This window comes from Lolium rigidum, chromosome 7 (assembly GCF_022539505.1).
Source record: "Lolium rigidum isolate FL_2022 chromosome 7, APGP_CSIRO_Lrig_0.1, whole genome shotgun sequence".
NCBI lineage: Eukaryota > Viridiplantae > Streptophyta > Magnoliopsida > Poales > Poaceae > Lolium > Lolium rigidum.
Genome location: NC_061514.1, coordinates 323,681,808 through 323,752,496, shown reverse-complemented (window position 1 = coordinate 323,752,496; position 70,689 = coordinate 323,681,808). Strand labels below are relative to the sequence as shown.

The 70,689-nt window shown below is 48.5% G+C and overlaps 4 protein-coding genes and 2 pseudogenes across 6 annotated transcripts in view; all 6 read right to left on the bottom strand.

The window, feature by feature from the left end:
• The window catches only part of LOC124675521 (ABC transporter C family member 14-like), a 10,477-nt gene extending 6,533 nt beyond the window's left edge, over positions 1-3,944 (bottom strand). The window contains exons 1-3 of the mRNA XM_047211601.1: positions 2,625-3,944; positions 503-999; positions 46-280 (exon numbers count right to left, since the gene is read on the bottom strand). Of these exons, the coding sequence (XP_047067557.1) occupies positions 46-280; positions 503-999; positions 2,625-3,944 (2,052 nt within the window). The remainder of the gene's footprint in view (positions 1-45; positions 281-502; positions 1,000-2,624) is intronic.
• A 1,903-nt stretch (positions 3,945-5,847) lies between these two features.
• Positions 5,848-9,637, bottom strand: LOC124673327 (annotated as a pseudogene).
• A 16,503-nt stretch (positions 9,638-26,140) lies between these two features.
• Positions 26,141-40,668, bottom strand: LOC124673326 (annotated as a pseudogene).
• Positions 40,669-40,758: 90 nt separating this feature from the next.
• On the bottom strand, positions 40,759-43,476 carry LOC124675418 (UNC93-like protein 1). The gene is made up of 2 exons (XM_047211496.1): positions 42,296-43,476; positions 40,759-41,195 (listed from the first exon to the last, which is right to left on the bottom strand). Exons 1-2 carry the CDS (start codon positions 43,468-43,470, stop codon positions 40,955-40,957), a joined length of 1,416 nt encoding a protein of 471 aa, XP_047067452.1. The 5' UTR covers positions 43,471-43,476; the 3' UTR covers positions 40,759-40,954.
• Positions 43,477-47,654: 4,178 nt separating this feature from the next.
• On the bottom strand, positions 47,655-51,798 carry LOC124674970 (UMP-CMP kinase 2-like). 2 transcript variants are annotated; one of them, XM_047211025.1, is made up of 9 exons: positions 51,652-51,797; positions 51,432-51,476; positions 51,287-51,326; positions 50,983-51,100; positions 50,728-50,884; positions 50,078-50,158; positions 49,452-49,559; positions 48,793-48,857; positions 47,655-48,038 (listed from the first exon to the last, which is right to left on the bottom strand). In XM_047211025.1, the coding sequence occupies exons 1-9, from the start codon at positions 51,751-51,753 to the stop codon at positions 48,032-48,034; spliced, it is 723 nt and encodes a 240-aa protein (XP_047066981.1). In that variant the 5' UTR covers positions 51,754-51,797; the 3' UTR covers positions 47,655-48,031. The 2 variants fall into 2 exon arrangements, with proteins under 2 accessions (XP_047066981.1, XP_047066982.1); XM_047211026.1 differs by lacking the exon at positions 47,655-48,038 and having other exon boundaries at positions 48,789-48,857; positions 51,652-51,798.
• Positions 51,799-56,527: 4,729 nt separating this feature from the next.
• LOC124674765 (acetyl-CoA acetyltransferase, cytosolic 1-like) lies at positions 56,528-61,708 on the bottom strand. 2 transcript variants are annotated; one of them, XM_047210821.1, is made up of 14 exons: positions 61,638-61,708; positions 61,387-61,437; positions 60,330-60,428; positions 60,062-60,235; positions 59,856-59,961; positions 59,471-59,609; positions 58,937-59,014; positions 58,797-58,862; positions 58,406-58,491; positions 58,206-58,305; positions 57,761-57,871; positions 57,643-57,684; positions 57,381-57,467; positions 56,528-56,894 (listed from the first exon to the last, which is right to left on the bottom strand). In XM_047210821.1, the coding sequence occupies exons 2-14, from the start codon at positions 61,412-61,414 to the stop codon at positions 56,805-56,807; spliced, it is 1,206 nt and encodes a 401-aa protein (XP_047066777.1). In that variant the 5' UTR covers positions 61,415-61,437; positions 61,638-61,708; the 3' UTR covers positions 56,528-56,804. The 2 variants fall into 2 exon arrangements, with proteins under 2 accessions (XP_047066777.1, XP_047066778.1); XM_047210822.1 differs by having other exon boundaries at positions 61,387-61,458; positions 61,638-61,668.
• Positions 61,709-70,689: the final 8,981 nt, after the last annotated feature.

The following is a 70,689-nucleotide window of genomic DNA, read 5'->3' as shown; positions in this document are numbered from 1 at the left end:
GGGACTAAAACGCAAATGCATGCTAGGAAATTTGATGAGGTATACCTTACCGGAGACCCTGGCCATCTCCCCGAGGATGCAACCAAGTAACGAGGACTTTCCAGACCCAACCATGCCCACAACTGCTGCTAGCGCACCGCCATGTATCTCCAGGTTGATCCCACGCAGCACCTCCTCATTGTCCCACGCAAACACCCCATCTTTCACTAGCACAGCAACCCGCCCATCACACGACTCCCTCTCTACCGCATCATCATCCAGCTCTGCACTTGTTAAGTACCTAACATATTTGAAAATAAACAACTAGGTTAATTACTGCTCTTAGAAACATGCGTTCATGAAATTTCAACATATTCGTGGGTTTATCCTTGATGTGCAATATTTCAAGTGTGGGGTAGTATAAGGTGTTGTCATGTTGATTTGTGTATGTTGTCACATGTATGGGAATCCTTATACATAAAAAAGAACCAGAGAAATTGCTAAGAGCAAGATGAGACTTAACGAGTCAAGGCGTTGTAGTGAGATCATGGCCTCAGACACCTGGATCAATGACTGAGGGAAGCTCTTCATGGGCTCCTCGAGGATCTTAAGGAAGGAGGTGGCGGTGAAAACAAGTCCAGCGTCAAGCCTCACGCCGACAAGGACACATGTCCCGAAGACGAGCGCGGAGATGAAGATCGGGCCACTCCACAATATGATCAAGTTGTATGAGTTGGAGTAGAGGAAGCGTGACAACCACCCAAATTCGAGACATCGAAACCGAGCTATGCGCGCATGGAAGTGCTCCTCCCATGCCTGGAGCTTAATCACACGCATGTAGCTCAACATCTCACTCGTTGCCTTTACTCTCCGGTCTCGCTCCCTCATCAGTGAGAACTGGTACCAATTGATCCGGCGGTTGCCAAGCATAATGAAAGCCATGACCCCTAGAAGGCCAACTAGCGCCGACATCACCGGAGGCCCTAGGTACAAGTACAACATCCCAATGGCCACAAACACCTGCAAAATCATATGTTTATATTCAACTGTTACATGTGAAATATAACTCGTCTTGAGAGTAAATATCGCCTAAATTTATTCTCTCTACATGCTAGAGTGACATTGTTATTTTTTGGAAATTATCTTCACAATTTACCCTATATAACATCGAAACAATATTTTGCGTGGCAACTACTATTAATATATCGATGTCAGGCCAAAGTCATTAGAAATTATAAAATATTAGTCTTTAGTTTTAAAGGTTCACACGGAAAAAAGTTATAAAAGTTAACGTTTATCTCAACCATTTTAACTCGACGAAAAGTGATACTACCTCCGATCCATAACAAGGGTCGCGGGTTTAAACTAAAACCATGGATTAGAGGAAGTACCTTTTTCTATTAATGTGTATGATTATAATAAGTAGCTACCAATTTCGCCTTAAATATAAGGCATATAAATTTAGCTAAATGTCAACATATTCTGAGTTTGACCAAGTTTATACAAAAAATAATGAACATCTAGAATACTAAATCAATATCAATAAATTCACCATAACGTAATTTTTTCAATATGTCTATTCAATACTATAAATAATAACATTTTCATAAACATTTGATCAAACTTAGTAGCGTTTAACATGGACTGATGGAGTACTACATATTAGTATTAAAAATGCGTACATAGTCAGAAAATTTAGTGTCAAGTTAATGTGGCATGCCTGGTTAGACGAATCAACATATGCACAAGATCTGTCCAAGAGGATGGCGAGAAGCAGAGCACACTTGTTAAGGGCTACCTACTACCTCCATTTCGATGAGAATATTTGTTAAGGGTTGTTTGATTTAAAAGGTGTCATAAAATAAGTATAGGATTTTCATCCTTAGAAATCTTTTTCTACGTGCGCTGTTTGATTTCTAGGATTTAAATCCTTAGAAATGCGTAAAAATGTTTTGTATAGGATTATATTATACTTATATTTTGCAGGAAAAAAGTGCATGTTTGATTCGTAAAATTGGAATCCGTATATAAATGTATATGAATGTTCCGTACTCCCTCTCTCATAGTTTATTAGGCGTGCGTGCATCCCTAAGTTGCAAATTTAATTAAGTTAGCATTAGTTATATGTTATAAAAATTACATCATTAAAAATTTTAGTTGTTCTATTTTTTAATGATATAATTTTTACATTATATAATTTAAATTATAGATCAAATTGGCGACCTAGGGATACGGATAAGACTAGTAAACTGAGACAGAGGGAGTATAAGATTCGTAGCACTATGTTTCAGAGAAAAATAAATCATGTATTTAATCCCAATGTTATACTCCCTCCGTCTATAAATATATATCTGAAGTTTGTCTAAATTTAGATGTATTTAGATACTAAACATTTAAATTTTAACAAATCTCTGACGTCTGTTTATAGACTGAGGTAGTATTCTTTTTAATTCTCTTTGTAAGTCAAACTCAAACGCTATTTAAAAATGTTACTAGTAGGTTACAGATACTGTAGAATTAAACTAGAGATGCATATGCATAGGGATGTGGCCGACAGGATCGCGAGAAACAGCGGCGCATGCACTAAATTAATGCGTCACGCGCATGCATGCAGAGCTAGCTGCCGATGGCACGCAGGCACGCACCTGGAGCGGCATGAGCCATAGGTTGTGCATCTGGAGCATCATGTCGGCGAGCTGCTGCGCGTCGACGGCCATGTAGTTGACGATGACGCCCAGGCCGTGCTCGTGCCTCGACGCGCAAGACAGCCGGAGGCCCTTGAGGTAGAGCGCCGTGATGAGCGCGCCCCGGACCTGCATCCCCAGCTTCTGGCACTGGAAGTTGTACTGGTGGCTGAACACCGCCTCCGCCGCCTTCCCCGCCAGCAGCGCCAGCACCAGCCTCACGCCCTCCCACAGCGGCCGCCGCTCCGGCGCCGCCGTGAAGTCCACGAAGCTCTGGATCAGCGTCGGCCCGACGTACATGACGGCGAGACGGAGCAGCGCCAGCACCCCGTTCGCCAGGACCAGCGGCCAGAAGCACCGGAGCAGGGTGCGCGCGCAGCCCGATCCCGATCCCGATCTCGAGCCGCTGGAGCAGGAAGCCGGCCAGTGGGAGACGAAGAGCTCGTGCATGCGCTCCGGCCTGTGCTGCGGCGCCAGGGCCGGCACGTCGGAGATGTTCAGCGTCGCGTGGTACCCCCGTCGGATCAGCGGGTTCATCCACGCCCACGACGCGCGCGACAGCCACGACGCCCGCGCGTACGCCGTCACGTTCTCGTCGGCCCTGGCATCGTTATCCGCCGCGTTCATGGTGATCCCCGTGGAGCCGGAGACCGCGAGGACCGGCAGGGGCAGGGATAGAACGAGCGCTGTGATCGAGAGAGCGTCGTCGGGGAACGCGGCGGCGCCGGATGCGACGCGCGCGATCGCGGTGGCCGCGACGAGTGCGGTCAGCGCGGGCACCGTGAGCCAGAAGAGCCGTAGCGTGATCGGGTGCGTCCTCGGCGCACTAGACCGCCTCTCTCTGGCCACCAGCACAGCGGCGGCGAGGTGCGCCGCGCACTGCAGCGCCAGGAACGCCGCCTCCCAGCCACCTCTCGCCGCTAAAGAAGACAGCACGAGCAGCACGGCGTAGAACGCGGCGAGGATCGTGGACGCCGCCAGGGCCACGATGTAGCGGGCACCGATCCGCACCGCCAGCCGCGGATCAGCCGCCCTGTCGAGAAGCGGCCTGTCGGCGTTTCCGTTGATGTTGTCATTCGTGCGGGAGCGGGACAAAAGGAGCCTGCGAAGCGCGAGGCAGAGGAGGACGGCGAGGAACCCCGCGGACGCCGCCGACAGGAGCGCCTCCAGCGAGGACGTGGAGAGGAACATGAAGGCGGCCCATTGGATGAACCCGCCTGAGGGGAGGCTGCACGATCTCGCGGCCAGCCACCACGGCGGCGGATGTGATGCGGTCTCCATGCGGGAAGCGCGCGCAGGGCTTGGCTAGCTACTAATGCTAGCCTCCACGGCGGAGGGTTTAATGCTGGACGCTACTTCTGATGAGCATCGATGAGCATCAGCAGTTCAGTACACTATGTGCGCAGGCCTTAATTGACACATGTTGCGCGCGGTCTCCTTGTCTCATACTATGGACCATGCATCGCTCGCTCGTCCAGCGATGTCCTCGATCAGCCAGCGCAGCGGCGTGTGATTATTTTGGAGTGGAGTGATACCCGGTTCAGGGTCACCTTGCGTGTTTACATACGCTCGGTTAACCAACACTGCAGAGATAACAATCACAGGAATAAGCTAATCGACCTAAACCGAGAATGGACTTTTGTAGCTCAGGCTACATGTAGACCACCATTTTTGTAACCTATGAAACTTCAAACATGTAAAAAGAATCGAAAATTAAAAAATACTGTGTGATGTAGACGATGTTATAATCTACAAGTGTGTAAATTTTCAGAATGAAATATGTTGTAGTTTGGGCTCTGCAAAAATAACAAATCTTGATTTCAGCATTGGTGAACAATAAGAAGAGTACACTGAAATCAAGATTTTGTCTTTTTTGTGAGATTTTATTATTTTTACCGAGGGAAAAATATAATGTGTTTCAATCTAAGAATTTACACACTTATAGATTACTAAATTCTCTACGTATACATTTAAAAAAAAAATTGAAGCCAATATTCGCTGAAAGATATAAGGAGGATTAGCTGAAAGATCAGTGGCACCAATATTATCACACTATTGATGAGCCACCGGTGGAAATTGTACTCTCGATTCCTTTAGAAGAGTTTTAATCTATATTATTCGAGTTGTAGCATCTGCCAAAGCATTATATGTTGCCTCGGTGCTGGACCTTGATATAGTTGCGTGTTCATTGCACTCCATGGCATTAAGTTGGGTAAAGGAAAATAGCAATACCACACGTTGATATTGTGTCCTGCTCAATCTGCATAAGAGAAGACACTAACTAACATAGAGGAAGATTGGCTAAATCTCAAGCCAATTGTTGGTGTATCTTTAACTCTGGTCGCTGTGTTTGGTAGTATGGGTATATTTCTAACTTGTCTGATGAGCATCAGTAGGTCAGTACAGACTGTGAGGCAGTGAGCCCAGGTCTTAATTGCCCGCATGTTGCGCGAGGTTTCCTTGACCGGCCCGTCGATCGCTCGCCACGACCAAGCACTCGATCTCGTAAAGCGATGCCCCACTGTCGGTTTTCCGTCAGCGCGCGGCGTGTGATTACTTTGGAGCAAAGTGATACTCGGTGCAGGCTCATCTTGCGTGTTTATATAGCCTCGGTTAACCAACACTGCAGAGATACATCACATGATTAAGCTAATCTACCTAAACCGTCATTTATAAGGTTGTTAGGATCGGCTGTTTTGTGCGCCACGCATGTACATCGACGCTAGCTCTAACATGTTCCCTCAATCACAACTTGTCTAAATTGAAATTGTGCCTAAAAGCATCTATACTAATTGTCACACAGTTAGAGGCTCGGTAAAGGCAACTTGTTGATCTTGTGTTGGAATAAACTTAACCTCCAACGGCCTCTCATCGAGCAACTCTTTTTCCGTATAAAATATTAATCACTTTAGTGTATTTCGTTCTAGCTTCAAAAAATAATTAGCTGAAACATAAGCGGCACCAATATTATCACACCAATTAAGTCCTTAGCTTCTACAGTTCAGAGCTCCTCACCTAGCTGGAACACGAACTGAAATCTGCACACAAATAAGAATCTCACATGCCAACGTAAATGGATAGTGAATTGAAGCCCTAAGTGGTTACCTTTTCTTGATTGATATGCCTGCTCGAGCAAGAATTAAAGCTGCAATGGAACTAAAATGAACTGATGACATTTGAAACAGAGGAAAAAATCACATGATACTGCCAATGAACACTACAATCGCCATGAGCTACACATTGGTAACAATTTAACACACACGAGATTACACAATGAGTACTCACTCCTGCACGGACACACTGAGTAACTGAAACACATATCTCCTCCTCAGTGCAAACTTGATGGAGCGGCCATCTTCATCTATTTCTCTTTGCCATCCTCGACGGAGGACACCGAGTAGTCCTCGTCCTTCACGACGAAGAACACCAGGACCGCGAGCAGCGGGTAGTTGATGGTGGTCAGCCCCCAGTTCACGATCAGCTGCGACAACAGGGATGTCTTGTGGGTATCGACTTGCCATGCCACGGCTGCCCCTGCACTCTGCACCCCCTTGTAGAAACCAACGTATCTGCAGCAGCAAAGTTGAAAATTTATTCAGACAAAGCGGTTTCGATTGACCACCACCACCAAATGCATTCCTAGTAGGAGAGTCTCCGATTTCTTTCTTTTCTCAGGAAATCATTTGTTTTATTACTTGTTTGTGCATGAAGCTGAGAGACTTGCTCTTCTCCGTTATCAAGAAAAGATAAAAGAAAGTATGTGTTTAGGTTTTCTTCCCACCCCAGCCCTCTTTGGTCATCTTATCTGCATGTGCTTCTGCAGAATACATTAAGAATGGCTTGTACTTCTTAGATTTATCAAATGCAGAATACGTTAAGGATGATGAATGCGTCTGTGTAGAAAATAGTACACACCAAGGCTTCTTCAGACACAAAGGACCATTTTAGCTTTTTTTTGTTTTGAAAGACCAACCTTTAGAGTTCGGAGAGCATATTCTGGTTGCTATTTTAAAGGAAAAGGTAGATGGATAAGAATCGCTATCTATCACAACCTATCAAGTCTGAAATTTATTGCTGTAGCACATCTGCATCAACAACGGCGGCTTTTCTCTTGCATAATTTAACTTGCATAAGAATTGTGAAGCTGAATAGCATCAGGTTTGCATGAAAAGATCACACCCTTTCTACAAAGGCGATTCAATAACATGTCACACTCAATTTATATTAATCTAGCCGTGTAAAGTAAGCGGACACTCCTGAGTTTATGGAGTATCTTACCATTTCTTAAGTTTCCTGGGCACAGTCTGCTAGTTAGCATGTTGTTCTACTCCATGAAACAGAGTACTCAGAACAGAGCACACTAGTTAACTTCAGAAAGTAGTACTAATGTTCTGACAAAACAATCCTACATGCTAGTTAATAACTGATCGGTTCAAGCATACATTAAGGACATCTCCAGCGGGCGCGACGCATTTTAGCGTCCGGAAATGTCCGCGCGCGTCCGTTTGTGTCGGCCGAAATAGTCGAAATCGACCGCGCGTCCGTTTGCGTCGGGGTGGCTCCAGCGGCACGACGTATTTTTTGGCCGAAATATTTTTTTTAAACATGAAAACATAATTTACATAGTTAAAAAAAAACCCTAAACGCGTGCGCCTACTGCTGCTCTTCGTCGCTATCGAGCACGATGAGCTCCGGTATCACCCACGGCCAGTTGCCATCCGGGGGAGCGTACGCCGGGCGCGCCAGCGGTGCTGGAGGTGGAGGCGCCCAGGGATGCGGCCATGGCGGCGGTGGAGGCGCCCAGGGATGCGGCTGTGGCGGCGGTGGAGGCGCCCAGGGATGCGGCAGTGGAGGAGGAGCCCAGGGGCTGTACGGCGGCGGTTGTGGCGCGGCCGAGTCCTGTAGCGCCAGTCGCAGTGCTTCATCCTCCGACAGGCCCGGCGGCATGACGCCGGTGGCGTAGCGGGGCAGCGGCGGCTGCACTGGTGCGTCGTTCTTGGAGACGAGGACGCTGAGCTTCGCCATCTCGTCATCCGTCATGTTCTCGAGGAAGTCAAATGTGCGGCCCTCCGCCATGGCCTGCTGCCATTCGTAGAAGACGGCCGCGACGTAGTCATCGCTGCCGTCCTTGACCTCCTCGTTATGGTAGGCGAGCGCCTCGATGTAGTCGTCGTCGTGGTCGTAGTCGTCGTACTCGTCATTGTCGTGGTCGTCGTCGTCGTTGTACTGCGCGCGCGGCGGCGCCTACTGACGACGCGTTGGCGCCTGCTGTCTTCGTGGACGAGTCGGCGGTGGACGGTCGAAGGGAAAATCCTTGTCGCCCATGAAGACCGCCCTCCTCCTGCTATCCGTCTCGGTCGACAGATAGGTACGCCAACTTTCAGAGTCGATGGCGTACGCCGGATCGGCGCGGAGATCCGGCGGCAGGTACCGCCTCCTTCGCCGGATCTCCGCGGTCCGATCAGGCTCCCGCGCAGGGACGGGAGGGATGGGCACCCGGTGGCAGCTGAGCCGCCAGGCAGTTGCACGCCGGACCAGCGCTCGCATGGCATCCATTTGCTGTGCATCAGCCTCCCCAGCGTGACGGGCAGCGGCACCCTCTGCGTCCCCTTGTTGTTGCCGCTGCCGGAGGCCTCGAAGTCGTTCTTCTTCCCCATGGCGCTGCGGCGGTGGTGGTGTGAGCGGAGGTGTGGGCGAAGGAGGAACGTGGCCGCTGGACTTTTAAGGGCGGCCGCGCGCTGGATACGATGCCATTGAAGGCGGCGCAGAAGCCCAGGCGCCGCCCGCCAGTGCGCACACAGAATAGGCAGGCGCGCCAATGATGGCGAAGGCTGCGGCGCAGACGCGGAAGCGCTGACCGCCGAAGCGATGCCCTCGATGCAGACTCGCTGCCAAGCGGGCCTGGTGGAGACGCAAACCTGGCGCAAAATATGTGCCAGGTTTGCGTCTCTGCGGACGGATAGGTCACTTTGCGTCGCGCCGCTGGAGGTGGTGCCAGACGCATTTTCGGTCAAGGCGGACGCAAATGGTCGCTCAGCGTCCGTTTGCGTCGCGCCGCTGGAGATGCCCTAAAAAACAAGGTTATAACTATATTGGACAGAGAGTAGTACCTGCTGAGGATCTGCGAGTCGTTGGCGAGCGCGCCGATGATCCAGTAGATGAGGCTCTGGAACAAGGCGTCGAGCAAACCGTAGCAGAAGTAGAGGAGGAAAGGCCTGGCGTAGCGGTGGCTGTCCTTGAAATCGACGGGGTTGTCAAACTTGTCGTCCAAGTACTTGAGCTGGTTGGCGAGTCCGCCCGGTGCCGAGCACGGCGACGGCGGCGACCCCGACGAGTCCCCTCTTCCTGCGGCTTGAGCAGCCGAAGTCGTGGAAATAGCCGATGCCGGCGGAGCCGAGCATCTGAGCGCCCCAATAGAAGACGTTGTTGAGGCCCTTGGTCCTGAGCGTGAAGATGAGGCCGTTGACGTTGTTGAACTGGTAGGTGTAGAAGAAGTTGGATGCCCATGCGGCGGGGAGGATGAGCAGCATCCTCCAGTTGGCAAAGAGCTTGAGGATCTCCCAGCCCTCGGTGGAGAAGGGGGAGTAGGTGACCCTGGTGGTGCGCGTGCCATCGTCGCGGACGATCTTGGCGGGCGGGAGGACGAGGAAGGTGAGCCTCGCGCCGACAAGCATGAAGGCCATGAAGGCGATGTAGGTGGCGTCGTTGATGCTGCCGGCGTCGGTGCGGCTGTAGTTGAAGGAGAAGGGGGGAGGCCACCGAGCATGCCGCCGAGGTTGAAGAGGCAGCAAAATAGGGAAATGTAGCTACCGCGGCGGGTAGGAGGTCATGATGGCGCCCTGCGCGGCCCAAAGCAGCCCCGCGCTCGCGCCGAGGAGCACGCCGGCCGTGACGGGGAAAATCTGCCGAAGGGGTGGCGCGGTAGTAGCCTGGAACGTCAGTGCGCGGGGAACGGCGAAGTAGACTGGTGACATCACGGACCGAGGGGCTAGCGTAGCTGCAGGGAGCGAGTCGGTGCAGCGGCGGAAGGCCACCAGCAACGTACACGCCTCAGAAGGCGCGTTGGAGGATGGTAGAGGAGGAAAGGCCCGACGTAGCGGTGGCTGTCCTTGAAATCGATGTTGTTGTCAAACTTGCCGTCCAAGTACCTGAGCTAGTTGGCGAGTCCGCCCTCCCAGATGGCGGTGCCGAGCACAACGACGGCGGCGACCCCGACGAGTCCCCTCTTCCTGCGGCTGGAGCACCCGAAGTCATGGAAATAGACGATGTCGGCGAAGCCGAGCATCTGCGCGCCCCAATAGAAGACGTTGTTGAGGCCCTTGGTCCTGAGCGTGAAGATGAGGAGGCATACCAAACGCCCAGCAGCTCAAGGTGTAAAAAATGGAAAATCCAAAAAATTTGCGCACAGCCGATGCGTAGACATCGACTTAAGAATTAAAAGCCGATGCACGGCCATCGACTTAAGGGATGCGACCGTCACACGCAGGAGCTTAATGGAGCAGTCATCAGGCAGCGAGGCTCCACTGAAGGGCAAACATGCCGGCGGTTCTCCTCAGTAGAATTGTTGATAGCTCCGTTAGCAAACCCCCAAGCGGATCATTGTGTCGGCAATATCGGGTCGCGGCCCTGATCAATAGCAGGAGCAGCACAAACACGCATTTCAGGTTAGGGGCGAGCCCGACGAAGCAGCATGTCTCTTCTGAGACCAGGAGGATAGTCGATGATAAGGCAATCGGCTACGGCATATCACGACCAAAATGGGGGAGAGCATCAGGGAAACGTCCTCACCGGGAACTGCATCAGCCTGCCAAAGATGATGAGCCAATATGATCAGCGAGACGCAGGGCTGGAATCACCCGACGTAAGTGACACGAAGAGCCGGGAAGCTCCCAGGGCCGCTTAGTGGATCCCTGGCACCTCGCGTCGTCCCGCAAATCTTCTGGCGCGCGTCCTGGCGGTTGCTAGGGCGTGCCACCTGACCTATACCTGGTCAGGAAGGTGTTAGTGCTTCGATTGTTCCTGCATGGTAGACACGTGCACATTAAATACGAGCCTTATCGGCTCTCGGGTTTCCTCGTGGATCGGCTCAAAGAGCCGATCGCCCCATGGTCCTTGATGGATTAGCAATGGCATGGGGATCCCGCTTGATCGAGGACAAAGCTAAAACGATCCACGACAGTTTAGGGTTTTCACCGCATAATCGGAACGTCCTACGTGCGGTCGGGCCTAGCAGCTACGAGAGACGATGCAGACTACCCCTACGAGAGGCCTAAAAACCAACATGTGTTGATCCTCGGAACATCCCTCGCAGGGACGCGTAAACAACGCCTAACGCACCACCGGATCGTCCGACCCCGAGCATAAGGCCTAACTATGCGGATATTAAACTAATCCTTGCGGATGCAAGGAGCAACTATAACGGATCGGATCTACTAAGCATGATCAAGCAAGATGCTGCCCTTACGTCTAGATCGACGTAAGGGCAGCAAGGTGTCTAGGGACGGCATTGCCACGCAGATATGCACGTGAAAGCACCAATGCAAGCCCCTAAACACCTAAGGATAAATAGTACTGCTCGCCATCAACAAGGCTTCAACACGAGCAGTACAAGGATAACGAATAAACTTACGCTGCCTAGATCGCAAGATGCGATCTAGGCAGCATGGTGCTTACCCGGGAGAAACCCTCGTATGAAAGGGGTGGCGATGCGCCGAGATTGGTTTGTGTTGGTTGAACGATGATTGTCCTCCTTTTCCCGATAACCCTAGATACATATTTATAGTCCAAGGGACTTTCTAATTGGGGCGTGCACCTAACCGTGCATGGGCCAGACTCTAACTGTTAAATCTAAACACGATACGATCTAATGATATTACAGATACACGGGCCATTTAGCCCAAACTTTTAGCGCAAGGCCGCTTCAAAGATGCTCCACGTGTAGTCTTCAAAGCCCATCTTCACTTACGGCCCATCTCCTGATTTGGCCAAAATCGGGTGGTAACACATGCCCCCCTGGTTTTGATAATGATAATTGCAAAACCATCTGTCTCCTTTGAAGGGTCATGTCATGGCAGAACCGTCGCAGTTTTCTTCATGATGACGTTTTGCCTCCTCGCCTTCTCTGCATGACTTGACGGTTCTGGCACCATGTCCTTGGGAACTGCTTAAGCATTAAATCGTTATTCCCCCTTTTATTTAGCCACTTCCTGTGGTTTCTTCCTTCATCCCCCTGCTCCACAGTAGCCGTCAGCAAACCGAAAAAACCCTCCTCCATCGCCATGTCTTCCTCTTCGTCTTCTTCCTCATCGGGTCTTTCCACCCAATCCTCCACCTCCCGCGAGCCAACGCCTGAATGGGACCCACAGGAGGCCCACGCGGCCAACATCCGCCGCGCCATAGCCGACGGGGACGAGTCGACCCATGACTCCTTCGTTTGGTCCGAAGACGACCAGTCCTTAACGGACGGGGAGAGCGACCTTTGCTTCCTTGCCGTTGGGCAATCGGAGGAGGAAAGCGACGACGACGGCTTCTCCTGGGACGACTACTCCTCCGTCGAGGAGGTGAAGGAAGAGGAGGAGGATACCACCTCCTCCGACGAACCGCTGGCCAAGCGTCTCTGCCCCTGGGCGGGCAACATCTGCGACTTCGACAGCGACTATGGCGACGCTGGCGAAGAAGATGAGGACAATGAAGGTTCCGCCGGTGGTTTCTTCAGCAGTGAGGACGAGCCGGCCGGGAGCAGCGCCGATGGTGGTGACGGCGACGATGAGGACAGCAACGGCCCTTAGATAGGATAGAGCTAGGAGTAGTAGATGGGACAATGTTCCCCCTAGCAATTCCTTTTGAGAGCAATCGGCTCTTTATATAAGAAATCTCTGCTTATCAATGAAGAAATTCCCTTTAACTTGATTTTGCCGATTTCTTTTGTGTTGATTTAACCGATTGCCCTTCGTACTGAGTCCGCCGATTGTCAATACGGTAGATGCTTAATGAGCCGATGGCAAAGCATCAGCTTTCCAATGGATTGCAAAACAGATCGATCCAATTGCCTTCTCAGATATCGACTTGCAGTCCATGAAATTCAGACCCAAATTTTCAATCGAACGGGTCCGACGCGCAGCCTTGAGACCCTAAGACCTTTAGACTTTTAACATCATCCGATCATGATGTTCGTCCTGATAGCAAAACTCCTGGGTTAATGCTCCCAGGAAAGCCTCTTGGCCCGCTGCTGACGACCTTGACGTTGAAGCTGACACCTCTGGTCAACAGGTGTTTGCTCACAGCTTTCCTTGCGATGTTATACTCCTTTGCCGCAACGAACTGGTCTAGGGCCTAACCACTGATGATGGCTCCTTCTTCAAACTCCTCCTGTCAACCCTGGTGGTTTCACTCTGCAAGAGCTCTCCTGTTCAGCATGGTTATGATGCAGAGACAGCCAATTTCAACACCATCGGCCCTTCAGAATGAGGAATTTTCAGAGCTAGCTGCCCCCCGAGCCTTGGTCAAGGCGAGAATAGAAGTGCCCCAGCCGCATCGGGCCACTATCAGCTTCTCCACTGTGGTGCAGCGTCAGCCGATTCCAAATAAGTCGGCTTCCAAAAGCAGAGAACCTCCAAGGTGAGCTGCCCCCCGAGCCGCTCCATCTCTTCATCAAAACTGGGCAAGAAAGCTCGCGCCCAAGGAGACAGTGCACTAGGACGGCTCTGGAAGGGTCAGCAGCTCCCTTGAACCAAGAAGTTTCATTCTTGGCTCCATTCTTGCGCCTTGCTGCTCAGATTGGTCCATTACCTCGGGCGGACTGACGCAGCTTCTGGTGAAGATGTCTGATGAAGTTGTCACCTTGGTCCAGCCCCATGAGGAAATATCCCTTGAGGGACTCCATTAGGCTTCTACTTGTAACAGTCTTGAGTCGATGGCCGTGCATCGGCTTTGAACTCTTAAGTCGATGTCTCTGCATCGGCTGTGCTCAAAAATTTCTGTATTTTCGATTTTTTGCGGCCGATTTGCTTACGTATCGGCCCCCATACTTGAGCTACTCTACTGGAAATTTGACATCCATTCCCAGCTCCGTATCCTCCATCTTATCCATCTATGTGCCTCCCGAGCCGATTCTGTCAAGTAATTGATGGTATCGGCTCTTCAGGCATCTGTTGGATCAATGCTGAACACAGACGAAGGTATGTTGAGGATAATTTCGGCCGATTGCGGGAATCGGCCTCCCTTCTCGTTGCAATGCTTTGGCGATGATTTGCAACCTCTTGGATTTCCACTGTAGCTACGTGGCATGTTGGAGATAAGATCCTTTATTTTTTCATTTTTTGAGGGCCGATCTCAGGGATCGGCCTTGCCACGTATGTCCAATGTCTTGGACGTGCTACTCTGTCAGGACTACGGACACCACGTTTGTGTCAGCCGATGCCTGTGTATCGGCATCAGCCGATGCCTGTGCATCGGCTTTCGCCTGTTTTGGGCGCCACATTTTCTTTGGCGGGCGCGCCTTTGTTTCCACCGTTCGCTGAATTTTCACGGCCAGATCGGGCCGTGCTCTTCTCAACGAGTACAGGTACTGTGCCTCGGCTTCTTCTAGGTTTCGCAGCCGCTGCACTCTACGCTTCTGAGAATGGCTGAGTCCATCAGGGCACCACCTTGGTCGGTGATACCTATCTTCTTCTCCATCGGACTCCTCGAAGTCCTCTTCTTGAGATGACTCGGCTCGCTTGTTATGTGGTGGGAGAGGTCCTAGGCGTTCGAACACTGAAACTTCGTTTGCCCTCCTTCCGTGCTGTCTGCATTCTGGGCAGTTCTCGATTGTTGGCAATCGGCTCATTCCTGAGTCCCAGCAATGTTTGAAGAAGGGACAGTTCCAGTGCCTGTCCACGTTGTCTTGCTCCCTTGACCTCCCTCTGGCGTAGCGTTCGTACCCGTCGTTGTTCCTGTCATGCTGACGATACCTTCTGTCCGCTGCATCTGACCGATGATATCTTTCATCGTCTTCGTCGTAGCGTCGATGTCGGTCATACTGCTGCTCATATTTGTTGAGGAGATGCATCACCTCCTCCTCGGTCAGGTACCGTCTGTCATCACCTTGGGGCCGGTCGCGTGGAACGGCCTCCTCTTTATCTTTGCCACGAGAGTGGCTGCTCTCTCGCTCGTCCTTGCCATGGCGGTTCATGAACCCCGCCATATTGACATCGAAAGAGAACCCTGGTTCTCTTATGGAGTGGCTTAGGTCCACCATGTTGACGTCCGGAAACGGACGCTCGTCTACCTTCATGGCAAACCGTCCGAAAGTTAATCGGCCTGATTCTATCGCCATCTGAATTTGTGCGCGCAGTACTTTGCAGCCGTTGGTGGTGTGCGTGAACGTATGATGCCATTTGCAGTATGGCCTCTTGTTCATCTCCTGCGCCGTAGGGATCTTGTGGCCTTCGGGTAGCTTCAACTGTTTCTCTTTCAGTAACAGATCGAAGATCTGTTCAGTTTTCGTCACGTCAAAGTCCAACCCTCTTGGAGGCCCTGGTGGATTCACCCATTGGCAGGACACAGTGCTGGCGTCCGAGTCCACTCGGCTACTGCAACTTCCTGATCTTCCGTAGAATCTTCATCTTCATCGGCATTGACCAGGCTGATCGCGCGCTTGAACTTGTCTTGGTACAGTTCTGGATGGCGCTGCTCATATAAGGTCAGTCTATTGACCAGGTGCGTCAGCGAGTTGTACTCGACTTGGAACGTCAGATCCTTGAACGACGCCGCCAGGCCTGCCACGGCCAGCTCGACTGCCTCTTTCTCAGTTATATGAACCGAATAGCATCGGTTCTTGACAGTTCTGAAACGCTGAATGTATTCAGCCACTGTCTCTCCTCGCTTTTGCCGAACCTGTGCTAGTTCGGCAATACCAGCTTCCGGTAGTTTCCGAATGGTATTGGGTGTGGAACAGTTCCTCCAGCTGCTTCCATGATTGCACTGAATTTGGCTGCAAAGAGGTGTACCACCCAAAAGCTGGACCGGTGAGGGATTGCGAGAAGCACCTCACCCGTAACTGATCCGATGCCGAAGCCATGCCCAGCTGGGCCAGGTATCGGCTCACGTGCTCGATGGAGCTCGACCCTTCTGACCCACTGAATTTGTTGAAGTCCGGAAGCCGGTACTTAGGCGGTAGTGGGATCAGGTCGAACTCATTGGGGTACGGCTTGGAATAGCCGATTATCTTCTTCTTCGGCACAATACCGAATTGGTCTCTCAAGACCGCGCTGATCTGATCTGCGGTGGAGGTAGTAGCAGCTGAGCTTTCATGGACTGGTGCAGTGGCATACTTGGCTAGCCACGCTTGTTTCTCAGCTTCTGCTCCTAGACTCCCCGCTGCTGCAGTCGTTCTTCCTGCCGGAACAATTGCTCCTGCTCCGGCAATCCCTCCTGGCGGAGCCTGGATCGCCTGCGTCTAGTTGTTGCAGTCCGGCACATACGTGCACACGTATCTGTGCGGGATCTCCTTGGGCGGCTCATATAAGAACTGGTAGTCGCCCGGATCCCCTCCAACCTTGTAGACAACGTATGTCGGTGAACCTTGTTGCTGTGGAGCTGCCATCGCATACGGCAATGGTGGTCTGGTGTGGAGTTGCACCTCTCCTTGGTGAGTTCCTAGAGCAGGTCCCGTCGGGGAGTACCGACGCTCCATTATCTCTTGCACCACACGGAGCGCCACGCGCTCCAAAGTGTTCACCAGGCTCTCAGAGTGCCGATGCAGTGAATGGGCCACCACGTAGTTGATCTCCTGTCGCAGGGCTCTGGTACGTTCATCTGAAGGGAGAGACAGATCTATCCCTTCGAGGGCGCCTTGTGGCGTGAATCCTTTGAACCTGATACCGTGCGAACGGGTCTTCTCAAAGGAGCCGATGAGTTCGGCTTCAACGATGGCCTTCAGCTCATCGTACTTCTTCTTATGATCAGGAGGAAGCTCCTCGTACGTGATCTGCTCCTCTGCCATCTCGGATGCCGATGTTGACGTAGATGTAGGCGTGGATGTTGCAGAAGATGTCGACGTGGATGTCGACGTGGATGTTGACGTGGATGTCGACGTGGATGTTGACGTGGATGTCGACGTGGATGTCCCACCGGGCGTGCCAGAATGTGTTACCCTCCAAAACCCCCCGACGGGCTTTGGTTAAGCAACACGAAGAGCCGGGAAGCTCCCAGGGCCGCTTAGTGGATCCTCGGCACCTCGCGTCGTCCCGCAAATCTTCTGCGCGCGTCCTGGCGGTTGCTAGGGCGTGCCACCTGACCTATACCTGGTCAGGAAGGTGTTAGTGCTTCGATTGTTCCTGCATGGTAGACACGTGCACATTAAATACGAGCCTTATCGGCTCTCAAGTTTCCTCGTGGATCGGCTCAAAGAGCCGATCGCCCCATGGTCCTTGATGGATTAGCAATGGCATGGGGATCCTGGTTGATCAGGACAAAGCTAAAACGATCCACGACAGTTTAGGGTTTTCACCGCATAATCGGAACGTCCTACATGCGGTCGGGCCTAGCAGCTACGAGAGATGATGCAGACTACCCCTACGAGAGGCCTAAAAACCAACATGTGTTGATCCTCGGAACATCCCTCGCAGGGACGGTAAACAACGCCTAACGCACCACCGGATCATCCGACCCCAGCATAAGGCCTAACCATGCAGATATTAAACTAATCCTTGCTGATGCAAGGAGCAACTATAACGGATCGGATCTACTAAGCATGATCAAGCAAGATGCTGCCTGACGAGGGATCACCTCGGCAATGCCTACGTATTGTAGACTAGGGTTTTCGGGAAGAGCGACGATGGAGATTCCGGGGACGAGATTAGGCACACGACGTACCCAGCTTCGGGTCCCCTCGGTGGAGGATCCCTACGTGCTGCTAGCAATCTACTATATGATCATAGATGTGTTTACAGGGTGCCGCCATAGGCGGAGCTATGTTGTCTATATTCTGTCTATCTGTTGTCCTCCCCTCTATCGGGTACCCTGGCTAGCTTTATATATGCAACCAGCCTACGGTTTTACAAGAGTCCTAGTCGACTACTTCTTCGGGTTGCCTTGTTGGGCCTTCTCCATATTGAGTCTTCTCCATATTGGGCCGAGCCAGGTATACTAATAATGGGTACCCGAAGGGTATGCCCATGTCAGTAGCCCCCGAGTTTATAGGGAAGTCGAAGACTTGCGTAGAAACTCCAAGCATAACCATCTCCGAAGTCGAAGAAATACAAGGCGAGGTCCATGTCGTAGATCATGTGTAGCATAGATAATGTCGACGATTCTTGAAATTATCGGGTGCGCGGCAGCGCTCCCGATGGGAGTAGCCCCCGAGTCTATGGGCAAGTGCTTGCAATTAGGCATAGACTCAAGTTGTACTACTCGATGAAGAACTTAACTATATTTCTGGAAGACTTGATGAAATCCATGTGCTCCCGATGGGAGTAGGCTCCACTCGAGTCGTAGAATCGAGTTGAGTCTACAAACCTGAATTGTCGTAGATGCTGTCGAAGTTATCTTTCTATCGGGTGCGCGACCAGCGCTCCCGATGGGAGTAGCCCCCGAGGCTACAGCCAAGTGTTTGCACTTGGGTGTAGGCTCAACTTGCTTTTAATCGACTCCACAATTTTTCCTCTTTCTTGTATCTTATTGAGAGAGTGAACAATGCTCTTTATAAGAGTAGCCCCCGAGCCTATGGGCAGGTGCTTGCACCTAGGCATAGGCTCAAGTTGCACTACTCGATAAAGAACTTGACTATATTTCTGGGCGCAGCCCCTCTTTTTATCGACTCCAGGCCGTTGCCATTTTTATTTGACATCCTTATCTATATTGTACAGGGATAATGGTAATTGGGGCTAGTTCATCTGACGGATCAGGTACTAGTTAACTGCTCTTGTGGCAATCCGCAAAAACCTACTTCAAGATCACGTCCCTGGACATGATCCCGGGATACTGGTGTTAACTCGACGAGTGCCGCTTAAGGTCTTACCATCCGTCGAGCCCCGGTCATGTTTATCGGGTCCACAGCGCGTCCGCCGGGATATTTCTTCACATCCGTTGATGTGGAAAAAGTAGCAGAGCGCAGTCTTTGGCGATGCCACGCCACACAGGACGGATCCCGGGGTCTTACCTTCGCAGAGTTTTGCGGCATTCAGAGATTATTCGCGACTTTTAGCGCTCTGAGAATATATTGTCGAGTGCCTTGTTCGGCTGATGTAATGACCCATTTTGCGGGTTCTTCTATTTTTCTCTCAGGCTTGATGAGTCGGCCGAATATATTGCGTTCTTCTATATTGTCGTCAGGCATATCACCGATGTTCTTGATCGGAACAAATGACGAGTCAATGGACCCGAAGATTTGTCCACTGTTTTTTTTTTTTTTTGGTTCCTCCTTGATGAATATTTCGTCAAGTTCCTCCTTCAGGAAAATTTCTTCGGGTCCTTTTTGAGGACAATTCTTCGGGTCCTCCCTGAGGACAATTTTTCGGCACCTCCTTGAAGATAATTTTTCGAGACCTCCTTGAAGATAATTCTTCGGGTCGTCCTTGAGGCAAAATTCGTCGGGTCCTTCTTGAAGCAAATTCGTCGGGTCCATCTTGAGGCAAATTCTTCGGGTCCTTCTTGAGGCAAATTCTTCGGGTCCTTCTTCAGAAAAAATTTCGTCGGGTCCTCGTCCTCTCTTGAATAAGATTTCGTCGGGTTCTCTTTTGAAGACAATTTCGTCGGGTTCCCTTAGGATTTCGTCGGGTACCTCCCTGAAGACAATTTCTTTGAAATTTGCTTTCTCCTGCACAAATAAACAAACTTTTTCTATCTTTTCCTTGACTCTCTTTTTCGCATGCGGTGTCAGATGCTCGGATTCGATGATATGTAAAGTGAATATATGCCGGGCAGCCCCCAATTGTCGGGTGCGCGAAAGTAAACGATAATCAACTTTGTGCAAAATAAAAGAACACTTAGCATTTTGGACCCGACGAAGTCGATGCATGATGAAGTCTTTGAGTGTAGATAAGAAATCTAGCCAAAGTAAAAACCATCAAATAGCAAAAGTGGATGCCGCGAATTTGTTGATGAAGAAATAGCCGAGCCCCCGAGCGTTGCTGGGGTGATGTCATGATTGTTGCTTAGACGCCGTGTTGCAATTGTGACCCGAGGCGAAGTCGTTGTCGAGCCCCCGAGTATTATCCGTGTCGCCGAAAGAAAACCATTAAGGATGAAATACTGAAGATGAAGTCCGAGATGAAGTACTTGAGATGAATCCATATTAAAGATTACACAATCATATATTGGAAATGAATCCGCCGATATCATAGAGGATGAATCCATTGACCCGAAGAAAATAAATCCAGTAATAACCATAAAAGATGAATCCATTGATACCATAGAGGATGAATGCATTGAGCCGAAGAATCCAGTAATAAAAGATGAATCCGTTGATACCATACAGGATGAATCCATTGAGCCGGAGAAAATAGTTCCAGAAATAACCATAGAAGATGAATCCATTGACCCGGAAACGCGTCGGGTAATATTGTATAAGTGAACCAATAATAACCCAAAAAAAACCAATCCAGTAATCCAAAGAGAATAAATCCACTGAGCCGAAGAAGATAAATCCACTAGGCCGAAGAAAATAATTCCACTGAGCCGAAGAAAATAATTTCACTGAGCCGGAGAAGATAATTCCACTAAGCCGGAGAAGATATATCCAAAGCCGAAGAAAAGAAATTCACCAAGTAACTGAATATATATGTGGTAACGAAGTAATGGTGCAGCCCCCAGTGTTTGGATGAATTTGTTGTAATAATGCAATGGCGTAGCCCCCGAGTATTCGAGTGTGGCGAAAGTAAATAAATAATTGAATCTTGGAGGAAGAGGAAAACTTAGCTTTTTAATCGGGTGCGGTGAAGTTTTCGATGAAACATGTCATGCGATGGACGCAATTGATAAGGCAGATGTAGTGAATCAGCGAGTCTACGACGCGCGAGCCCCCGAGGGTGTTTTAGTCTCTGGCGGATGGTGGTAGTCTTCGTGGTCGAAGGACATGTCGGTTCTTCCGAAGCCGATGTACGCCGTGATGGGGACCAAGTGTATTGCTAAGTGGCCCGATAATTCACCGGTGCAAAATAAAAGCAATCAAGTATATCTTGTGCAAAGATGATTAGCCCATAAAAACATGCATATCTAATGCTCTTTTTAATCAAATAAAACAAACGTATAAAATTAAACTTAGCTGAATTACTCCACGTGACGTTGTGCGACTAGCAATAGTTTTAACAGATGTAGTTACACAGCGCCTGATGTAGCCCACTCAACGTGCCCAGTCGACGGCTTATTTGGTTCTTCCGTCGTGATGAGTTCGGCTATGGTAAGATTGATGTAAACCAATGAAAATCGTGACTCTCGTAGGAAACGATAAGAAAGTACTTGATCTCTGCATGGTTAGCTGAACAGTACTAATAAACGGATCAGAGATATAATGACTCTATTGTAGACGTAAGAGTAGTTAATACGGAGTAGTACTTAGCTTTGCTTCTTGGTAATTGGTATAAATCGATCGGATATTGAACCTGTGGGTGCAGGAATTGCGGCGCATTGTAGCCTAGTCATAACTCGCTCAGCCTTGTATTTCGTGTCTTCTCGTGGCATCTTTGCCGATAGATTTGTGCTCTGCATCTCTGCCCGATCACACAATGCGCCGGCTCTGCGCGCCGAACAGCCGAGGAAATCGACGCAGATCCTTTGCCTTGTCGCCGACCGGACCGAATTTTTCTTCACGTTGATCATGATCGAAGTAGATGTTGATGACGAATCCGAAATTTTGAGGGTTGTCGATGATGAAGGATCCCGCCCGGATAACAAAATCCAGCGCCGCGATTCCCACAGACGGCGCCAATTGACGAGGGATCACCTCGGCAATGCCTACGTATTGTAGACTAGGGTTTTCGGGAAGAGCGACGATGGAGATTCCGGGGACGAGATTAGGCACACGACGTACCCAGCTTCGGGTCCCCTCGGTGGAGGATCCCTACGTGCTGCTAGCAATCTACTATATGATCATAGATGTGTTTACAGGGTGCCGCCATAGGCGGAGCTATGTTGTCTATATTCTGTCTATCTGTTGTCCTCCCCTCTATCGGGTACCCTGGCTAGCTTTATATATGCAACCAGCCTAGGGTTTTACAAGAGTCCTAGTCGACTACTTCTTCGGGTTGCCTTGTTGGGCTTTCTCCATATTGAGTCTTCTCCATATTGGGCCGAGCCAGGTATACTAATAATGGGTACCCGAAGGGTATGCCCATGTCACTGCCCTTACGTCTAGATCGACGTAAGGGCAGCAAGGTGTCTAGGGACGGCATTGCCACGCAGATATGCACGTGAAAGCACCAATGCAAGCCCCTAAACACCTAAGGATAAATAGTACTGCTCGCCATCAACAAGGCTTCATCACGAGCAGTACAAGGATAACGAAAAAACTTACGCTGCCTAGATCGCAAGATGCGATCTAGGCAGCATGGTGCTTACCCGGGAGAAACCCTCGTATGAAAGGGGTGGCGATGCGCCGAGATTGGTTTGTGTTGGTTGAACGATGATTGTCCTCCTTTTCCCGATAACCCTAGATACATATTTATAGTCCAAGGGACTTTCTAATTGGGGCGTGCACCTAACCGTGCACGGGCCAGACTCTAACTGTTAAATCTAAACACGATACGATCTAATGATATTACAGATACACGGGCCATTTAGCCCAAACTCTTAGCGCAAGGCCGCTTCAAAGATGCTCCACGTGTAGTCTTCAAAGCCCATCTTCACTTACGACCCATCTCCTGATTTGGCCAAAATCGGGTGGTAACACATGTGTTACCACCCGATTTTAGCCAAATCAGGAGATGGGCCGTAAGTGAAGACGGGCTTGGAAGATTACACGTGGAGCATCTTCGAAGCGGCCTTGCGCTGAGAGTTTGGGCTAAGTTGCCCGTGTATCTGTAAATTATTAGATCGCATTGTAATTTAGATTTAAGAGATAGAATCTGGCCCGTGCACGGTTAGGTGCACGCCTCAATTAGAAAGTCCCTTGGACTATAAATATGTATCTAGGGTTATCGGAAAAGGGGACAATCATCGTTCAACCAACACAAACCAATCTCGGCGCATCGCCACCCCTTTCATACGAGGGTTTCTCCCGGGTAAGCACATGTTGCCTAGATCGCATCTTGCGATCTAGGCAGCGTAAGTTTATTCGTTATCCTTGTACTCGCTCGTGCCGAAGCCTTGTTGATGGCGAGCAGATACTATTTATCCTTAGGTGTTTAGGGGCTTGCATTGGTGCTTTCACGTGCATATCCGCGTGGCAATGCCGTCCCTAGACACCTTGCTGCCCTTACGTCGATCTAGACGTAAGGGCAGCATCTTGCTTGATCATGCTTAGTAGATCCGATCCGTTATAGTTGCTCCTTGCATCTACAAGGATTAGTTTAATATCTGCATAGTTAGGCCTTATGCTGGGGTCGGACGATCCGGTGGTGCGTTAGGCGTTGTTTACCGTCCCTGCGAGGGATGTTCCGAGGATCAACACATGTTGGTTTTTAGGCCTCTCGTAGGGGTAGTCTGCATCGTCTCTCGTAGCTGCTAGGCCCGACCGCACGTAGGACGTTCCGATTATGCGGTGAAAACCCTAAACTGTCGTGGATCGTTTTAGCTTTGTCCTGATCAAGCAGGATCCCCATGCCATTGCTAATCCATCAAGGACCATGGGGCGATCGGCTCTTTGAGCCGATCCACAGTGGAAACCCGAGAGCCGATAAGGCTCGTATTTAATGTGCACGTGTCTACCATGCAGGAACAATCGAAGCACTAACACCTTCCCGACCAGGTATAGGTCAGGTGGCACGCCCTAGCAACCGCCGTGACGCGCGCCGAAGATTTGCGGGACGACGCGAGGTGCCAGGGATCCACTAAGCGGCCCTGGGAGCTTCCCGGCTCTTCGTGTTGCTTAACCAAGGCCCGTCGGGGGGTTTTGGAGGGTAACACATTCTGGCACGCCCGGTGGGACATCCACGTCGACATCCACGTCAACATCCACGTCGACATCCACGTCAACATCCACGTCGACATCCACGTCGACATCTTCTGCAACATCCACGCCTACATCTACGTCAACATCGGCATCCGAGATGGCAGAGGAGCAGATCACGTACGAGGAGCTTCCTCCTGATCATAAGAAGAAGTACGATGAGCTGAAGGCCATCGTTGAAGCCGAACTCATCGGCTCCTTTGAGAAGACCCGTTCGCACGGTATCAGGTTCAAAGGATTCACGCCACAAGGCGCCCTCGAAGGGATAGATCTGGTCTCTCCCTTCGGATGAACGTACCGAGCCCCGCGACAGAGATCAACTACGTGGTGGCCCATTCACTGCATCGGCACTCTGAGAGCCTGGTGAACACTTTGGAGCGCGTGGCGCTCCGTGTGGTGCAAGAGATCATGGAGCGTCGGTACTCCCCGACAGGACCTGCTCTAGGAACTCACCAAGGAGAGGTGCAACTCCACACCAGACCACCATTGCCGTATGCAACAGCGGCTCCACAGCAACAAGGCTCACCGGCATACGTCGTCTACAAAGCTGGGGGCGACCCGGGCGACTATCAATTCTTACATGACCCGCCCAAGGAAATCCCACACGGATACGTGTGCGCGTTTGTGCCGGATCGCAACAACCGGACGCGAGGCGATCCAGGCTCCACCGGAGAGGGATTGCCGGAGCAGAGCAATTGTTCCGGCAGGAAGAACAACTGCAGCAGCGGGGAGTCTAGGGAGCGAAGCTGAGAAACAAGCGTGGCTAGCCAAGTACACCACTGCACCAGTCCAGGAAAGCTCAGCCGCCAGTACCTCCACCGCAGATCAAATCAGCGCAGTCCTGAGAGATCAGTTCGGCATCTTGTCGAAAAAGAAGATAATCGGCTATTCCAAGCCGTACCCCAATGAGTTCGACCTGGTCCCACTACCGCCTAAGTACCGGCTTCCGGACTTCAACAAATTCAGTGGGTCAGAAGGGTCGAGCTCCATCGAGCACGTGAGCCGATACCTGGCCCAGCTGGGCATGGCTTCGGCATCGGATCAGTTACGGGTGAGGTGCTTCTCGCAATCCCTCACCGGTCCAGCTTTCGGGTGGTACACCTCTTTGCAGCCAAATTCAGTGCAATCATGGAAGCAGCTGGAGGAACTGTTCCACACCCAATACCATTCGGAAACTACCGAAGCTGTATTGCCGAACTAGCACAGGTTCGGCAAAAGCGAGGAGAGACAGTGGCTGAATACATTCAGCGTTTCAGAACTGTCAAGAACCGATGCTATTCAGTTCATATAACTGAGAAAGAGGCGGCCGAGCTGGCCGTGGCAGGCCTCGGCGGCGTCGTTCAAGGATCCGACGTTCCAAGTCGAGTACAACTCGCCGACGCACCTGGTCAATAGACCGACCTTATATGAGCAGCGCCATCCGGAACTGTACCAAGACAAGTTCAAGCGCGCGATCAGCCCGGTCAATGCCGATGAAGATGAAGATTCTACGGAAGACCAGGAAGTTGCGATAGCCGAGTGGACTCGGACGCCGGCACTGTGTCCCGCCAATGGGTGAATCCACCAGTGGCCTCCAAGAGGGTTGGACTTTGACGTGACGAAACCGAACGGATCTTCGATCCGTTACCGAAAGAGAAACAGATTGAAGCTACCCGAAGGCCACAAGATCCCTACGGCGCAGGAGATGAACAAGAGGCCATACTGCAAATGGCATCATACGTTCACGCACACCACCAACGACTGCAAAGTACTGCGCGCACAAATTCAGATGGCGATAGAATCAGGCCGATTAACTTTCGAACAGTTTGCCATGAAGGTAGACAGGCGTCCGTTTCCGGACGTCAAGATGGTGGACCTAAGCCACTCCATAAGAGAACCAGGGTTCTCTTTCGATGTCAATATGGCAGGGTTCATGAACCGCCATGGCAAGGACGAAGCAGAGAGCAGCCACTCTCGTGGCAATGATAAAGAGGAGGCCGTTCCACGCGACCGGCCCCAAGGTGATGACAGACGGTACCTGACCGAGGAGGAGGTGATGCATCTCCTCAACAAATATGAGCAGCAGTATGACCGATGTCGACGCTACGACGAAGACGATGAAAGATACCATCGGTCAGATGCAGCGGACAGGAGGTATCGTCAGCATGACAGGAACAACGACGGGTACGAACGCTACGCCAGAGGGAGGTCAAGGGAGCAAGACAACGTGGACGAGCACTGGAACTGTCCCTTCTTCAAACATTGCTGGGACTCAGGAATGAGCCGATTGCCAACAATCGAGAACTGCCCAGAATGCAGACAGCACAGAAGGAGGGCAAACGAAGTTTCAGTGTTCGAACGCCTAGGACCTCTCCCACCACATAACAAGCGAGCTGAGTCATCTCAAGAAGAGGACTTCGAGGAGTCCGATGGAGAAGAAGATAGGTATCACCGACCAAGGTGGTGCCCTGATGGACTCAGCCATTCTCAGAAGCGTAGAGTGCAGCGGCTGCGAAACCTAGAAGAAGCCGAGGCACAGTACCTGTACTCGTTGAGAAGAGCACGACCCGATCTGGCCGTGAAAATTCAGCAAACCATGGAGACGAAGGCGCGCCCGCCAAAGAAAGTATGGCGCCCAAAACAGGCGAAAGCCGATGCACAGGCATCGGCTGATGCCGATACACAGGCATCGGCTGACACAAACGTGGTGTCCGTAGTCCTGACAGAGTAGCACGTCCAAGACATTGGACATACGTGGCAAGGCCGATCCCTGAGATCGGCCCTCAAAAAATGAAAAAATAAAGGATCTTATCTCCAACACGTCACGTAGCTACAGTGGAAGTCCAAGAAGTTGCAAACCATTGTCAAGCATTGCAACGAAAAGGGAGGCCGATTCCCGCAATCGGCCAAAATTATCCTCAACATACCTTCGTCTGTGTTCAGCAATGATCCAACAGATGCCTAAAGAGCCGATGCCATCAATTACTTGACAGAATCGGCTCGGGGGGCACGTAGATGGAGGAGACACAAGGACACGAGGATACGAAGCTGGGAACGGATGCCAAATGCCCAGCAGCTCAAGTATGGGGGCCGATACATAAACAAATCGGCCGCAAAAAATCCAAAATACAAAAAAAATTTGAGCACAGCCGATGCATAGACATCGACTCAAGGGATATAAGCGGAAGTCTAATAGAGCAGTCATCTACTGAAGGAACCCCTCATTGGGATTGCTTGGCGATTCGGGCCCGCTCTTCAGGGACTTCCAACTCCTTTGGCGATTCGAGCTCGGCAGCACCAACAGAAGCATCAGTTTGGGCGTCCAAGACGGCCCTTTCTCTCATTTAAGTCTTTGGTGTTTGCCGGCAAGTTTGAAGATCGCAGCCCTGGCCAACAGCAAGAACAGCATGGACGTGCGAATCAGGCCAGGATCATGAGAACAACCGACGATCATCCAGTCGGACTGAACTTCATTCTCACCATAGGTTGCCTCATTGGACCAAAGAGACTCGGGGGGCAGCTCACCTGGGAGGTTCTCTGCTGTTAACAACCGATTTGGTCAGAATCGGCTGATGCTGCACCACAGTTGAGAAGCTGGTAGTGGCCCAATGCGGTGGTGCACTTTCATTCTCACCCCGACTGGGGCTCGGGGGGCGGCTGGTCTGATGGATGTTCTGTTTTAGAAGCCGATTGGGATATCATCGGCTGATCCTTCGCCGCAACTTTCTTCAACAAATGATGAATTCTTGAAGATTACCAGGTCTCAAAGTCGTCAGTTGAGGAATGGAGGGATGGACTACGTAGGACCGATGCGTTAACATCGGCTTATTAAGCATTGGTAAAGGAGAATCGGCTAAATCACTGGGCAAGAAATCGGCAAGATCAAATTAGAGGAAATTCTTCATTAATAATCAGATTTCTTACAAGAAGAAGCCGATTGCTCAAGAAGGGAAGAACAAAAGAAGGGTCTGCTGACCAATCTACTACTGCTAGGCCTACACTAGTAGATTCTAATCTACGGGCCGTCGCCGCCTTCATCATCCTCGGAGCTCCCATCGGCGCTGCTGCCGACAGGTTCCTCGTCGCTGTTCCCATAGCCCTCTGCGGGGGCTTCGTCTTCCTCTTCGTCATCGTTGTCGTCGTCATCCCACCACATGCGGAGGCGTTTTGCTGGTGGGTAACCCTCGAGGGAGTCGTCGTCGTCTTCTTCCTCCTCGTCGGAAGAAAAGCTCCCTTCCCAGGAGAGGAGGTCGTCATTGCTTGTTCCTTCCAGCTCCCCGTCAATGAGGAACTGAAGGTCTTCTTCCCCGTCGGGGAGGGGGTCGTCGTCTTCCGACTCGCTGGAGAAGTCCCAATCCCGCGCGTCCCAGTACTCTGGGGCGCGGGCCTCGTAGATGGCCATCAGATCGACCTCCTGCTCGAGCTCGCTGGAAGAGGAGGACTGGAGAGACATGCCAGAGGAAACGGAGGAAGAGGAAGAATCCATGGGGACTGAGGAGGGTTTTTCGGTTTGCCGATGGCTACCGGTGGAGCAAGGGGATGAAGAGAGAAACTACAGGGAGTGGCCAAATAAAAAGGGGTATAGCGATTTGATGCCTAAGCAGTTCCCGAGGACGTGGTGCCAGAACCGTCAAATCGTGCAGAGAAGGCGAGGAGGCAAGACGTCATCATGAAGAAAACTGCGACGGTTCTGCTCTGCCACGACATGACCCTTCGAAGGAAACAGATGGTTTTGCAATTATCATTATCAAAACCAGGGGGGCATGTGTTACCACCCGATTTTGGCCAAATCAGGAGATGGGCCGTAAGTGAAGACGGGCTTGGAAGATTACACGTGGAGCATCTTCGAAGCGGCCTTGCGCTGAGAGTTTGGGCTAAGTTGCCCGTGTATCTGTACATTATTAGATCGCATTGTAATTTAGATTTAAGAGATAGAATCTGGCCCGTGCACGGTTAGGTGCACGCCTCAATTAGAAAGTCCCTTGGACTATAAATATGTATCTAGGGTTATCGGAAAAGGAGGACAATCATCGTTCAACCAACACAAACCAATCTCGGCGCATCGCCACCCCTTTCATACGAGGGTTTCTCCCGGGTAAGCACCATGCTGCCTAGATCGCATCTTGCAATCTAGGCAGCGTAAGTTTATTCGTTATCCTTGTACCGCTCGTGCCGAAGCCTTGTTGATGGCGAGCGAGTACTATTTATCCTTAGGTGTTTAGGGGCTTGCATTGGTGCTTTCACGTGCATATCCGCGTGGCAATGCCGTCCCTAGACACCTTGCTGCCCTTACGTCGATCTAGACGTAAGGGCAGCATCTTGCTTGATCATGCTTAGTAGATCCGATCCGTTATAGTTGCTCCTTGCATCTGCAAGGATTAGTTTAATATCTGCATAGTTAGGCCTTATGCTGGGGTCGGACGATCCGGTGGTGCGTTAGGCGTTGTTTACCGTCCTCGCGAGGGATGTTCCGAGGATCAACACATGTTGGTTTTTAGGCCTCTCGTAGGGGTAGTCTGCATCGTCTCTCGTAGCTGCTAGGCCCGACCGCACGTAGGACGTTCCGATTATGCGCTGCTCGTGCCGAAGAGGAGGAGCAGGAGGAGGAGGAAGAAGATGACAGCTCCTCCGACGAGCCGCCGGCCAAGCGCCACTGCCCCCGGCCCGGCAATCTCAGCGATTTCAACAGCGACGACGACGACGCTGATGAAGACGAGGACAACGAAGGTTCTGCCGGTGGTCGCTACAGCAGCGACGATGAGCCGGTTGGGAGCAGCGCCGACGATGGCGATGATGGCGACGACGACGAGGGCAGCAACGGCCCCTAGATAGGATCTTAGCTTAGGGCCAGCAGTAGTAGACGGGGCAATGTAGCCCCTAGGATCTCCTTTTGAGAGCAATCAGCTCTTTATGTAAGAACTCTAGTTTATCAATGAAGAATTTCCCCAACTCGATTTTGTCGACCTTCTTCATGGTAATTTAGCCGATTGCCCTTCATACTGAGCCTGCCGACTGCCAATCTGGTCGGTGCTTAAGGAGCCGATGGCAATGCATCGGACTCTCATGGCAAATTCGAGGTAGATCCATCCGGACCTCCACCTCCCGGACGAGCCACAATCGTGCAAATCCTAGATCCTGGAAATGCAGATCCAACTGAACGGAATGTTGGACTTTAGCGGCATCCTCATCTTCCAGATCCTCTTTGCCCTCTAGAGGTCTTAGGACCGTCGTTAGAACAACTCCGATGCTGAAGCTAATATTTTTGCGGAACAGGCATTATTCGCCCACAACTGTCCTTGTAATGCTTCATTTCTTTGTAGTCACACCTGGTCCAGAGCCCGTCAGCGATCGTTGCTTCCTCCCATTACCTCCAGCCATTCCCTTCTGCAATAATTCACCCTTTCTCGACGAGTTGTGATGCAGAGCAAGCCGATTTCAACCAAATCGGCTCCATAGAATAAGGAACCTTAAGGGCGAGCTGCCCCCCGAGCCTTAGTCCAGGCGAGGATAAAAGCAGACCAGCCGATTGGGCCACCATCGGCTTCCCAACTGTAGCGCTGTGTTAGCTGAACTCCACAAAATCGGCTCTAGGAGATCATCGGATGATCATCGGTTGTTCTCATGACCCTAACCTGATCCGCAGGCTTGCGCAAACACTGCCGATTTGGTGATGGCTGCTCCATAATACTTCTGCTTGTAACCACCGTATCCCTTGAGTCGACGGCCAAGCGTCGGCTTTGCCCCATGAGACCTCAAACAAGATCATGACTCTTACCAGCCAACCCAGCGGGCTGGCCATCTGGTTCCGGGCAGGTGCCTATAATAGAGCCCTGTGCGTGTCACTCAATTGACTTGTATGTGGAAACTGATATTTTTGGCAACATCAGCACCGTTCCTCAGACAAGCTGTGATGCAGGGCCAGCCGATTCCGAAAAAATCGGCTTCCTATAGCGAAGGATCCTTCAGGGCCAACTGCCCCCCGAGCTTCTTCCGTTCCAGCCCTGCGTCTCGCCGATCATATTGGCTCATCATCTTTGGCAGGCTGATGCAGTTCCCGGTGAGGACGTTTCCCTGATGCTCTCCCCCATTTTGGTCGTGATATGCCGTAGCCGATTGCCTTATCATCGACTATCCTCCTGGTCTCAGAAGAGACATGCTGCTTCGTCGGGCTCGCCCCTAACCTGAACTGCGTGTTTGTGCTTCTCCTGCTATTGATCAGGGCCGCGACCCGATATTGCCGACACAATGATCCGCTTGGGGGTTTGCTAACGGAGCTATCAACAATTCTACTGAGGAGAACCGCCGGCATGTTTGCCCTTCGGTGGAGCCTCGCCGCTCGATGATCGCTCCATTAAGCTCCTCGCGTGTGACGGTCGCATCCCTTAAGTCGATGGCCGTGCATCGGCTTTTAATTCTTAAGTCGATGTCTACGCATCGGCTGTGCGCAAATTTTTTGGATTTTCCATTTTTTACACCTTGAGCTGCTGGGCGTTTGGTATGCCTCCTCAGCTTCGTATCCTCCTGTCTCATCCATCTATGTGCCCCCCGAGCCGATTCTGTCAAGTAATTGATGGCATCGGCTCTTCAGGCATCTGTTGGATCAATGCTGAACGTAGACAAGGTATGTCGAGGATAATTTTGGCCGATTGCAGGAATCGGCCTCCTTTTCCGTTGCGAGGCTTTGGCGATGATGTGCAATTTCTTGGATTTCCACTGTAGCTACGTGGCATGTTGGAGATAAGATCCTTTATTTTTTCATTTTTTGAGGGTCGATCTCAGGGATCGGCCTTGCCACGTATGTCCAATGTCTTGGACGTGCTACTCTGTCAGGACTACGGACACCACGTTTGTGTCAGCCGATGCTCGTGTATCGGCATCAGCCCGATGCCTGTGCATCGGCTTTCGCCTGTTTTGGGCGCCACATTTTCTTTGGCGGGCGCGCCTTTGTTTCCACCGTTCGCTGAATTTTCACGGCCAGATCGGGCCGTGCTCTTCTCAACGAGTACAGGTACTGTGCCTCGGCTTCTTCTAGGTTTCGCAGCCGCTGCACTCTACGCTTCGAGAATGGTCGAGTCCATCAGGGCACCACCTTGGTCGGTGATACCTATCTTCTTCTCCATCGGACTCCTCGAAGTCCTCTTCTTGAGATGACTCAGCTCGCTTGTTATGTGGTGGGAGAGGTCCTAGGCGTTCGAACACTGAAACTTCGTTTGCCCTCCTTCTGTGCTGTCTGCATTCTGGGCAGTTCTCGATTGTTGGCAATCGGCTCATTCCTGAGTCCCAGCAATTTGAAGAAGGGACAGTTCCAGTGCCTGTCCACGTTGTCTTGCTCCCTTGACCTCCCTCTGGCGTAGCGTTCGTACCCGTCGTTGTTCCTGTCATGCTGACGATACCTCATGTCCGCTGCATCTGACCGATGATATCTTTCATCGTCTTCGTCGTAGCGTCGACGTCGGTCATACTGCTGCTCATATTTGTTGAGGAGATGCATCACCTCCTCCTCGGTCAGGTACCGTCTGTCATCACCTTGGGGCCGGTCGCGTGGAACGGCCTCCTCTTTATCTTTGCCACGAGAGTGGCTGCTCTCTGCTTCGTCCTTGCCATGGCGGTTCATGAACCCTGCCATATTGACATCGAAAGAGAACCCTGGTTCTCTTATGGAGTGGCTTAGGTCCACCATGTTGACGTCCGGAAATGGACGCCTGTCTACCTTCATGGCAAACTGTCCGAAAGTTAATCGGCCTGATTCTATCGCCATCTGAATTTGTGCGCGCAGTACTTTGCAGCCGTTGGTGGTGTGCGTGAACGTATGATGCCATTTGCAGTATGGCCTCTTGTTCATCTCCTGCGCCGTAGGGATCTTGTGGCCTTCGGGTAGCTTCAACTCGTTTCTCTTTCGATGAATGGATCGAAGATCTGTTTAGTTTTCGTCACGTCAAAGTCCAACCCTCTTGGAGGCCCTGGTGGATTCACCCATTGGCAGGACACAGGTACTGGCGTCCGAGTCCACACGGCTACTGCAACTTCCTGATCTTCCGTAGAATCTTCATCTTCATCGGCATTGACCAGGCTGATCGCGCGCTTGAACTTGTCTTGGTACGAGTTCTGGATGGCGCTGCTCATATAAGGTCAGTCTATTGACCAGGTGCGTCGGCCGAGTTGTACTCGACTTGGAACGTCAGATCCTTGAACGACGCCGCCAGGCCTGCCACGGCCAGCTCGACTGCCTCTTTCTCAGTTATATGAACCGAATAGCATCGGTTCTTGACAGTTCTGAAACGCTGAATGTACTCAGCCACTGTCTCTCCTCGCTTTTGCCGAACCTGTGCTAGTTCGGCAATACCAGCTTCGGTAGTTTCCGAATGGTATTGGGTGTGGAACAGTTCCTCCAGCTGCTTCCATGATTGCACTGAATTTGGCTGCAAAGAGGTGTACCACCCGAAAGCTGGACCGGTGAGGGATTGCGAGAAGCACCTCACCCGTAACTGATCCGATGCCGAAGCCATGCCCAGCTGGGCCAAGTATCGGCTCACGTGCTCGATGGAGCTCGACCCTTCTGACCCACTGAATTTGTTGAAGTCCGGAAGCCGGTACTTAGGCGGTAGTGGGATCAGGTCGAACTCATTGGGGTACGGCTTGGAATAGCCGATTATTTTCTTCTTCGGCAAGATGCCGAATTGATCTCTCAGGACTGCGCTGATCTGATCTGCGGTGGAGGTAGCGGCAGCTGAGCTTTCATGGACTGGCGCAGTGGCATACTTGGCTAGCCACGCTTGTTTCTCAGCTTCTGCTCCTAGACTCCCCGCTGCTGCAGTTGTTCTTGCTGCCGGAACAATTGCTCCTGCTCCGGCAATCCCTCCCGGTGGAGCCCGGATCGCCTGCGTCCAGTTGTTGCAGTCCGGCACAAACGTGCACACGTATCCGTGTGGGATTTCCTTGGGCGGGTCATGTAAGAATTGATAGTCGCCCGGGTCGCCCCCAACCTTGTAGACGACGTATGCCGGTGAGCCTTGTTGCTGTGGAGCCGCTGTTGCGTACGGCAGAGGCGGCCTGGTGTGGAGTTGCATCTCTCCCTGGTACGTCCCTAGAACAGGTCCTGAAGGAGAGTAACGACGCTCCATGATCTCTTGCACCACACGGAGCGCAACGCGCTCCAAAGTGTTCACCAGGCTCTCGAGTGCCGATGCGGTGAATGGGCCACCACATAGTTGATCTCTCGTCGCGAGGCTCGGTACGTTCCTCTGAAGGGAGAGACAGATCCAGCCCATCGAGGATGCCTCGTGGTGCGAATCCTTTGAACCTGACGCCATGCGACCGGGTCTTCTCAAAAGAGCCGATGAGTTCGGCGTCCAGGATGGCCTTCAAGTCATCGTACTTCTTCTTGTGTTCCGTGGGGAGATCCTCGTACAAGATCGGTTTCTCCGCCACCTCGGATGTCGATGCTGACATGGATGTTGACGTGGATGTTGCAGAAGATGTCCCACCGGGCGTGCCAGAATGTGTTACCCTCCAAAACCCCCCGACGGGCTTTGGTTAAGCAACACGAAGAGCCGGGAAGCTCCCAGGGCCGCTTAGTGGATCCCTGGCACCTCGCGTCGTCCCGCAAATCTTCTGGCGCGCGTCCTGGCGGTTGCTAGGGCGTGCCACCTGACCTATACCTGGTCAGGAAGGTGTTAGTGCTCCGATTGTTCTTGCATGGTAGACACGTGCACATTAAATACGAGCCTTATCGGCTCTCAGGTTTCCTCGTGGATCGGCTCAAAGAGCCGATCGCCCCATGGTCCTTGATGGATTAGCAATGGCATGGGGATCCTGCTTGATCAGGACAAAGCTAAAATGATCCACGACAGTTTAGGGTTTTCACCGCATAATCGGAACGTCCTACGTGCGGTCGGGCCTAGCAGCTACGAGAGACGATGCAAACTACCCCTACGAGAGGCCTAAAAACCAACATGTGTTGATCCTCGGAACATCCCTCGCAGGGACGGTAAACAACGCCTAACGCACCACCGGATCGTCCGACCCCAGCATAAGGCCTAACTATGCGGATATTAAACTAATCCTTGCAGATGCAAGGAGCAACTATAACGGATCGGATCTACTAAGCATGATCAAGCAAGATGCTGCCCTTACGTCTAGATCGACGTAAGGGCAGCAAGGTGTCTAGGGACGGCATTGCCACGCGAGATATGCACGTGAAAGCACCAATGCAAGCCCCTAAACACCTAAGGATAAATAGTACTGCTCGCCATCAACAAGGCTTCAGCACGAGCAGTACAAGGTTGACGAATAAACTTACGCTGCCTAGATCGCAAGATGCGATCTAGGCAGCATGGTGCTTATCCGGGAGAAACCCTCGTATGAAAGGGGTGGCGATGCGCCGAGATTGGTTTGTGTTGGTTGAACGATGATTGTCCTCCTTTTCTGATAACCCTAGATACATATTTATAGTCCAAGGGACTTTCTAATTGGGGCGTGCACCTAACCGTGCACGGGCCAGACTCTATCTCTTAATCTAAATTACAATGCGACCTAATATGTTACAGATACATGGGCAACTTAGCCCAAACTCTTAGCGCAAGGCCGCTTCAAAGATGCTCCACGTGTGCGTCCTTCAAGCCCATCTTCAATTACGGCCCACCTCCTGATTTGGCCAAAATCGGGTGGTAACAGGCCGTTGACGTTGTTGAACTGGTAGGTGTAGAAGAAGTTGGATGCCCATGCGGCGGGGAGGATGAGAAGCATCCTCCAGTTGGCGAAGAGCTTGCGGATCTCCCAGCCCTCAGTGGAGATGGAGGAGTAGGTGACCCTAGTGGCGCGCGCGCCATCGTCGCGGACGATCTTGGCAGGCGGGAGGACGAGGAAGGTGAGCCCCGCGCCGACGAGCATGAAGGCCATGAAGGCGATGTAGGTGGCGTCGATGATGCTGTCGGCGTCGGTGCGGCTGTAGTTGAAGGAGAAGGGGAGGAGGCCGCCGAGCACGCCGCCGAGGTTGAAGAGGCAGCAGAAGAGGGAGATGTAGCTGCCCCGGCGGGTAGGAGGTCATGATGGCGCCCTGCGCCGCCCAAAGCAGCCTCGCGCCCGCGCCGAGGAGCAGGCCGGCCGTGACGGGGAAAAGCTGCCGAATGGGTGGCGCGGTAGTAGCCTGGAACGTCGGTGCGCGGGGGACGGCGAAGTAGACTGGTGACGTCACGGACTGAGGGGCTAGCGTAGCTGCAGGGCGTGAGTCGGTGCAGCGGCGGAAGGCCACCAGCAACATACACGCCTTAGAAGGCGCGTCGGAGGCTGGTAGCGTGGACCAAAGACGGCGGCGCTACGGCCCGAAGGGGCGACGCATCGGCAGCCCGTAGCTCGATCGGTGGTAGGCGCGTGCTCGGGGACGTGCTTGCCCGTAGCTCAAACATGAAAACATAATTTACATAGTTAAAAAAAACCCTAAACACGTGCGCCTACTGCTGCTCTTCGTCGCTGTCGAGCACGATGAGCTCCGTTATCACACACGGCCAGTTGCCATCCGGGGGAGCGTACGCCGGGCGCGCCGGCGGTGCTGGAGGTGGAGGCGCCCAGGGATGCGGCTGTGGCGGCGGTGGAGGCGCCCAGCCGCCCAGGGATGCGGCTGTGGCGGCGGTGGAGGCGCCCAGGGATGCGGCAGTGGAGGAGGAGCCCAGGGGCTGTACGGCGGTTGTGGCGCGGCCGAGTCCTGTAACGGCAGTTGCAGTGCTTCATCCTCCGACAGGCCCGGCGGCATGACGCTGGTGGCGTAGCAGGGCAGCGGCGGCTGCACTTGTGCGTCGTTCTCGGAGACGAGGACGCCGAGCTTCGCCATCTCGTCGTCCGTCATGTTCTCGAGGAAGTCAAATGTGCGGCCCTCCGCCATGGCCTGCTGCCATTCGTAGAAGACGGCCGAGACGTAGTCATCGCTGTCGTCCTTGACCTCCTCGTTATGGTAGGCGAGCGCCTCGATGTAGTCATCGTCGTGGTCTTAGTCGTCGTACTCGTCGTTGTCATGGTCGTCATCGTCGTTGTACTGCGCGCGCGGCGGCGCCTGCTGACGAGGCGTCGGCGCCTGCTGACGACGCGTTGGCGCCTGCTGTCTTCGTGGACGAGTCGGCGGTGGACGGTCGAAGGGAAAATCCTTGTCGCCCATGAAGCCCGCCCTCCTCCTGCTATCCGTCTCGGTCGACAGATAGGTACGCCAACTTTCAGAGTCGATTGCGTACGCCGGATCGGCGCGGAGGTCCGGCGGCAGGTACCGCCTCCTTTGCCGGATCTCCACGGTCCGATCAGGCTCCCGCGCAGGGACGGGAGGGATGGGCACCCGACGGCAACTGAGCCGCCAGGCAGTTGCACGCCGGACCAGCGCTCGCACGGCATCCATTTGCTGTGCATCAGCCTCCCCTGCGTGACGGGCAGCGGCACCCTCTGCGTCCCCTTGTTGCTGCCGCTTCCGGAGGCCTCGAAGTCGTTCTTCTTCCCCATGGCGCTGCAGCGGTGGTGGTGCGAGTGGAGGTGTGGGCGAAGGAGGAACGTGGCCGCTGGACTTTTAAGGGCGGCCGCGCATGGGATACGATGCCATTGAAGGCGGCGCAGAAGCCCATCCGCCGCCCGCCAGTGCGCACGCAGAATAGGCAGGCGCGTCAATGATGGCGAAGGCTGCGGCGCAGACGCGGAAGCACTGACCGCCGAAGCGATGCCCTCGATGCAGACTCGCTGCCAAGCGGGCCTGGTGGAGACGCAAACCTGGCGCAAAATATGTGCCAGGTTTGCGTCTCTGCGGACGTCGGTGCGGCTGTAATTGAAGGAGAAGGGGGAAGGCCGCCGAGCACGCCGCCGAGGTTGAAGAGGCAGCAAAAGAAGGAGATGTAGCTGCCGCGGCCGGTAGGAGGTCATGAAGGCGCCCTGCACCGCCCAAAGCAGCCCCGCGCCCGCGCCGAGGAGCACGCCGGCCGTGACGGGGAAAATCTGCCGAAGGGGTGGCGCGGTAGTAGCCTGGAACGTCGGTGCGCGGGGGACGACGAAGTAGACTGGTGACATCACGAACCGAGGGGCTAGCGTAGCTGCAGGACGCGAGTCGGTGCAGCGGCGGAAGGCCACCAGCAACGTACACGCCTCAGAAGGCGCGTCGGAGGATGGTAGAGGAGGAAAGGCCCGGCGTAGTGGTGGCTGTCCTTGAAATCGATGTTGTTGTCAAACTTGCCGTCCAAGTACCTGAGCTGGTTGGCGAGTCTGCCCGCCCAGATGGCGGTGCCGAGCACAACGACGGCGGCGACCCCGACGAGTCCCCTCTTCCTGCGGCTGGAGCACCCGAAGTCATGGAAATAGACGATGTCGGCGAAGCCGAGCATCTGCGCGCCCCAATAGAAGACGTTGTTGAGGCCCTTGGTCCTGAGCGTGAAGATGAGGCCGTTGACGTTGTTGAACTGGTAGGTGTAGAAGAAGTTGGATGCCCATGCGGCGGGGAGGATGAGCAGCATCCTCCAGTTGGCGAAGAGCTTGAGGATCTCCCAGCCCTCAGTGGAGATGGAGGAGTAGGTGACCCTGGTGGCGCGTGCGCCATCGTCGCGGACGATCTTGGCAGGCGGGAGGACGAGGAAGGTGAGCCCCGTGCCGACGAGCATGAAGGCCATGAAGGCGATGTAGGTGGCATCGTTGATGCTGCCGGCGTCGGTGCGGCTGTAGTTGAAGGAAAAGGGGAGGAGGCCGCCGAGCACGCCGCCGAGGTTGAAGAGGCAGCAGAAGAGGCAGATGTAGCTGCCTCGATGGGTAGGAGGTCATGATGGCGCCCTGCGCCGCCCAAAGCAGCCCCGCGCCCGCGCCGAGGAGCACGCCGGCCGTGACGTGGAAAATCTGCCGAAGGGGTGGCGCGGTAGTAGCCTGGAACGTCGGTGCGCGGGGGACGGCGAAGTAGACTGGTGATGTCACGGACTGAGGGGCTAGCGTAGCTGCAGGGCATGAGTCGGTGCAGCGGCGGAAGGCCACCAGCAACGTACACGCCTCAGAAGGCGCGTCGGAGGCTGGTAGCGTGGACCAAAGACGGCGGCGCTGCGGCCCGAAGGGGCGACGCAGCGGCAGCCCGTAGCTCGATCGGTGGTAGGCACGTGCTCGGGGACGTGCTTGGCGGAGTCGTGCGTGCGATCGGTTGATCAGACCGATTGCGGCGTTGTACGCGCCATGGCGTGGATGACGCGCAGATCGGAGTCGATGGTGACGTTGTCGATGTAGTCCCAGGCGATGGCGACCGAAAATGGACACAGCGGGTCGGCGGCGGCAGCCTGCCGAGGTAGGCTCAACAGCCGCCAAGGGCCGCGACACCCTGCCGTAGAGACCGAGGCAGACGCGACAACGGAGAGAGGCAGTGGTGCGCGGGTGTGAACTTTGCTGATGTCAGAGTAGAGACGCGCGGTGACGGCGGCGGTGGCGGTGGACGAGTCAATCCGATCTATGATCGGTAAAACAGAAAAGAAAACGTTGATCAAGCGATCAGTGGACGGAAAGGAAAACTAATCTAAAGATCGGAAAAAGAAAGACGTGAGGGCAGCCGATCAACCGATCGACGGACGAACCGTCATATGGGTTGCGCCGCCCCCGGAGTAGATCATGGAGATCGAATTCCCCGGGGGCGGCACGATGGAAACTTTACGGCGGCTAGGTTAAGGAACATGCCGCTCTGATGCCATGTAGAACGATAGAGAGGGAGAGAGATTAGCGAAATATATTGGATGTTGTATTGAGCCTCTCGAACGAGTATATATAGTGGTACAGATTTGGAGGCTAAGATAGCTCTCCTAAAGATATGGTAGGCAAATCCTAGACTACGTAATATATTTATACGAAATATATCTCTAACACATCGCATGAAATCTCAGACAACTTCGGACGGAGGGAGTATCAAAGAAAATTTCCACCCTCTTGTAGATCTATACGACCTATAGGCGTCAGAGAAAACTCACCCGTGCTCTAAACGTAAGCCACACCTGGGCCGCAAGAGTATTCTTGATTTTATTTCCCACTGAAACGGGGAACCCCATTCAGAAGTTCTTGATAAATGAATCTACTCAAGACACACCCAGCAAGCTGCATTGCCTTTGGCAATCACGCAGATCTGAACACAAGGCAATGCAAAGAAAGGATCGAAGAAAACTGCCAAGATATATGTATATCACACAGAGTGCAAGAGGCCTGGAAGCGTTTCGGGTGATGAAATGAGATGGGTAGTGTAGCCTCAGACCCTTTGGGAAGAAGAGTCGCCGTACCGCCATGGGTTGAACTCAATAGAGCGGGGACGGTCTCGGACGCCGGAAAGCGTACTGAGCTGTGCTAGACGAAAATGGTCTTTGGCGCGTGTGACTGGAGCCGGTTAAATGTTCGACGCGTCCTAAAAAGGTTTGGGGCACGTAACTGGAGATGCTGTAAGATCCTAGTTAAGACGTCCAGCCGACCATGGATAGGTCAAACGCCATGGACCCTGGCAGGCTGGCGGTACCATGCGAAGCCCAACTCCAGCGTGTTTGGTGGTTCGAAAAAAGTTCAAATCATGCTAAACTTTGACAGCGAGTTTATTTTATATCAAACCTAAGTCTCACGGTTAATATTGTCCATCTGGCTATTAACAAGTGGTTAGACAATGGAGGTCCTTGTGAGGTGATTGTTTAACATCCCAAAGTTTGGATTTAGAAGATTGTACATATCCAGCCATTTGAAACAATTAATATAGTCGGTAGAACATTTTTTTCAGAATGGTAATATAGAATAACTGAACCACACCGGATAGCCCATATTCTACTCATTATAATTTTGGATAATTTCAATCCTTAGATTCTACAGTCCAGAGTACCTCACCTAGCTGGAACACGAACTGGAATCTGCACACAAATATGAATCACACAGGCCAACGCAAATGGATAGTGAATCCCTAACTGGTAACCTTTTCTTGACTGACATAATGGCTTGAACAAGAATTAAAACCGTAATGCCAACAAAAGTGAACTGAAGACATTTAAAACAGAGGGAAAAAATCACATGATACTGCCATTGAAAACTACAATCGCCATGAGCTACACATTGGTAACAATTGAACACAACACGAGATTACACAATGAGTACTCACTCCAGCACGGACACATTGAGTAACTGAAACACATATGTCCTCCTCAGTGCAAACACGAGATTACAATGAGTACTCACTCCTGCACGGACACACTGAGTAACTGAAACACATATGTCCTCCTCAGTGCAAACTTGACGGAGCGGCCATCTTCATCTGTTTCTCTTTGCCATCCTCGACGGAAGACACCGAGTAGTCCTCGTCCTTCACGGCGAAGAACACCAGGACCGCGAGCAGCGGGTAGCTGATGGTGGTCAGCCCCCAGTTCACGATCAGCTGCGATAGCAGGGATGTCTTGTGGGTATCTACTTGCCATGCCACGGCTGCTCCTGCACTCTGCACTCCCTTGTAGAAACCAACATATCTGCAACAGCAAAGTTGAAAATTTATTTGGACAAAGCATTTCGATTGATACACATGGTGTATGTGGTGAGCGACCTAAACAAACAAATATCAAGATTGACCACCACCACCAGATGCAGTCCTAACAGGAGAATATCCCCTTTCATTTTGGAGAAAATCATGTGCTTTATTAGCTTATTTATGTGTCCATTGTATTGTGCAGAAGCTGAGGTACTTGCTCAAGAAAAATTTAAATAGAACAAATGTTGTCTTGGGTTTCCTTCCCACCGCAGCCCTCTTTGGTCATCTTATTTGCATGTGCATATCCCAGAAGTGTGCCTTGTACTCCAACGAATTAAGAAATGCATGATACATTATGAATGGTGTATGAGACTGTTCAAAAAATATTGCACACCAAGGCATCTCCACAGAGTGAGGACCATTTAGGTTTTTTAAGACCAGCTTCTGGAAAGCATATTGTGTACTTATTTCAAAGAAAAAGGTAGCTGGATAAGAATCTTTATCCATCACACAACCTAACAAGTCTCAAATTTATTGCTGTAGGCCTGTAGCACATCACTATCAACAACATCAGCTTTTATCTTGCATTAATTAACTTAGATAAGAACTATATGAAGCTGAATAACATCAGGTTTCAGACAACAAACAAGACTGATCTCTACTCCAAAGAGGGAAAAGAGTGAGACTGAAATGATGTTTCCAAAGGAATATTTTTGAAAGGGGTATCCAAAGTTCCAAACTCTAGGCATCTGGAGCATATACTGATTATGTAGTATTTGCCGTGTGTCATGACTCAAAAGCCAGAGAATTCAACTCCCCAGGTCATCGCAGACAGATTACGTAAGTACTTTACATGAAAAGATCACAACTTTTTCTACAATTGCGATTCAGATAACATGTCACGTGCAATTCAATATCAAATCTAGCCGTGTAAAGTAAGCGGACACTCCTGAGTATATGGAGTATCTTATCTTTTCTTAAATTTGCTGGACACAGTCTGCTAGTAGTCAACATGCTGTTCTACTCCATGAAACAGAGGGATAGTGTTCTAACTGATCGGTTGAAACATACATAAAAAAAACAAGGTTATAAGATCAGTACCTGGAGAGGATCTGTGAGTCGTTGGCGAGCGCACCGATGATCCAGTAGATGAGGCTCTGGAACATGGCGTCGAGCAAACCGTAGCAGAAGTAGAGGAGGAAAGGGCCGGCGTAGCGGTGGGTGTCCTTGAAATCGATGGGGTTGGGAAACTTGCCGTCGAGATACCTGAGCTGGTTGGCGAGTCCGCCAGCCCAGATGGCGGTGCCGAGCACGGCGACGGCGGCGACCCCGGCGAGTCCCCTCTTCCTGCGGCTGGAGAAGCCGAAGTCGAGGAAGTAGCCGATGCCGGCGGAGCCGAGCATCTGCGCGCCCCAGTAGAAGACGTTGTTGAGGCCCTTGGTCCTGAGCGTGAAGAGGACGCCGTTGACGTTGTTGAACTGGTAGGTGTAGAAGAAGTTGGAGGCCCAGGCGGCGGGGAGGATGAGCAGCATCTTCCAGTTGGTGAAGAGCTTGAGGATCTCCCAGCCCTCGGTGGAGACGGAGGAGTAGGTGACCCTGGTGGCGCGGGTGCCGTCGTCGCGGACGATCTTGGCGGGCGGGAGGACGAGGAAGGTGAGCCCCGCGCCGACGAGCATGAAGGCCATGAAGGCGATGTAGGTGGCGTCGTTGACGCTGCTGGCGTCGGTGCGGGTGTAGTTGAAGGAGAAGGGGAGGAGGCCGCCGAGGACGCCGCCGAGGTTGAAGAGGCACCAGAAGAGGGAGATGTAGGTGCCGCGGCGGTTGGGCGGCGGGTAGGAGGTCATGATGGCGCCCTGCGCCGCCCAGAGCAGCCCCGCGCCGGCGCCGAGGAGCGCGCCGGCCGTGACGGGGAAAATCTGGTTCTTGTGGTGGTTGTAGTAGAGGAAGGAGGCGGCGTAGAGCGGGTATGTGAGGGAGCCGAGGAGGAGCGTGATGCGCGGGCCGAGCAGGTTGTGGGCGGCGCCGCCGAGGACGCCGAAGACGGCGAAGCAGGCGTAGAGCGCCGTGTTGGCGTTGTCGGCGGTGGTGTGGTCGAACTGGCCGCCGCCGCCCAGGCCGGAGAGCGCGTTGAACATCCCCGGGCAGCAGAAGCAGACCAGCCCGATTAGGGACACCTGGACCAGCGGCGAGTTGTACCGCAGGCCGCGGCGAGGCGCCGGCGCCTGGGACTCCGTCTCAAGCGGGATCCCCGCCTCCGGCAGCTCCGACACGGCCATTTCGTCCCTCCTTGTGATGGAAGGCAGAGTGAGGACGGCAGTGGAGATGGAGAGCGGCGGAGGCGAGGTGGAGGAGTGATCGGAGGTGGCGGTATTTGTAGATGGGATCCTGCTGGTTTCTTGGATAGTTTGTTTGTTGGATTCCGGGTAGAAGAAGAAGACTGGTCAGACGTGGACTGACATTTCGAAGCAGGAGAAGCTGACATTTGGAGCATCATTAGAAGTACCAGGTGAGCTGACAAATAAAAGCAGTACCAAGTGATAATTACGCGCTAAATCAATGTTTGGAATTTGGGCAAATGGCTTCTGTACCATTGACAAACTGGTCAATGGCTAATTTGCCACACAACAAAGCGCAAGAGCTCATGTACCAATCACAAACACAATCTAGTGCTTATTTGCCACTTCCTGTTAGTCCACCGTTGACTGACACAATATATCCAACAAAAGGACCACTTTACCCTCAATGGTAAATAAGCACAGTTTGCACAACAAGTCTCAACAGAAAAAATTGACAGCATATTGCCTCTATTTTTAGCATTTCAACCAGATTTCAGCAGCAAAATAGCAGTCCATACAAATGAAACTAATCAGGTTGACATCATTTAGAGGCATAATCAGGTTCACAACTGGAAGCATAATCAGGTTCATACTTCATAGCATCTAGAAACAAAACAACACAACCTAAAGTTGGTTGTTTAACATAAGCATAAGTGCACACATGAAGAAGTGCACCGTATGTAACCAAAATGAGCCCAGAATTTCAGAGTTTCAACTTCTTTTTGGTTGGAGGTTTGGCGCTATTCTCTTGGTTGTTTGGCGCTATTCTCTTCTTGCTTCGAGTGCTCATCGCAGGGCTATCAGGCGCAGCAGATATGACCTTTGATCTACATACAAATTTCAGATTACATGCTATAAGGGAGCAAACTTTGTAGCCACCCTTCTTCTCTTCTCGTGCTTGACCGTAATCTTTCTCCTGATCTTGTCCATGAGCTGAAACAACATTAGGCCTTTGTGCTTGTGGATCCAGTTGTTGAAACACTCGGCCAAATTATTTGTGACATAATCCACTTTCGAGGAGGTAGAATATTTGCTCCTTGACCATAACCTGCTGTGGTATTTGTTCAAGTATGCTATTGCAGAAGCCTTTTTCTCCTCTATGGCTGCCATGTGATAGTCAAAAGCTCGAGGAGTCCATGAATAAGCAGCAGGCCACAAATGGTCATCAAAAACTTTACCATGAAACTTTTTTTTGAAGTTGACAACCAAGTGGCGCATGCATTCCCTATGTTCTGCATACCCAAACACTTGCTCAATTGCAGTGTCGATCCCTTTTCCTGCATCTGAACATATAGCTAGACCGGGAGGGCAGCCAATAACCTCACGAAGCTTCTCCATAAACCACACCCAACTTTCAGTAGTTTCTGAATCAATAACTCCATATACCACAGGGTATAGCCAAGTGTGCCCATCAATAGCACAAGCAGTAGCTAATTGGCCTCTATACTTGCCTGTCAAATGAGTGCTGTCTATCGCCAAGAACGATCTGCAGCCAGCCAAGAATCCATCACACAGAGGCTTCAACCCAACAAACATCCGTATGAAGTACTTTTTCTGTTCATACTCCATGTGGTCAATGGCAACTATGCTTCCAGGAATGTAAAAGACCCACTTTACAAGACCCACTTTACAAGATTTGTGTAAAAGACCCACTTTACAAGACCCACTTTATCCGTATGTATTTTCTCTTGGAATTTACAAGACCCACTTTATACTCCTCCCTCCCGTCTTAAATGTAAAAGATTTGTGTAGATCTGCACTGATGCTCATGTGCCGAGGACATTTTTCATATATGTGTATCTAAATATCTTCTATATTATTTATTAGGATATTTATAATGATAGAGAAATCACGAATTCTCTTAGCCAATGATGCAGTGCATTCTCTCCGACGGTCCTCAACATCTCTAGCAATTAATGAGAAAATACATCCACGTAGAACCTTTTTTCTAAGTTGAAAAAAAGTATTTTTTTAATATCATCTCTAGCAATTCATGAGAACTAATTAAATTTTAGTAGAAAATTATGTTGATAAAGGAAGATACATGGTATAATGAAGAAAAGAATATTTTCTTATTTTCTAAGAGATCATCTCTTAACTAAGTGAATATAACTTTTTTTAATTCTTTCCGCACCAACTAAACAAGAATCTAACGTGCCTGTCTTTCGAAGCGGAGAGAGTGACATTTGGACCATCATTACCAAGGGATGATTACACACTAAATTAATGTTTGGAATTTATAAACTCCCTCTGGTAACAACAATTTAACATTCATTTAAGAAAATGTTTGATCACCAATTCGATCAACAAAATATTAATAAATATTATATATAAAGGTTTTTGGCATTTGGAGGTACCACAACAATCCGGACACTGTTTACCTCCACATGAACAATGCTCTTGTCTGTATTTTTTTAGATTTTCTTAAAAAAAAATTTAAAAAAATCTGATCGTATTTTAAAAGTTTGACGGTGATTTTTTGCGGTACAAGCATTCACCTTTCACCGTAGAAATAGATTTTCGTGAGGCGGTAACTAGCTATAGGCACCATAACGATCAGGCCACTGTTTTAACTATTTAGTATGGAGTAGTAATTTTTTGCAATGCGGTATATATTTTTCCTGAAAGAGTTATCTCGGTAGAAATGTTGAACGTCCTAATAGTAATTCTTTAAGGGAAATATTTCCGCGACAGCAATATTTAAACGGCGCTCTAATACTATTTTTTATCAAAGTTTTCGATACTGGTTTTTCATAGTAATTTTTCAGTATAAATATTCATCTTTCACAGTAATTTCTCGCTCTAACTATTTAGCTGTAATCTGTCGCGAGGCGGTAACTAGCTACAAGCACCACAACGATCAGGTACTGTTTTCACGTTAACTATTTAGCAGTAATTTTTCGCGAGGCGATATCTTTTTCCACAAAGTGATTTCTCGGTAGAAATCTTGAACGTCTTAATAGTAATTTATTCGGGATGCATATTTTCGCGATGGTAATTTCTTAATGTTTGGACCGTGTCGGTCCATTCATGTTGGCCTGCTGGAGATGCCCTCAGTTACTACGCAAACATACACTAGAAGATGATAGAGCTACATGGCAGCGGGGCCTGGCAAGAGAAATATTTCAATGGTGTCCTCTCTGCTTTTTGCTGGATGCTCCAAGATTCCTTGGTTGGTTACCACAAGGACACAAGGCTGAGATTCTACACCTCGGTATTTTGGATTTTGGATTTGCTCGTAGCTGCAATCCCTGTCCTCCCTAGAGAATAACCTTTCTCTGTTGTTTTGGAGCATAAGACAATAGGCAGCTAATTGTGCATATGTCGTCATAATCCTAGTTCTCATCGTTAGTGTAAGTTAGCTGTTTTTCCTTTTAATTTCTCGTGCGGGTTAACCTAAGGAGTAGCTCTCATATTTTTGCATTTCAAGGGTTAATTCGACAGATTCTACCACGAAAACCTCTGACCAGTCCCATAATACTAACAGTTTTTTCCAGAAATTAGGGGCAACTGAAAATGTAATCGGGCGTCGAATTGTAACGTTAGCGCAACAATTTCGAAAGATAGAACACTGCCATTTAATCATGCCCATTTTTTTAGATGATCATGTCCTTTTTTTAGATGATCACGTAGTCATGCCCATATTTTCAATGGACTTGGAGCAACAATTTACTTTCTGGCCTCGTTTGGCTTATCTCTATACATGGGAAAGCCCTGGCTCCCTTTGTCCTCCAGCAACGCACGATATTGTTCCGATGCATGCTCAGTTGGAGCTTTGCTGCTACAAAGTCAAGAGATGATCTCATCGCGCGCTCGTGAGTCGTGATAGCTAGCAAGGTCCGATCGATGCCGACGTTGCTTGTGACGAGTCATCTTTCGTCCTATGCTCCAGTTTTATTCGGAACAAACAAAATCAGAGGCCATCCATCACAATCATTTCCTCTCCCTTTCTCCTCCCGTGAATAAATAGATAAGAGCTTTTCAGACGGAGAATTTCCTGAATAGACTTGCGCCTGCCAGTGCCGGCCTTGCACAGACTACATTTCCGTGGCGAGCGCTCAGAACTCAGATTACATTAAAAGGCCGCTCCAAGAACTGACAAAACATGCCGGCTGCAGCAATACTGAGTAATACTATTTTTATTACCAGACGCCTGCAGTCCTCGTCTCAGAATAAATAAACGTAGCAGAGCAAACCGTGACCAGCGGGGCACGGAATTACACCTTATTATCATACAATTTGTTCTGGTGGCAGCAGACATACGCTGTAGTAAGAGTGTTGGCCAGAAATTATCGAAACGGTATCGCCACAAGAAAGTACCCTGCTTCGTACCGTTGGCGCGACAAGGGGGCTCGTTAGAACTTATCATAACAGCTTGGGTTTCACAAGCCCACAAATGAGCATCAGAATATGTACGATTATTAAGCTGAAGCTGTCAAAAGAAATGGGGAATTTCCACCAGGCGTGACTCCCCTGGCTCCGCTGGAAGAAGACAGCCTCCTCATAGCCTGCAGACAGCTAAAAGTTCAGATGATTCCCTAACAACCTCAGGCAAGATAGGTTCCCTAAAAAATGACTCGGGCAAGATAAGTTCACATGTAAAAAAATATTTGTCAGATGATTACATCTCCCTTTTGCATGGCTACTAAGAAAGCACATCTCTATTATAAGCTGGGACCTGCAAGTGCTATTGCTTAGCTAAACGGGCCAAAAACTAGCTACAAGCAAGAGTTCCTCTAGTCAAATAACAAGACAAAGTTAGCAAGTTAACATCCTGTACGACCTTTTCTTCCTTATCCATCAATGAGACAGAACGCTATTTGTTCATTTTGCTTGTGAATTCGTCTCTCTTTGTTGCACACAGTGAACACAAATGGCACAGGATCAGATATTCAAGCCCCCCTATCTACAAGCAACAGCCTTTTGCTTAGCCATGGCCCACCCTAGATGCAACGCTATCACCTCTTATTGTACTTGTTAAATTGTGGGCACTGCATGCTGGGTCATTCAGTTCAAAGGATTAATATATGGTGACTATGCGGCATCTGAAAAAAGCTTTCAGCCTAATTTGGTACTAGAGAATGGTCAGTACTCAATCAGATGTGCAAGACTGCACCACCTTCAAGAGGACCGACATAGTTTGCTCACTCGTACAATTACACCCACCAAATACATGGTACCCTTTTCATGATGAAGAAACACATGACAATGCTTCCCGTTCAAATATGAGAGGAATTTCATGCCTCGAACTCCAGGATTTACCTTAAGGAGGAAAACAACTTGCGGACTGCTTCAAAGATTTCATCTGCAGTTCCTGTTGCATTTATCTGCATGGAGTTCAACAAGTGCTCTTAGACATCCCAAAGGCCAGTCTAAAAAATAAGTAAGATATCCTATAGGTGATCAATATGATACAAGGACCATTTACAATGATATATCCCTTCTTTCTACCCCTCTGGAAGAGATTATCAACGTCTCCCAAACGAATGTAGTACAGTCAGGTATGACATCTAACATCAAATCGGTAGGCAGATCTCACTTCCCTTCCCACACAATAGAAAAATGGTCTTACTGTTAAATGAAATCAGAACATGAGGGAATTGCATCCTATCTCTATCTCTCCATTAAATTTTGACATATTTTCCTTGATACTTATGCATTGCCAACCCATTTGTTTCTGAAATACATACTGGCATTCGTAAAAGTCAAGAGAATGAGGCGGCTATAGTTCAATGCTATACATTAAAAAAGCCTTTTTTATCGACTTCTAGAACACAAGGCAGAATCCAAGGTAATGAAAAAAACTCAACAAACTCTATTTCTGTTTCTGGAAAGAAATAGAAAAAAAACATGTAAAAAAGTAAAGGTACAAGAAGTTCTCCTATCTACGACACGGTGTGCAAAATAAATCAATTGATTACCTTGTGAGCCTTTCCCCTTGAAGAGTAGTAATTAACAACTGGCATATTCAAACTTTCGAACACTTTTAGACGCTTCTTGATTGTCTCAATGTTATCATCAACTCGTCCCTAAGATGCATACATGAAATAATAGAAAATAAAAGAAATAAACTGAGGGATCAATATAATCCTAATGTGATACGATTTAGAGTAAACCCCACTAGAGTAATACATCTAGTGGCAAGTTTGCGGTAATCAACCTCCAATTTTGGTTATATGCACATAATAAGCTCATGAAGTTAATGTTTCCTCTCTTCAATATGATAGATGAATAAGGAAATTATTTGTGGCAACACACAAGGAAATAAACAAAGTCTCACACTATCCTTTAGGAATGTCATCTTTCATGTTAGTAAAGAGAAAGGGTGTAAGAATATGATATCAAAGGCAAAAGACGTGTGGGAAATTAATACTACATCCGTTCCGAAATATAAGCCTTTAAAAAAAGACTTATATTGTGTAACGGAGGTAATATCATAGAGAAGCATATAGGGACTAAACTTCGATAAATAAGTGGGAAAGTATAGTTTTCATATAGTAGATATATATGTAGTGCAATTTACATCCGAAGATGTACAAAGACCAACCTGATTACGGCCTAGGAGGCGTTTAACCATCAAATCCTCAGGACAGTCAAAGAAAATCACAAGGTCTGGTTCAGTTCCAGTCTGAAAATTTATTCAACAACGTTTCAGAACCGGAACTATGTAAACCTACATTTAACTGACTAGCAATTATTGACTGGACAATAATGAACATATCTCAGTTGGGATGCTAGTACCTTCTTATTACCCGACCATATCATAAATATTGCCCTTGATATAAATACTACTCCAACATTTTTTTTCGATAAAGGGAATATATTAATATCGTGAAGAACCCTACATCCACCATAGTGGCAGTAACGCTAACTGGGGACAGTGGCATAAAATTAAAACTGCATCATTCTAGTAAAGGACATAATTACTGATATATTACTAAAAACACATGTATGAGAAAACCACTGACTGCGTACTAAAACTGGCAGTTTTGGGCCTGCATACTGATGTAAAAAGTAAACACGTGTATTTATAAACAAATGGTTACAACAAACAGTGCTACAGAGCTGCAACATTAACCCATTATTAGCCTTTCCAAAAAACTGACAAACACGGTGGACCTATCATCTCATCACACGCTATTTCAATTAAGAGAAGAAAAAACTGGACTAGTAATGTAAGCCAAACAGAAAACTTACTAATTTCTCGAATGCAATTCTGTTTTCCTCGCACCTTGGGAAACCATCAATAAGAACCCTTTTAGCAGTGCTTGATTCGATTGCCTTTCTGATCAGTTCAACAGTTATCTCTGAAGGAACAATCCTCCCCTCCCTTATTATCTCTAGGATGTCCTCCCTGACAAAGGCCACACAAACGGACAAATCAATTCACTGAATAACCCGTGCTGTCATCGTAGAGCTACCCGAGGATTGAAGGATATTTTTTTTTTTTACCCTTTATCAGTACCAGAAGATATTTCATTCCGCAGAAGGTCGCCAGCACTCACATGAGCAAACCCAAAATCCGAAGCAATCCTACTACATTGTGTTCCTTTCCCACTGCCAGGCCCCCCTAACACAGGATCTTCATTAGTCATGTGGACATTTGAGACTATATCCAACTTGAAATAATACTGATTATCATTGGAAATGGGCCCCTCAACTTAATTATACCATACAAGGTTATAAGATATGCGTGGATTGCATAGATGTAAAACCAGCCCTGCAGCATCTTTGGGACTAAGAGTAGGAAATTTACCTAGGACGAAAGCAATGAACGGTCTATCACCATCACTTCCCTAGAGAATGAACGAAGGGTAGAATATTAGTTAGTTCACATACAGTGTTGTGCAGAGACGCGCGCAGCTGCCACAAATACAGATGCGGGTTTTGAAGAAACGTACAGCTAGGGATGTGAACAGCCTGAGCAGATTCAGAGCAGGCGGTTTCTGCAGGCAAATCATTCAAGACCTTTATTAGCATCCAGGAACCACAGGAAAATTGATTGATCCCAATGGAGCAGCAAGAAAGGCGAACATCGCAGATTCGGTCCGGCCAGCGGGCTGCGTGCGATGCGTTCGACGATATACGGAGGAGAGAAAGAAAGGGGGGCCGTGTGGTTACCTCATTGGGGGTGGGGAGGAGGATGGGGCGGTGCTTCTGCTGGTAGGCGGACGGGGCGGAGGGGGTTCGCGGAAGAAGGGCGCTCAGCCGTCGCCTCCACATCCCGGCGGCGATCGCGCGCTCTCGTCTTGTTTGCCGTACAGTACAGGGCAGGGAAGCAAGAGAAGCGCGCACCTCACCGCACTGGCAAAAGGTGCCGAATGGAGGAGTTCGGGAAGGGCAGCGGCGGGCTGGCTGAGCGCGGTGGCCGGCGGGCGGCCGCGACGCTGGGTGAAGTCGCCGGAGGGCAGGGCAGGGCCAGGCTCAGGTGAGTTTGTTGCTTTTCTTTACCTTTTCCATATCCGCCTCTAGTTGATGAAACGCCACGTGGGCTGCCTCTGTTTCTTTTCTTTAAAAGAGGAAACACCCGAAAGGCATTTCAGATCTGATTCATCCTTGTGTTTAATTTATTTAATATTTAATAATTAGCTTACTTTTTTGTGAAGTACTAAATGTGGTATCAGTCTGTTCTCAGTTATAAGGCTGGTGCCAACGCACAGCCCCGCTCCCGCCCTGCCACGTCAGCTTTTGGCCCACTCTCACCCCACTCTCACCCCACTCTCACCACACGCGCCAACGCATGCGCTATAGTGCCAGCTTTGGTTCTCTCTCCTCCACGTCAGCTTTTCTCTCTTCAACATGAGCATATCTTTGTTTACGTTACAACAATATAAATAATGCAAGGAAATTATTTTATTGAACTAAAATTGTTACCGATTACATCATAAAAAAAATTACATAAAAATCTAAAAAGATTACATAAAAATCTGAAAAAATTACATAATCTAGGAATTAGCCTGGACATGCTCCATCAAATCATGCCGGAGCTGTGTATACATCGGTGACTCCCTCATTTCGGTGTCCATCCGAATCTCGGTCGCTAGGCTTGGTGGTGCATGGTGGTGTATTGCGGGGCCGACATTTGAATCAAGCTGTCTCATAGATGTTGTCCAAATTTTGTCCACGCTCATCGTCAATGATCATGTTGTGCGGAATGACACATGCACGCATGATCAATCCAAGAGTACGCCCGGAGTAGGAGCATCCCGGAACTCGCTAGAATGTTGAACCTAGACTTCAACACTCCAAAGGCACACTCGACATCTTTGCGATGCGCCGATTGAGCATGCAGTGAACACTCGCCGCTTCTCACTTTGTGGAAGAGTAACACCTTTCATGAACACCGGCCGGGAGGGGTAGATGCCGTCGGCAAGGTAGTAACCATAGTTGTACTCGTGTCCATTCACCGTGAAGTTCACTACGGGTGCTTCTCCCTAAGCACATCGGTGAACAACGGCGGCGGTTCGAGTACATTGAGGTCGTTGTTGGACCCGGCCACTCCAAAAAGGCATGCCGGATCCAACGATCATACGACGCAACGGCTTCTAAGATTATGGTAGGGTGTTTGATGTCTCCCCTGTGAATTGGCCGACATGAGCCACCGGGCAGTTCCTCCACCGCCAATGCATGCAATCGATGCTCCCTAACATGCCCGGAAAGCCACGCTCCTCGGCTTTCGCTAACGACCGCCGAGTATCCTCCACGGTTGGGCGACGGCAAAACGTCTCCCCGTAACAATCAATGATGCCTTCACAGAATCTATCTAGACAATCGATGAAGTTTGTCTAGCTAACTTAAGCCACTCATCTATTGTATCTGCGGCGGCTCCATAAGCTAACGGACGCAAAGCCGCGAGTACACTTTTGCAGGGGAGAGAAACCAGCACGGTTGAGAGCATCATCTCTTTGGGTGAAATACGGAGAGTATTCACCCAATCTATCCACAATGGTCAGGAAGAGGGAGCGTCTCATCCGATACCTTCGCCGAAAGTAGCTCGGAGGATAGTTGCAGTCGTCGGCGAAGTAGTCCTCGAAGAGCCGATCGTGGGCACCCAGACGATCACGCCTGATGAACTGTCGGCGGCGCCGACGTCTTGGCACCACCTCCTCGGCTTGCATCTCCTCCTCATACTCCTGCCGGAATGCGGCGATGAAATCACCCTCCACTCCGTCGCTCGAGCTGCTGCTGGATGAAGACATGGTGTAGAGTGGAGTGGAAATGGAGAGTGGAGGTGTGGAATGGCTGAAAACATATGGGGGTATTTATAGGGTTTTTGAACCGAGCAACGGCTAGGCCGACGTGGACCAATCGCGTCGCGGCACGTCGGCCTAGCCGTTGGGCACCGCCGCCCCACTCCCGCCCGCTCCCGCCCACTCTCGCCGCATCCAGCCCGCCTCCCGCCCGCCTAACGCCCTCTCGCCCGCCCTACCGCCCGCCTGCCTCCCGCCCCACCCCGCCATCGCGCCGCCCCCGCTCCCGCCCCCACTCCCGCCTCCCTCCCGCCGCCAACGCGGGCGCCGGCCGGCGGGAGCGGGCGCTACCGCCGGGCGCCCCCGCCGGCGCCCCTCCCTCCCGTCCCGCCTCGCTCCAGCCCGCCTCCCGCCCCGCCCCGGGCGGTAGCGCCCCGGCTACCGCCTGCGTTGGCACCAGCCTAAGATGTTATAGCTTTCTCTAATGCATCACCCATTTCAGTATATATGGTGTGTGTAGGTATAATGTTACCAATATGTTTGGGAATTGGCTTAATGAAATTAATAAACAGGATAAAGAAAGAATACGGATTGGCATTTCAGCTGTATGTTGGTCTATATGGACAACTAGAAATGACATTATCTTTAACAGACAAACGGGAACTAATTTTTTGCAGGTAATCCGACGTGCAACTCACTGGATTCAGCAATGGGCGCTGCTTCTACCGGAAGATCAGCGGGAGAATATGGCTACTGGGTGCAACCGTCTGCTAACGGTTACTCAGGACTTCTTTTTCCAGGCTACTGGGTGGCGGCACACTAGTAGACTCCGAGATGTTTAAGATGATACTGTTTTTCATTTTTAAATGGTTGATACTTGTCTCAACCTTACCTGCTATGTGATGTAAACCTACTATAGTACTGCTGAACTTCGCTTTATTAATAAAGGCCGTATGCATCGTTTTGATGCAGAGGCTGGGCTCCGCCCCTTTTCAAAAAAAAATATGGTGTGTGTAGGTATATAGTAATTGAAATATCTAAAACATCTTATAATCCAAAACAGAGGAAGATTTTACTAGAAGATAACAAAAAAAAGGAAGTGCAATGTTAGCATGGTTATTGGCTAATGGCCTAATATTGTACTCCCCACCATCCTCGGTAAATACACAATGTAAATGTAGCATTCTTGTAGCTACGGTGGTGGCTTGAACCCTAGCACCGCTCGTTGGGCAAAGCCCGTGGGGCGGACGGTGGGCCGTCTTCCTCGCACAGGCAATGGCCCTAGCGACACTAAGGGCATCCATTGTGTGCAATTAAGGGACATCATAAGGCCATGTTGCAATCCCTAAGGTTTACCTTATACATAGCGGTGATCTTTGCTGGAGGCTCGAGACACTATAAGTCATGGATACGGTCACACCATCGTCGATGCTAAAATCCTTGGGTGGTCCTTACTATATGGAAAGGCTTTTGGCATGTAATATTTTCCGAACGGTCTCAAAAATTATTTATAATACTCTATCCGTTCCATATTAGTTGTCATTAATTTGTCCTAAATCAGCTACAACTAATATAGAACAGAGCCAATATGGTGTATCATGCATTTATCAATCCTTTGAAGTGAAATGAAAAGTGTATGCTTGCACTACTGAAAATCCGTGGGTTGGGAAAAGGGAGAATACTTGATGGCCCCTTACCCGACACAATTTTTGGACGGCACAAGCTGCAGTCGCCTTCAAAAAAAAATTGATCGGCGGATGAGCATTCCCAGCGTCCAACAAGGCTGGCACACAGATTTTCGCCGTTGTTGATTGCATAGCGGCGGATAAATAAGTTGTTCTTGATCGAAGGAAAGCCCGACAACATTAATGCCACGGTTGAGCAAGGGAGGCATTTAGTGTTGTGTCGTCCATTGTAAGAGGCGTCAAAAGTTAGGCCAAAAATGAAGAATGGTCAATCACGTCCCGCTAACTTATCAACAATATCTCGCTGACAAGTGTGGCCCATCTATACTGAGCAGTGTCAACAATATCTCGCTGACAAGTGTGGCCCATCTATACTGAGCCGTGCATTGTCTTTCGATGGGCCATTTGTGCATAAACGATCCAAATAACTAGCCACACTAGTTGTGGAACCCATAAAAAACCCTAACCATCAATTAATATCTCCGTTTGTTATATAATACAGGAAACACTTAGCCACCAATACTCACTCTCCACTCCCCTTTTTTTTTATTGATTGTTTGTTTGGGTAGCTAATCAAGCATGTTGCTCGATCACTCTCCACTCCCCTTTTTGTACAGCGCCACACTCATAATTATTGACTCCCACTAGCTAAGACGAATTCTAGATCAGAAAATTAGATCTCACTAAGAGCATCTCCACCAGCGGCTCCCAAATAAACGCTAGCAGGGGCGCCGGCACTGCTGCGGGGGCGTCAGTAGAGCATCCTCTATTTAGGGATGCTGCTCCCACTTCGGCGCCCCCATACGCTAGCCCCGGTAGAATTTGAAACTTGGAATAACATTTAAAATCGGAATTCATACGAAATTCATACAAAATTTATACAAAAATTACTCGAATTTAAACCTAAATAAAACTTAAACTTAACCCTAATCTACTGGCCATCGGTTGAAGCACGCGACGGGCCTGCCTAGTCGTCGTTCTTCCCCTTTATCGTCTACGTCCGTGCCCACCTCTCGGCCCTTGCTTCGCGTATGGCGGTGGATCATGGCAGCCGCTGCTCTTCAGTAAATGGAGGAAGAAAATCACAGGCTGTTCAAACACATAATATGAAATTTCACAGCAGAAAAAAACATGCTTTATTGCAAAAATTATTGAAGTTGTAACATCCACAGCTACCAAGAAAATAGAATAAGCTTAGTACAGGGTCGTCCTGGATAACTGGACCAAAGATTTCAAACCTACAATGTTAACTTGTAGCTCAATGAACGCATTTGATATGAAACAGTTTTACATGTCGACAACTTAGCACCTGAAATTGGGTCACTGCAACTTTATCTTGTAGCTCAATGAACGCATCTAAGTACTATGACTATTGGTGTTACAGGATCTGGATGGGCTTCTATGCGAGCTCGAGAACAAGTGCCGATGCTCCGCCTCCGCCATTGCATACACCAGCCACCCCGATCTTGCCACCCTTCTCCCTGAGAACCTGTTGAGAAGCACCATGGTCACTTGGTTTACATACATCAATAACTAAGAGAAACGGGCATTGCAGATCCAATGTCGTAAAATGGTGACAGTTGACAAAATCTGAAGAAGTGAGAAAAGGAAAATGGAGGCAGGAAAGAGATGGCAAATGAAATCACAGAATATAACTTGCCCTATTTCCATGACTCAAGAGCATGAAAAACACAATTTCTTGGCATGGGTTACAGATTTAGCTATGATCATTTCTGTGGATATTCCACACATAGGTTATAAGAAGATACTCAACTCAGATTAATAAGATGCCTTATACTTCTCCTTTGTGATAACCATCGATAAGATGTCCAATAGTACTTTTAAGTAAAACTAGATTTCATTACTTTTACTAATTACTGAATGAACATCTTTTATTAGTAAACAGGATCCACCCTCAAACAACATACTGACACATAATCAGAACACTACAAAGAAACACCAAGAAAGAACTTACACCCAGAAGAGTGACCAAAATGCGAGCACCACTGCATCCAAGAGGGTGTCCTAAAGACACAGCCCCTCCATGTACATTAACCTTTTCCTGCAAGCACAGCGGTTGTGAGCACCAAAGTAGTCACTGTAATTTGCAGTTTACACTCACTAATATTGCCAGTGAATAAGAAATAGTAGCAAATCAAGATGCATTTTCTGACAACAATTTTTAATTACTTTTTGGCCCAGAAAAAATTTAGTTGACCCAAAGACGGTGGACTTACTGAAGGAATCCCAAGAAGCTTTTGATTTGCAAGTGCAACAGCCTGAATTAAAAAGTGGAAAGAAATATGGTTAACAGAAATGCTATTGGTAGGTAGTAAAAAATGATCAAGGCCATACCGCAAAGGCTTCGTTAATTTCATAAAAATCAACACAAGAAGACTCTAAGCCAGCATGGGCGAGAGCCTTTGGTATGGCAAGCGCCGGGGTAGTGGTAAATAACTCAGGAGCCTGCAAAATGAATTGGTAGTTAAAAATATCATTCCATACTTAATAGCTTTTTGTTTACAGTACAAATTTTGATAGCTAATAACCTGCAGTTATTGTAATAACATAGAACTGTTCCAGAGAAGATGCAAATTTTGATAGTGAATAACAACTTTTGATAGCGTATAACCTTCAGTTATTGCGATTACATAGAACTATTCCAGAGAAGATGGATTTCTATACCCATCCTGAACCTAGATCATTCCTATATCCGTCCAGAACCAAGATTATTATGTACACTTGCTTAAACAAAGTTAAACTTCTCTCAACTAAGATAAGAATCAGTATAGTGACTTACTTGAGCCGCATCACTAAATCCTTTGATCCTTGCAAGGACTTGTAGACCAAGTTCTTGAGCCTTCTGCCCACTTACCAATACTAATGCAGCAGCACCATCACTGCTCCATGTAAAACAAACAGATAGGCATCACGTATTCCGAGCATAAACTTAGTACTACTCCACAACGCTTGGAAATAAAATATATGACAAGTAGGCACCTTATACTAGAAGCATTCCCAGCGGTAACAGTACCGGCATTCTCCTTGAAACTTGGGCGGAGCTTCCTCAGTTTCACTGGGTCAAACTAAGAGACACAGTTCTCATATTACACGGTAGTAGTATCACACAAAAATACAAATGACATATTTTCCATGTTTTAATTTACCACGAGACGAAGTATCAGCAACTAAGCTAACAAGTAGTACGTACTGCCTACTGATACTTTTTAGCTTATGTCATATTGTATTTCACTACAGGATGCATGAAAGCACGAAAAATATGGCACAACTTGCTTCAACCAGTTTGGTTGGTTTAAATGAAAATTTATAGTTATTGCTGGTCTATGACATATAGTTCAGTTTACGAAATTCTATATTTGAAAGAATTTACCTTATCAAGGCTCTCATCTTTCTCAACAAGTATTGGTGGTTTCCCTCTGCCAACAGGAACTTCAATCTAGTTGATAGAACAGAGCATCAGGAAAACAAATAAATGAACCATTATTCACTTTGGCAGAGACAGAAAATCACCGGAACAATCTCCCATGCAAAGGCGCCACTGTCACGAGCAGCAATTCCACGCTCATTACTTTGAATAGCAAAAGCATCCTACATAAGAATATACAGATTCAGATATGTCAAGTATAATCATATCATATATCGGTCGTAATGTAGAAGAAGAGCATAACATCAAATCCTAGAAGATTTTAAGATATCTGACAAGCTTAACACTGGTATGTCCTATTCTTCAACAAAAGGGTGAAAGATAAATTTGAAATTTCAGAAGCGATTAAGGTGCAAAAATATATTGTTCTGTACTGAAAAACTCGGTGCACTCAAAAGACAAACTGTTAGCATGCTTCAGTATTTAATAGTCGCTACTACTGAATATATTGGTCTGTACTGAAAAAAAATATTGCTGTACTAAAAACTCGGTGCACTCAAAAGAAAAACTGTTAGCATGCTTCAGTTAATAACTGACAAAATATATGCACTTCCGTTCTAGACAAATATACAAATAATAACTGTATTATAATTTGGTTACTACAGTTTGTCGTAAGTTACCTGGTCTTCCCTTGTCAGAGCATGATTGTCAGCACAAAGCTCAGCACACACTCCCATGGCATAATCACCGTATACATCCCAAAGGCCATCCTTAAGCATACCATCAATGAGGCTATCATGTCCGAAACGAGAACCTTTTCTGCATTGGAGTACGCGTATCAGAAAGTTGCCACCAACACGTTAAATAGCCCTAACTATCATATTTTAATCAATTCCAACAAAGAAAATAAAATAAACAAAAGATGTCAAATAAACTACTTCAATAGATATTTTGGCATCCTATTCCTCCTCATATTCTTAGTTTATTCACAAGAGAAAACAAGATTGTTCTTCACTTGTTTTTGTGCACTACTCCGGATACAAGCAGAAGGAACACTTTACTGACCTAGCCTCAGCAATGTATTTGGGAGCATTCGACATGCTTTCCATGCCCCCAGCCACCACAATATCGTTGGTGCCCAGTTGAATTGACTGTGCAGCAAACATCGTTGCTGCATAAAGGAAAAAAAAAACAAGATCATTGTCAGAACAATGGTCTCGCTTCTAGAAACTGTGAACATAGACTAAAAACTTGGTTACATGAACTCGAACCTTTCATGCCAGATGCGCAGACTTTGTTGACAGTGCTGCAAACAACCGTGTTTGGTATCCCTGCACCTAGAGCAGCTTGTCTCGCAGGAGCCTGCCCCAAGTTAGCACTCAAGACATTGCCAAAGAAGACCTCCTGCACAAGGGATGGATCCACATTTGCCCTCTTGAGAGCAGCTGATCACCCACGGTCATCATGTTATTACTCTTGGATCAAACAAATCCAGCAAATTATATCTTCAGGGGCATGTAGAGGAGATACTGGTCTCACCTTCAATAGCTACGGAACCAAGCTTAGTAGCAGGCAGGGAAGACAGGGCACCAAGGAAACCACCCATAGGGGTGCGTGCAACCCCAACAACACAGACATCTGTTGGTAACGAAGATGAAGTTACTGATTGCAGGATAATGCACACCGTCTAGACTAGCTTTCCTACCCATGAGGCCATGACCATGGTATGAAAAAAAGGACGAGCAGGGCAGGGAAAGCTAAAACAGTAGATGACGGATATTTCCTTTTATCTGATGCATCCCTTAGTTGAATATTTGGTAATACAACAAACAAAATATTTCCTTTTTGTACACGCAAAGTAAAAGTAAAGAAAGCATTAAAGCATGGTTTTAAAGGCGTCGCTTAGGCGTCAGAGCCCCCCCCCCCTCCGCTGTAAGGCGCCTTAACGCCTTTAAAACCATGCACTATACTACAGATATTTCCTTTTTGTACACGCAAAGTAAAAGTAAAGAAACATAACAGATTTATTATCTCCGTTGATATCGCACCAGTAGTGAACCAGTGAATCATCTGTTTATATCGGTGACGCACCCAAACCGCCCGAAACAGATCACCAAAGCGGTACATCCAACTACATCTGTTGCTGCCTCTCCAGCGTGATCCGGAAGGGGGATAACGAAGTTATGCTACAGGCCACAGCCACTGATGTGATCTGGTGGGTATATTTCATCAGCATTCTCGATGTTATTAAGCTTGTCAACTTGACTATACAGAAAGTCAGCAAACGCGCTACGACAATTCAACCATGCCACAAAGGTTAAGAAACCAAACACACACACACACACACACACACACAAAATTCAATATCGCCGGTAGCTAAGGTATTATAGAATCAAATTCTGAATAACCACTCAGTGTCTGGAAATCTATCAGACTAAAGCTTCGCTTCCAAGTCACGATCTTGCATCTCGGGGCGCGGATCATCCATGTCGTCATTTCTATTCCCATTTTCTTTCTATATCATTGTGATTTGTGAAGTCTGAACAACTAAGAACAAACTGCGGTACGATACGGGACGAGAAGGAGAGAGCGGTACCTCTCGGGCCGATGTTGTCTGAACCCATCGCAGCTCCAACTGAACTCTGACCTGCAAAAACAGACAGACGGCCTGATGTTTAGTCTCGCCCTGCTCTGCAAGCAAAGCAGGCATCGCGCCGCGGAATCAAGCAGCTAGCGGCCGAGGAACCGCCGCGACGGCGCGATCCGTGACAATTATAACTAACTAAGCCGCCGCGGCATGAATGCCGAGAGAAGCGAGAGAGAGAGAGAGAGAGAGAGAGAGCATGCCTGAGGTCGGATCTGGCGCGCGGCGGCGGCGGAGTGCACGAGGCGCCGAGATCGGTCGGTCGGGGCGGTGGGCTGCTGGCTGCTGGCTGCTCGTGCTTCGTTCGTGCGCTGGTCAGTGTCCAAGTGGGGCTGCGGTCAGCGAAAAACTTTGTTTATAAGCCAGCCCACGTCGCAGCCATGGCGGATCTGACAGTTCGGACAGCCATGGATTGGACTGCCAAGGACTCGAGAAGGATCTCACCTCTCGTGCGAGATCAGGTCGGGCCTCGGCGGCGGGCGGAGGATTCGTGCGGCCGGAGAGGGCGGCGGAGGTGGAGGCGTCGCCGCGCTGCCGTCGAGGGAGAGAGAGAGCTGTGTCGCGTGCCGTACGCGCACGAACCAGCCGATGCAAGAGGCAGATGTAAAATGGGCAACAATTTCCTCTTTATTTTTTATTTTTTTTGTCTCAGCCACTTCTTATCTTAGTGCACCAAAAAAAATTAAGCAATTCCGGATGAGAGTACTGTACTGGCTAAATCTAATGTACATGGTATCCACTAATGGCATCAGGGTCAGATAGTGAGGGGGATACTGTAGCTTACCTCCGCCATTGCACATGAGCGAGAGTAGCCAGAATCGAAGAAGAAGAGCTCGCCCGCAGAACCCATGCCGGAGCCCGGAGAAGAAGGAGATCAGCTGCGACGACAGGCAAGGCCGGTCTTCCTGTGCCGGAGTAGATAGAATTAGCGGGTGAGGCAGATGCGCGGAACCACCGCCACCGCCGGTGTCAAGAGAGAAAATAAGGGTGTTTTGCTGGGAGGTGACAAAAAGGGAAAGTGACGGTAGTTTTGCCGCCAAATCTAGCACACGATTTTGGTTCCCCTGCCATCTCGCGTCAGCTTTCCGCCAGTGGCAAGACCTAGGGTTTTATGATTGGGTATGTTGCACCAAAAAATTGTCAGCTATCCGGATGAAATTCATTAACCAATTTGGTAAATAGTGATGAAATTTGCATTGCAATATGGTATGGAAACAATAAAAAGTATAAATGAAACAATAAACTTAATCTAAATGGTATAGACCCGCTCGCTCCATCCCTTGCTAGGGTTAACGCCACGCCGACTCCGGCCGTTGCCGCGAGTCGCCACCGACGTAGGACAACATCGCTCTTGTTCCCCTTTGACGGCGGCCGTCGGCCCTCCGCTGCCATCATCCGTTCTGGGTGCATCAGTTCTTTCTCCACCACATGTTGATCTAGATCTTCACCACCGACCGGCTCCAAGTACTCTTCCTCCACCTTCAGCTGCTCCTACCTTCCTCAACATCCTCGACTTCTAGGGCAACTAGGTTACTCCTCCTCACGCGATTGTGGAATTGAGGGGTTTGTGGTGTGGGTTGCCGTTGGATCTTCTCTATTGGCCTAATGTTTCGCTCTGTAAAACTAACTACTAGCCACTTGTTTAATAGATGTTACCGATGTGGAATTTTGTTGTTATGTAAAACTAACTACTAATACCTGCTCTTTTCGAGCACACTTATGAAATCATCATTTATCTATATTTGCTAATATTCTTTGTCTAATTCTTGACTTACTGTAGGCTCTCGTTGAGTTGATGAAGGATTATGATTATTTTGGCCAGAATCCGAGCTCCCGGCAACTATGTGATAGCAAGATATATAACTTCAAGCACGATGGCTATCACAAGGTAAAGTGCATAAGTAAAGAGCTCGGGTATAGAGATAACCGAGGCACGCGGGAGACGATGATTTATCCCGGAGTTCACACTCTTGCGAGTGCTAATCTCCGGTGGAGAGGTGCGGTTGCTTAGTGCTCCCGAACGCCACAAGAGGCTCACCTTGAGGTGTGGTTGCTCGATGCACACCAACGCCACAAAGGCCTCACCTCAAGATGCGGTACTCACACCACAAACCGAACGCCACGAAGGCGCCTCACCTAAATCTCCCGGTGACCCTCGCCACAAAGGCCTAGGTCACGGTTCCACTAAGGGATTTCCTTCGAGGCGGAAACCGGGCCTTACACAAAGATTGGGGCACACATCCACAACTTAATTGGAGGCTCCCAACAAATCGCCACAAAGGCGTAGAATCCGTCTAGGGTTCCAAGAACCCAAGAGTAACAACTTTCTTGCTTTCACCTCCACGAATCACCGTGGAGAACTCAAACCGATGCACCAAATGCAATGGCAAGAACACCACAAAGATGCTCAAGTCCTTCTCTCTCAAATTCCAACAAAGCTACAAAAGCTATTGGGGGAATAAGAGAGGAAGAACAAAGGAATTCACAAAGAACACCAAGATCAAGATCTAGAGAGTTCCACTCACAAAGAGATGGATTTGATTGGTAGAAGTGTAGATCTAGATCTCCTCTCTCTTTTCCCTCAAATGGGGGCAAGAATCATGGAGGGATAGAGAGATAGGGCAAGCTTCTCTAGTTCAACAATGGAGGAGAGAGAGAGTGAGAGAAGCACTTGCCAAGGAGGAAGAAGGGGGGTATTTATACTCCCCCCACCCGAAAACGAGCCGTTGCAGGATATTGTGTAACACCGAAGTTCCGGCCAGGAGGGCCGGAAGTTCCGGCTGGCACCGAAGTACCGCCCATGTTGGCCGGAACTTCCGCCGGGAAGATTTCGCGCGGACGACCGATCGGAAAGAGATAGGGCGGAACTAGGGTGGAACTTCCGGCGACCGGAAGTTCCGGCCAAGTTCCGCCAAGTTCCGAATTCCGAAAAACCATACTGGACATACCGAGCCACAATTCGCCGACTTTCGGAACTTGTCCGGAAGTAGGGCGGAAGTTCCGCCGACCGGAACTTCCGGCCAGCTCACCGGAACTTCCGGCCGCAGAATAAAACCCGCAAAAGGAAAGGCGCCGTGGGTGCCGACGAAAGAAGCATCCGGGCGGAACTTCCGGCCGTAGAGGCTGGAACTTCCGCCGAGAGCAAAAGACACACCGATAAAACCTCCAACCTCGAAAATGCAATAGATTGAGTTAGGAAACTCGGATTTAGGTGAAACCAATTTTGTTGGAAAGGGAACGACAAAAGCTACCCAACAAAAAGTGGAAATATGGAAATCAGTGGGGGGTGATTTTCTACTATTTTTAGAGGTGCAATACCTCAATATGAGAAACCGAGAAAATCACCAAACTCGAAAACGCAACAAGTGATCTATGCAGAAACCGTTTTCGATGAACTAGAGCTTGTCATGAGAATAAGCACAAGCTCTAAAACATCACATGGGTAAGATCCAAATAACAACCAAGAAAGATGATGCAAGGGTGCAAAGGTTTGAGATCTCTCCGAACGATACGATCGAGTTACTCACTCGAGAGCCCTCTTGATAGTACGGCAACTAAACTATAAACCGGTCTCCAACTACACTATGAGACCGTGAGAAAGAAACCCTATCAAGAGCAAACCTTATACTTGCGCATTCCACTTGATCTCGATGACGACGATCTTGACCTCAACAAGATGGAACGCCTTTCTTGCTTGTGCTTGCTTGACGAAGTCTTGAGGATTGCTCCCCCATAATCCACCATGGGAGAGCTTCTTCTTTGGCGTATCTTCTCATATCCATGATCACCATATGAATGGCAAGACTCAAGCAAAGGATCTCTTCGAGATGGCTCATCTTGAACTTGCACTTCATTCTTCATTATATTGATGTCTTGAAGTAACTTGAGGGCTCACTTCATCTTCATCTTCAAGACATACTAGACACTTGATATCCTTCATCAATTTCTTCTTATTGCAACCTTGAAGCCAACAAATGGTTCAAGAATTGCCTATGGACAACTCCTACAAATATAGCTCAATGCAAACATTAGTCCATAGGGATTGTCATTAATTACCAAAACCACACATGGGGGCTCCATGCACTTTCAATCTCCCCCATTTTGGTAATTGATGACAATCTCTTTGGAGAGGGTTTATATAAGGAATTTAAGTAACAAACAAGTTGAATATATATAGCAAACTCCCCCATAATATATGCATGTGTGAATGATCTTGACTTTCATTGCATATATTGGCATTCAAAGCCTAGTGGAGTTTCCTCTAAATATTCAACTATGCAAAGCAACAAGATGCAATGCAATAAAGGCACATGCTTAAGCACAAAGCAAAGACATAACCAAATTCCCTTAAACCCTCCAAACTTCTCCCCCATTGGCACCAATTGCCGAAATGGGTGAAAAATTTAGAAGGCCAATATAGTGAGAGTTCCTCCATAGCGTGTGCATTTCTCATAATTTGAGTGGAATCAAATGCATATATCCAATTACGAATATTCGGAAGGAGTCACACCATAGATAGGATCAAAGATTGCAAAAAGATAACAAAGTCAAGAAGCTTCAACAAATTAAGCAAGCAACCAAATGAACCACAAAGAAGATACCAAAATAAAGAAAGATATTATGATAAGATCAAGAAGATTGCTCTAAATAATATGAGGAAGTTCCCCAAGGTTTGTGCACAAAACAAGACAATTTGCATTGGAGTATAAAGTGCACAAACATGGAATCATCACTCCCATAATATCATTCAAAAACAAAATATACCAAGTGAATCAAACTCTAATGATCACCAAAAGATAGTGCTCTAAATTAAATGAGGAAGCTCCCCAAGGTACATGCATAAATTAAAATGTTGTATTTGAATACAATATGCATAACATGGAATCCTCACTCCCTCATTTAAAACACAAACATTTGTAATAGATCATAGATAGAAAAGTAAGCTAAACACTTGCAACAAACAAATAGTTGAGCAACAAGTAAGAGGCACCATAATAAAAAGGCTCAACCAAGAGGATATGTGAAAGGCATGATAAAGCATATTATAAGACTATTACAAGGATGAGCAAAAAGCATCATCATAGTCTTCAATGAATTATATTGCTTAGCATGACCAATCAACACGCAAGAAATAAATAAGATATCAAAAGGAGATGTATCATCTCTTATGTGTATAAGTTTCTCTAAGTGGGCAATATCACAAAGATATTTATCCACAAAGAAACATGCACACATAAAATAGATACGCAAGAAAAATAGTATGATATCCAAGACGAAGTCATGCAATATACCAATAAGAATTTTTGCATAATAGCATGACCAAAGGCTCAATTTTATCTTATTGTACATTCATGAACTTCAACCACAAACAACTAAAATACATCACAAATACCAACAAGGGATAGAAGATAGTTGGGATGCATTTGAGAAAGGCAACAAGTATCACAAACGGGGATACCAAAAGAAGTAACTAAATTTGCACTTTCATCTATATTGCACATGTGAGAGCCTTGAGGAATTGATATGCAACAAAATTGCTAGATAGGCATAGTTGGGATGGATGAATCATGAGCATGATTTAAAATACTTCCCAACAAATGCACTCATCTCAAATTACTCACATTCACAATAAAGAGGTTTCATTAAGACTTTTGCAAGAAGCACAACATTTGCAAATCAAGAGATTCATGCCAAGATGCAACCATAAGGTTGGATACAAGAAAAGTATGCATGAGAAGATACTTGTTACCAAGATAGCATTGGTGTGGATGTAGTAGATATGTGTTCGTTGATCATCCTAGCTTGCCTCAAGTTACCATTGAGTCACCACTTCTTTCCAAGAGTGAGACAAGCATCCAATGCATATCCATTGTACCTAACACAAAGGTAAGTACAAAAAGGTCCCCAAACTAATTGGGTCCGAAGTAGTTAGACACACTACAACATATAGGACAAACTCCACAATACTATGCGCATATAGATATGAAATTGAATTTCATGCACATCTTAGCCAAATTAGGATTTGATGGAGTTTACCCTATATATTGGATCAAAGAAAGTGACACATGCCATAAGATATACATATATTAAATAAGCACGCACAATACTTTCAAGAACCAAAGGAAGATATAATTTGGACAAAACAACAAATAAATCAAGAGACAATGGTTGCCAAATTATATCAAAGAATCAAATCAACACAAGATTGACTCCAAAGACTTATCTCATTATAAGAAGATAATTAAACCTAAACACAAAGGAATGAGATAACAAACTCCCAAGAGAGCAAGGTTCCAACAAATAAACCAAACCCTCGAAACTTTTTATGATGGCACAAAGTACAAAAAAAAAAGAAAATTTATGTCTCCCAAAACCAAATTTTTGATAATGATCAAGAGATTTAAGCATTCTAACAAATATAGGAGAGCTCCCCCAAGATTAGTGCATTATCTAGGATTTTGCATATGAATACAAAATGCACAAAACTAGGATCATCACGCTACCAAAAATGCTAAGAAAGTATGAATAGACAAATTAGATCCATAAGATGCAAGGAAGACATATGGGAGTCAAAGCACAACTAATTCATGGCAATGAATAAGGCAATTTAAACACAAGAGCCAATGTATATATGATCAATAAATATCTACCTCATAATTTATTACCACTTGTCCTAGGACAAGAGGTATTAGGAAATATTTCCTAGTGGTAGTTTGTAAGTATACATAAGATCATATTTACAACGAATAAAGCATATGGTAAAAGATAAGAGTTAACCATCATGCAAAGATAGTTTCTTGATAGCTTCATTTAGTCATACCAACATGCAAGACAATTAATAGTATTCATACCAACATGCAAAGCAATTAATAGTATTCATACCAACATGCAAAGCAATTAATAGTATTCATACCAACATGCAAAGCAATTAATAGTATGACTTGAAGCACATGGTTTTCCAAAAATGTATTGAGGGACACGTTGTGAAAAACCATGCCAAGAAGAACTGTCACAAATAAGATCCACAAAGATATTAGCAATGAAGCCATTTAAGCAAATTGGAGCTTGTTTGAGCAAACATGCCACATAGGAGAGAGATAATTTATGGTATCAATTCTATGTGACACAACCTCAAATGTTCACATTTTCTAGGCTTGTAATATGCACAAAGCTTATTACTCCCCCATAATGTGATAAGAAATTTATTTTCACAAGAGGCAAATAAGATCCAACTAGAGATATTAATGGACATTGGAATTTGAATTTCTCATGAAGATGACATACCACATAGAGACTAGATAATCTTGCAATATCAATTCTAAGTGATATTCCTCATGTACACACATTGTTAGGATCATGAAATTCCCAAAGAAATATCACTCCCCCAAAATGGGATAGTCCATTAATCGCTCATAAGAGCCATATAAGATATAACAAGATGCAAAGTGGCTCCAACACAAACACAAATACATGGTGTGCAACCCAACATACATAGACTTGATTTCTCAAGAAAAGCAAGTAGGAAGCACAACATATACAAACACATGCTAGGAACAAAACTAACACATGCAAAGGGGCGAGTAACTTTCAATATAAATGAGTTGAGAACATGTTACCGAAAGGAGGAACATTGGATATATGATAGTAGCAAGATAATCAAAAGACTTGGCTTGAGATAATATAAATGATGAAGATCCCTTAATTCTTCATGATGTAGCCAAGTCTCCAATGCCCTCCAACAAGTACCTATTGATCAAATTTTGGATTGTTGGTCCCCAACTAAGTTGGGTCCTAAGAGGTTAGTCACAATAGGCTTGGCAACCCAAATGGTTCTTTTCTTGACACCACTTTGAGCACCAACAAATTTGGCAAACACATTGCCACCCTCATCCTTACGAAGAGAATAAACATCATCAATGGTGATAGAGTTGGATGAGGTACCAATAGTGCACAAGGAGGAGATGTGGCCCTTCTCACGGCATATGTAGCAAGTTCTTTTCTTCTCCTTCTTCTCACTAGGTTTCTCCACAATGGGAGCATTGGCTTGTTTCTTCTTGGGAAGTGGGATTTCTTCAACTTGAGGTTGAATATGAGTTTGAGCTTGGGGCAGCTTCCCTTTTTGCTTCTTCTTCAAAGGGCAAGATCTAACATGGTGCTCTTCAATATTGCACTTGAAGCAAACAATCTTGGCCGGGTCTTTGACTTGTACTTGGCCCTTCTTCTTGTTGTTGTTCATGGACTTGTTCTTGTTGTTGGATTTGAAACCAAGTCCACTCTTGTCATTGGGGGATTGTTGCATACTCAACATCGTGTCAAGTTTGCATTTCCCTTCATGACCCTTTACCAAGTCATTCTTCAAAGAAGTGACTTGGGCCTTGAGCTCTTTGATTTCCTCTACATGGTTAGTAACAACACAAGCACTAGAGGAAGTAGAATCTTCATTGTTAGAGCAACAAGGCAAGGAAGATAATTCATCACAAGATTTAGCAATATTATGAGTGGATGAATTACTAGGACTAGCACATGGAAATATAGCATTTTGAGTAGTAGTGCTAGTATCCACATGAGGCTCACAAGGTGTTGCCTTAAATATGATAGCCTCATGAGCTAACTTTAGCCTATCATGAGAGGCTAGAAGATCCTCATGGGAGCGAGAAAGCTTTCCATGACTTTCTTCCAATTTCCCATAATTGCAAGTTAGCAACTCAAGTTGAGCCCTTAGCTCAACATTCTCCTTCAAGATAGATGCTTCACAAGAAGTAGAGTTAGTAGCACAAGCATCAATATTAGTAGTAATAAAAGAAGGCAAGTTGGCATGCTCTTTTAGATAAGAAGCTTTAAGTTTCTCATGCGACTCGGTTAGTTTGGCGAGCGCACTCTCAATGACCCTTGAGCCCTTTTTGAGTTGCTCAAAATCCTGAAGGAGTTTAGCATTAACAAACACAAGCTTATCATTTTTTAGCTTTAGTTCATTTGCCATCTCAAGAGCTCTATCATGGTTTTCCTTTTCTCTAGACAATTCTAGAGCAAAGGTCTCCTCAAGAGCTTCCTTGATGGTTTGTTCTTCTTCAAGTTCATTTTTTAATGATGCTACATCATCTGGCATACTCTCGTTCAAGAGCACCCTTTTATCAATGGTGTTCTCATGCATCCAAATAAGTTTTTGGCTCTCAATAGCGGTAGTCAAGATTTCAAAGAAGTGAGTGCTAGCAATTTTATCTTTGCAAATAACCTTGAATACGCTCTTACCCTTAT

What these genes read in the sequence shown, in the direction of transcription:
- LOC124675418 (XM_047211496.1), bottom strand. Translation starts at nt 43,470, where the DNA reads ATGGCCGTGTCGGAGCTGCCGGAGGCGGGGATCCCGCTTGAGACGGAG. An exon ending in GACTCACAGATCCTCTCCAG is followed by an intron (nt 41,196 to 42,295) that starts GTACTGATCTTA and finishes TTGCTGTTGCAG; the next exon opens with ATATGTTGGTTTCTACAAGG.
- LOC124674970 (XM_047211025.1), bottom strand. Translation starts at nt 51,753, where the DNA reads ATGTGGAGGCGACGGCTGAGCGCCCTTCTTCCGCGAACCCCCTCCGCC. An exon ending in GCCTCCTAGGCCGTAATCAG is followed by an intron (nt 49,560 to 50,077) that starts GTTGGTCTTTGT and finishes TATGCATCTTAG; the next exon opens with GGACGAGTTGATGATAACAT. An exon ending in CAAGGGGAAAGGCTCACAAG is followed by an intron (nt 48,858 to 49,451) that starts GTAATCAATTGA and finishes AACTCCATGCAG; the next exon opens with ATAAATGCAACAGGAACTGC.
- LOC124674765 (XM_047210821.1), bottom strand. Translation starts at nt 61,414, where the DNA reads ATGGGTTCAGACAACATCGGCCCGAGAG. An exon ending in CTGCGCATCTGGCATGAAAG is followed by an intron (nt 59,962 to 60,061) that starts GTTCGAGTTCAT and finishes TCCTTTATGCAG; the next exon opens with CAACGATGTTTGCTGCACAG. An exon ending in AAATTAACGAAGCCTTTGCG is followed by an intron (nt 57,685 to 57,760) that starts GTATGGCCTTGA and finishes TTTTTAATTCAG; the next exon opens with GCTGTTGCACTTGCAAATCA.